Source organism: Helianthus annuus, chromosome 2 (assembly GCF_002127325.2).
Source record: "Helianthus annuus cultivar XRQ/B chromosome 2, HanXRQr2.0-SUNRISE, whole genome shotgun sequence".
Taxonomy (NCBI): Eukaryota; Viridiplantae; Streptophyta; class Magnoliopsida; order Asterales; family Asteraceae; genus Helianthus; species Helianthus annuus.
The window spans coordinates 77,822,235-77,894,323 of record NC_035434.2 but is presented as its reverse complement, the minus strand read 5'-3'; the positions used below and the strand labels follow the sequence as shown (position 1 = coordinate 77,894,323).

Sequence of the window (72,089 nt, the reverse complement as noted above, 5' to 3'; positions counted from 1 at the left end):
GGTCAAGGATGCAGAAGTAGACGCCAATGGAGAAACTGTGAGAGGGAGGAGAGGGGAGAGAGACGTCCGTTAGTGGCTGATGTCGCTCCATCCGTGAGCCTTTTCAATTGCAGATCCCCTTATAAGACACATACTAATGCTTAACGTATATAATCATTAATCTTCTATCACATCATGAAGTCCAAAATTGATCGCGTATCAAACTGCTATTAGTGAGTTCAAATGGCATAGCTAGACTCGATTCGTTTTGACCCGAAAATGACCCACTTTGACCCACAAATAACCCATTTTGACCAAACGTGTAACAAATTTTCTTTGTATCAATGATATTATGGTTGACAAGTATCAAAATTGCATCCATAACCTCTCATGTTCCTCATCAAGCTCTCAATAACCTCATAAATCTTGCAAGCAGACGGATGATCACAACCCGCAGCTACAAACTCATATATTTCACTTCCAACTTCAATCGCGCTACAACCAGGAACTCTCCTCTCACTAACCCGGTCTCTCGCGATCTCCTTTTTATCCCATATTCCTCTTGAAGCATATACATTCCCCATAATAACATCATCACCCGCTAAATTCTCCTCAGACTCAACCAATCGCACACGTGCTTCTTCTGCAAGCTCAACATCCCCACTAACGCTACACGCACCAAGTAGTGTCCTCCACAAAACCGCGTTTGGCTTCACGGGCATTTTCAAAATGAAATCTTTAGCTTCTTGTAAACACCCCGCTCGACATAAAAGATCAACCATGCAACCAAAGTGCGAAAGTTTCGGCTCTAACCCATAATCTTGAACCATGGAATTAAAGTATCGTTTCCCATCATCCACCATCGCTGCATGACTACACGCCATTAAAACACCAATAAACGTAACATCATTCGGGACAATTTTAGTACGGGCTTTGGGATCAGTCATTGCTGCGAAAAGGGCAAGTGCTTCTTTCGCTCGACCATGGATCGCATATCCGGTAATCATGGAAGTCCACGTCGTGACGTCTTTCTCCTTAATGTTATCAAACAATACCTTCGCGGTTTCAACATCTCCACACTTTGTGTACATATTCAGCAGGGAATTATATAACGACAAATCTTTATTCATCTTTTCGTTTCGGCGAACGAAGTTATGAATCCACTTCCCCACGTCCAATGCGCCAAGATCAGCACACGCAGAAAGCGCAACAGTGAGAGTGACATGATCCGGGTCCACATCGCCCATCTGCATCTCCCTAAACAACGTAAGCCCAACATTCGGTTTCTGGTTGCGAACATAAGCCGAAATCAACGCAGTCCAACAAAACACATTTCTTTCAGGCATTTCATCGAACACCTGGTGTGCATAACCAAGGTTACCCACCGCAGAATAATAGCTGACCAGCGATGTCTGGATGAAGATAACGGGTTCAAAACCGAGTTTTACGACAAGGGAATGGAACTGTCGGCCTTCGTGTCTAGCAGAATGTCGTGTGCAGGCGTTGATAATGTACAAAACAGAGTAGCTGTCGATGGATGAAGTGGCATTTCTGATCATATCACGAAACAGAAGTAATGCTTTGGATGTTGCGTTGAATTTTAGGTGTTCTTTGAGTAATTCGTTTGGTCTTGGTTTGGTTTTTCTGGCATGGGTGTGGATTTGTGATGGTTTTGTGAGTTGGAATTTTGTGAACACTTTATGGGTTTGGATTAGGTGTGAAGGTTTCATGAATGTCATTACTATTGAATATTTGAATATTAGGCCATGTGTAGTCATAAAGCCTCTTTGTGGGCGTTATGCGACACGTGGCGCGCCACGTCAGCGTGTGGGCGTTATGGGGCCTTATGCATTTAAGCCCGTAGTCATAACGTCACTACCTCATCATTACCCAATTAACTAATAAACCCTTAAACTATACATATATATGTATATATATATGTCTGTGTGAGTGGAGGGAAAACAAACAACAAGCATGGCGCCGCGAAATATATAACGGGAGAAGAAAATTTTTACCCCATAACGCCCCCCGTAGTGGTGTTCGGGGCGCTATGGGGGCGTTATGAAGGAAAATGGCGCTATATACAGCCCCATTACACATAGTCTTAGGATACTTTAACCTATTTTAATTCTATTTAAGGGTCATATCAACCTTTTTTTTCCTTTTTCACCTTATCTTACTTTAAGGAAATAATTTACTTCTATTAACTTCATTTAATCCTATTTTTTAATGGTTTTTGATTTAAAAAAGAAAAGAATAATTAATTCAATTTATTTAGTATTGGGTTAACATTTTAACACATAACCCATTTAATGCCCTTTAACACAAAAAGAGAGTGGTTTGCAATGTTAGTTAACATGTCATGTCATTGTTAACACTCTAAATGTTAGAGTACATCCCATGACCTTGTGAAAAGACATGATTTCGTACGGCCTTATAATCTTAAAAGAGTACTTGACTCTATTTTGGTCAACGGTACTTAATTGGAGGTGTGTTATAAGTGCAAGAGTAAAAAAGATAAAAGATAATTATGGTGATATTGAATTTATGATTTTTATTAGTGTAAATTACAAAACTATCTATTGATCACACCCTCTTTTAAAACTAGTCACCTATCGCGTTCTTGATCGACACAACATGCATGAGATGTGTCTTTGGAGCGCCGTCACTGAAACCAAACAAGAATGGACACGCAACATTTTCAAAAGTTGCTAGTGTGGTCCCACAGGCATGGAGATTGAAAGACGCATGAACTCAAGGAGATCAAAGATGCATGAGCGGGAGTTTAGATTTGTCTTTTCTTTACCTTCCTATAACACTCCCTTAATTTTGTTTTATTCTCATTCTTTTCATCTTTTTAGCTAGCTAGCATTGTAAAGGTTTTTTTGTCACACCCATTTCATAGGCGGAAGCGCGAGGTGTGAACGTGATTGATTCTCATTGCATACGAACAAGTAAACATATTACATGAAATAAACAGACTCCAAATTGCTATTCATTGTTTCACAATTCAAAACATAAGTTAAGTATAAGAGTTTACATCTCTTCAAAAGACATTAGTTTAAAAGTTTACAACATTGTTCCAAACTAAAAGATCAAGGTTTTGTTTCCTATATCACCGCAAGGAGGCGAGATATAATGAACAAATCCTTCAAAAGTGGCAAAGGAGCGTAGACACATGGCTTCTTGAACATAGACCCGCAAAGCTTCCATTAATTTCCTGAAATACATGTAAGTTTGAAAATCTTCAACAAAGTTGGTGTGAATTCATGCAGTTTGTATAAACTGTATGAGTTGTAATTGTATAAAACATGGTATGTAATTGAAAAATGTATTTGTAAAATGTAAGCTGTAAATGTAAGGAAATCGAGATCGCTAATGTTTCGCGAGGACATTAACATGTGTGACGACATAGGAAGCATCCAAACCTCGGCGATTTTTCCATCGATTGACGAATAGTGTCACACCCCAACCGATGGCGGAATCATCGGGGCGCGGCACTGAGCGAAACAGATTGTCCAGAAGTTTCCATAACAATTATCATTATTATTCAATTTAAAATAACATGTCCCATACCATGTCTCAAACAGTAAACAAATTATTACAGACCAAATCTAGGCAATTAATTCTGTTCCGACAACTCAGATTTAAATATAGCAATTGTTTATCTGCTTCTAGAGACCCTTGATTCAATTACTACAGACAACTATTTGTTGGACTCTAGAGCTTTATTCTAGCCTCGCTTTCCTAGCAGATAAGCATCCTAAACACCTGTCACATACGTTAAAATAAAAGTCAATACACATAGTGTAAAGGCGAGTATACAAGTTTGATAATAGCATATAGAGTTCGAAATAGTTTACGCATAACCAGCACGTACACAGCGGAAAACGAAGCATGTTAATTATCGACACAGATCTATCGATACCAATGACTGCGGGTTGACTGCCCGAGGCAGTTCGTAACACATGATCACCACTGTAATCCATGCAAATAATTGTCCTTAACAACCCCCGCATGAGCGGGTGCTGAGTCCAAACTATAGTACTATCGTCGTTAAGGCAGGTAGACAGCATTCCATGTGTAAACATAACAAACAAGCATTCATTAAGTCACGTATAACATGCGGTAATGGTTAGCGGTAATGGTTAGCGTTTAAAAGTATTGCGTAGTGTGTTCGATGTGTTTTAGTATAAGTAACATATGTAACACCCAAAAGTGCAGAAAGCAAAAAGGGATCGAGTATACTCACAGCGGTTGATGGATTGAATGGAGCGCTTGAGAGCAAGGTTAGCCTGAACAGTTCGATAGTATAACGATAAGCAATGCGTAAAACGGAAACAAGTGTCGATGGATCGGACAGCTGGTCGATCGGACGGTAGTCCGATCGGACGGCTGACCGTGTGGTTGATAGTCCGTTCGGACAGTTGTCCGGTCGGACGGGAGTCCGATCGGATGGCTGTTCGAGTGGATTGTTTCTTCCTTTGAGTAGGATGTGTTTGTGTATGATGTTTGACTTTTGAAGTTTTCGTTGTAGTATTTGAAAACATTGAAGTATCCTTGCCTTTCAGGTCAGTCGATCGGACGGTCGTTTGATCGGTTGGCAACCCGATCGGCTGGTACTTCAGTGAAGAACATGTCCTCAGCAAGAGGTCACTCGATCGGACAGTAGTTCGATCGGGTGGCATTTCCCCTGCATTGAACATGTTGAATAATCGATTAAGTATTTAAAGTCAACTATCTCATGATCCGAAGAGTAATCCGATCGGACGACAGTCCGATCGGACAGCAGTTCGTTCAATACTCACTCCAAATAGGTTGATTAAGTGTGGGACCCATGTGATAGCCAATCGGCTGGCCAGTTGTTCGGCTGTCCGTTCGGACAGCAGTTCGATCGAACAGTGCCTTGTCCTGGTCGGCCTATTCGTCTAACACTTGATTGTTTTGATTGTTTGTTGTTTTATCGAGGTGTTTTGATACGAGTCAAGCAACAGAAACCTCGTCATTACTTGATTCCCCTAATCGGACAGGAATCACCCAAATCTGATGAGCGAACGGTTCGGGATGGTGTTTCATGTTTAACCCGAAATCGGTGAACCTCGTGGATAGAATCCGGATCTTGAGCCACACAATCACAAGAATGAGTAGTGTGTTGACACAAGGTCCGATTCCACCGGTTTTGAGTGCATTGAGTGTAAAAGAGTTGAAAGAAAGTTAGAAAACCATCTTTCAATCCTTTCTTTGGTGAAAATGTTTAGATCTACTAGAGATCTTTGTTTGTTTATGTGGAAATCGGTTAGATCTAAGTTATCCTTGGTGGATTGAGGCCAAAACATGAAGTTCTTCAAAAACACCATGATGACATCATCCTAGAACACTTGTGTCTTGATGATTTCACGGTTAAAAGCTAAGATTTAAAAGATAGAAAGGTGTAGGAGTGCGTGTAGATCAAGAAAGTACAAGATTTAGGACGAGATCTTACTGGGATTGAGAGAAATCGAAGAAAAGGTGAGCTGAGCGTGCTGGTCGGACAGAGGTTTCCAAAAGTGGAAATAATGACAATGACAGGGGTATTTATAGAGTTCCAAAAGAGGAAAGTGCTGACCGATTGGCCATGCAGCTCGATCGGACATCCTGTCCGATCGGACAGCAGTCCGATAGGCCGGCTGGTCGATCGGCTGGTAGCCCGATCGATCAGTTGCCTGATTCGAGTGTTTGGTGCGACGATTTTTGATATTTTGATTTCGATTGCGATTGATGCGAATGCGATAGAGTTTCCTATTCAAATTACTTTTAGTCCCAACTACTCATATCGAGCACTATCCTTTCTCCACTAATTATCATGATTCGATTTCGATTGAGTTCGATTGTGATTGAGTTTCGATTGCGATTCGATCGATCACCACATATAACATAAAGAGTTAATTACACAAATGGGTCCTGTGGTTTATACATAATTTCGCCTTTGGGTACTAACTTTTTATTTTAACAGATTTAGGTTCTATGGTTTCAATTTTGTAACACCTTTGGGTACTAACACCAAAATTAGTTAATTAATGACTAAAATACCCTTTCATTTTTTTAAGTTTATCAATGTAACACATTTGGGTACTAACACCTAATTTTATTTAAGTTTAAATCAATTTTACAAAATCTATTGATTTTTTATTTTCATTATTTTATTATATCTCTTAATTAACATAAACTCTATTTATTTATTTTATTTTCATATTTTTATTAAATTTCTTATTTAACATAAAATCTACTTGTTACACCAGTATTTTTTTAAATAGATTTTTAAATAAAATCTACTAGCTATATAGTTTTATGTAAATTAAATTTTCGTTTTCAATTTTGGATTGAAATGATTGATAATAATAAATATCTTTCATGTAAAAAATTTAAGCCTTTTTTTAACTCGTTTTATTGTTCATTTACATTTTACTATTTTAGAAAGATATTTAATTTACATAAAACTATATAGCTAGGTATTTTAGATAAAACTAAAAAACTTTAAACCTTTTTTTAACTTGTTTTTTTTTGTAAAATAGATTTTTAATTTACATAAAACTATATAGCTAGTAGATTTTACTGGTGCAACTAGTAGATTTTATGTGAATTAAATATCTTTCTAAAATAGTAAAATGTAAATGAACAAAAAACGAGTTAAAAATGGCTTAATTTTTTTTACATGAAAGATATTTATTATTATTATTATTATTATTATTATTATTATTATTATCAATCATATATATCCAAAATTCAAAACGAGTAAGGTTTACATTATTTAAAACTAGTAAGAAATTTAATTTACATAAAACTATATAGCTACTAGATTTTATTTAAAAAAATCTATTTAAAAAAAATACTGGTGTAACAAGTAGATTTTATGTTAAATAAGAAATTTCATAAAAATATGAAAATAAAAGAATAAATAGACTTTATGTTAATTAATAGATATAATAAAAAGATGAAAAAATAAATAAATAGATTTTGTAAAATTGATTTAAACTTAAATAAAATTAGGTGTTAGTACCCAAATGTGTTACATTGATAAACTTTAAAAAATGCAAGGGTATTTTAGTCATTAATTAACTAATTTTGCTGTTAGTACCCAAAGGTGTTACAAAATTGAAACCATAGAACCTAAATCTGTTAAAATAAAAAGTTAGTACCCAAAGTCGAAATTACGTATAAATCACAGGACCCATTTGTGTAATTAACTCTAACATAAATAAACACGCACAAGTAACACATAAGGCACACACACACGTATAACAGTAACCCAAAATGCGTATATTCGAGTTTGCGAGCGCGATGATGATTAGATTAGTTTGTTTTGCGTTTAATTAAATTTATCGCATTTTTACTTCCTATTATTCACAGTCGTAAAGTGGTTCGTATTGAGAAATATACTTCGATTACTTCTATTGTAATTAATTACTCCACATAACACAACTAACATAAAAACATAAAATAGACTAACTACAGTCAAAGAAGTCAAAACAGGGATTGAGCAAGGAGAGACAGATTGCAATTAGCGATCTTTTGCTCCTTTGACTTCAATGTTGACTTTGACTTTGACTTTCGAAACACTGGGGTGTTACAGCCTCCCCTTGTTTAGGGAATTTCGTCCCAAAATTAGGCTGAAGCTGTAAGAAACAACTGCGGGTACTTCGCCTTCATGTCACTTTCAAGTTCCCAAGTGAACTCTGCACCTCGTTTGCCTTCCCATCGGACTTTCACAAAAGGAATGCGCGAGCGTCTGAGCTGCTTGGTTTGGCGGTCCATGATTTCAACAGGCTTCTCCACGAAGTGTAGTGTTTCGTTTATTTGGAGGTCGTCGAGAGGTACAATTAAGTCATGCTCAGCCAGGCACTTTCGGAGGTTTGACACATGGAAAGTCGGGTGGACGTTACTAAGTTCCTCCGGTAGTTCAAGTCTGTAGGCGACTTTTCTGATCCTTTCCAGAATCTTAAAAGGTCTAACATATCGAGGCGCTAGTTTCCCTTTCTTGCCGAATCTGACCACACCCTTCCAAGGTGATACCTTTAGGAGTACGTAGTCGCCAACGTTAAATTCTAGGGGCTTGCATCGTCTATCGGCGTAACTTTTCTGTCTACTTCGAGCTTTCAACAAGTTGTCTCGAATTTGGAGGACTTTGTCAGTCGTTTCTTGCAATAGCTCGGGACCGGTTAATTACGAGTGACCGATCTCGTGCCACACAATAGGCGATCGACATCTTCTTCCATAATGGTGCCATTTGGATGCTGGTATGATAACTGTTGTTTACGAGAATTCGACTAATGGCAGGTATTTGTCCCAATTACCACCGAAGTCTATGACACACGAACGGAGCATGTCTTCAAGAGTACGAATCGTTCTCTCAGTCTGGCTGTCGGTTCGAGGATGGAATGCGGTACTTAGGTTAAGCGCAGTACCAAGAGCAGCTTGAAACGTTTCCCACAATCGTGAGGTAAACCGAGCGTCACGGTCAGAGATGATGTTACGAGGCATCCCATGATTACAAATGATCTCGTCGGTGTAGATTCGGGCTAATCGTTCCACCTTGTAGTCTTCTCGTATTGGCAGAAAGTGGGCTGATTTGGTTAAACGATCAACAACAACCCAAATGATGTCGTCACCTGATGACGTGTGCGGAAGTTTTGTTATGAAGTCCATAGCTGTACTCTCCCATTTCCACATAGGGATTGGGGGTTGCTCGAGTAAGCCAGAGGGCCTTTGATGTTCAACCTTGACCCTTGCACAAGTCAGGCACTTCCCAACGTAGAGAGCGATATCCCTTTTTATGCCCGACCACCAATACTTGTAACGAAGATCCTGGTACATTTTATCGGCACCGGGATGAATAGAATACCGGGATTTGTGGGCTTCGTCCATCAAAATCTTTCGCAGTTTGGTCCGCTTAAGGATCCAAATTCGGTCCAGAAAATAGAAAATCCCATTCGATTTACTCACTAGCTGAGCCCCGTCGTGATAGATTCGTTCCCTCTTCAGAGTGCGTTCATTAAAATAGGTGTGCTGGGCTTCACGGATGAGAGCTTCGAGATCGTATTGGGCTTGAGTATTGCGAATGCTGAGCAAATAACTCCGTCTGCTGAGCACGTCGGCAACGACATTTGCCTTGCCTGGGTGATAACGAATCTCACAGTCATAATCGTTGAGAAGTTCTACCCATCGGCGTTGACGCATATTAAGTTCTTTTTGGTCAAAGATATGTTGCAGGCTCCTATGATCGGATAAATTGTACACTTAGTACCATATAGTGTCACACCCCAACCGATGGCGGAATCATCGGGGCGCGGCACTGAGCGAAACAGATTGTTCAGAAGTTTCCACAACAACTATCATACAATTCAGTTATATAACACGTCCCATACCGTGTCCCAAATAATAACAAGTTATCATAGAAATCAACTAAACAATATGGGAACTGTTCCGACAACTCAGATTCTTAATTATTACAGACCGAATTTAAATATTGTTTTAAGTCTTCTAGACGGCTAACGGTAGATCTTACTGACTACAGGTGCCAGTACAAGATCTACAGAGAACTATGGCCCTGGAGCAGGTATGTGGACACTGTCCTAAGGTCACAGGCTCCTAGAAGCTTATTATTGCCTCGCTTCCCTAGCACGCTAGTAGCTTAAACACCTGTCACATACGTTAAAAAAAAAGTTAATACATATAATGTAAAGGTGAGTACACAAGTTTGATATAGCATATAAAGTTCGAAAAGTTTACGCATAACCAAGCACGTACACAAGGGCAAACGATGCATGTAAATTATCAACATGGGACCATCGATACCAACGACTTCGAGTTGACTGTCCGAGACAGTTCGCAATACATGATTACCACTGTAATCCATGCAAGTAATTGTCCTTAGCAACCCCCGTGTGAACGGGTGCTGAGTCCAAACTATAGTACTACGTTGCTAAAGCAGGCAGATAGCACTCCACGTGTAAACATAATAAACAGCAATCATTTAGTCAAGTAATACATGCAAGTAGGTTAGCGTTCAAATAGTTTGTATTGTTCGTGAATTTGATAGATTACGTATGTAACACCCAAAAGTGCTGAAAGCAAAAAGGGATCGAGTATACTCACAGTGGTTGGTTGTGGATTGAAAGGAGCACTGAGAATAGGTTAGCCTGAATAGTTCGATAACAATACAATGAGTAATGCGGAAAAAGTGAACAGTGGAAACTGGATCGGATAGACCATTCGATCGGACGGCTGTTCGATCGAGTGGGCTGTTCGATTGGGTTAAAGTCCGTTCGAACGTCCCGTTCGATCGGCCGGCTGGCTCGATCGGCTGATTCTTTCAAGTGGATTGTTTCTTCCTTTGATGTGAAGGATGTGTTTGTGTATGATGGTTTGTATTACCTTTCAAGTTGGCCGATCGAACAGTCCGTTCGATCGGTTGGTCCAACCGATCGGTTAGCATTGCACACTTGGCAAATTGTCACTCGATCGGGTGGCATGCTCGATCGGGTGACATCCAAATGTTTCGAAGAGGTTTAGCGTTGAAGTGTAGTATCCCATGATTCGATGAGTAATGTTTACAATCGAGTGGCTCGATCGATCGAACAGAACCCTGTCAATATTACACCTCATGAGTTTGTGGCCAGATGCTAGTCGATCGATTAGCCTAGTCGATCGGCTGGCGTAGTCGTTCGGTTGGGCTGTTCGTTCGAATAGCCTAACCGTTCGGCCAGCCCCTGACCTGGTTAGTCCATCACCTAGCACTTGGTTATTCCCCGTTATTTTATTGATGTTTTAAAGATAGTTTGACCACAAGTTGAACCACCAAAATCCTCAGCCTTTACTTTACTCACTGACTCGGCTGGAATCACCCAAGCTCGGTCAGGGAGCGTTCAAGGACCTAAGTTTAACGTTTAACTCGTAATCGGTAATCTCGTGGTGAAGTCCGAATCTTGAACCATGTGTTTGTTTAGAATGATTTATAGGTCGGTTCAAGCTTCGTTTTCGCCGGTTTGAGTGTAAAAGAGTTGAAAGATTGGTGAAAACCGTCTTTCAATCCTTTTCCACCGTGAAATGTTAAGATCTTTGGAAGATTTTAGGTTGTTTATGTGGAAATCGGTTAGATTCAAGCTATTCAGGTCGGATTGATGTCAATCTTAGTGTTCTTCAAGAACACCATGATGACATCACCCAAGAATGCTTAGATCCTTGTGATTTCACGGTTGGAATTCAGATTTTGAAAGATAGGAAGATGGAGAATCGATCAAGGATCAAAAACGTACAAAGATTGGAGTAAAATACTTACCAGTTTGAGAGAAATCTGAGAAATGGCGAGAATAGAAGGCTGGTCGATCAGAGCTTTTCCAAAAGTGGAAAGCTTGACAAGGACAGCCCTATTTATAGGCTTCCAAAAGTGGAAAGGGGTTAGCTGATCGAACAGCATCCCTGATCGAGCGGCTGCCCGATCGAACAGCCTGTTCGATCGGCTAGCCTGTTCGATCAGATTGCCCTGTCCGATCGGCTTGCCTGGTTTTGAGTGTTTCGCGACGATTTTTGATATTTCGATTTCGATAGATTGAGGAGTAGAGTAGGATAGAGTTTCTATTCAAATTACTTTTAGTCCCAACTACTATATCTAACATACAAGCATCCTTACAACCCATTTTCAAAGTTGGTTTCGACTGTGTTTGATTATCCTTCGAGTCTCGATTGATTTGATTGATTCACCACACTCTTTAACATAAAAGTAACATGCACAAGTAACACGTAAGGCACACACACACACGTATAAAAGCATTAAAATTATCCACACTTGAGTTCGATGATTGATTTGATTAGCTTGATTATTGATTGACTAGCTTTATTGCATTGTTACTTCCTATCATTCACAGTCGGTCTTTGATTCACAGTTCGATTATCGGCCGATTAGTTTGATTATACAACACTTACTCCACATAATATGAAAATCAAAATGAAACTAAAATGAAATTAATCTTTATTGATCTTTAATTCCAATAACAGTCAACTCTTGACTTTGACTTTGACTTTTGGGAAAACACGGGGTGTTACAGTCTCCCCTCCTTTAGGGAATTTCGTCCCGAAATTAGGCCGAGAACCGTACATCGCCGTGTGATTTTACCAATTTGATGCTTCAGATCTATCTGAACAACTGCGGGTACTTGGCCTTCATGTCACTTTCGAGTTCCCAAGTGAACTCCGCGCCTCGTTTGCCTTCCCATCGTACTTTTACAATAGGAATGCGAGAGCGTCTGAGTTGCTTGGTCTGTCGGTCCATGATTTCGACAGGCTTTTCCACGAAGTGTAGCGTCTCATTGACCTGAAGATCGTCGAGTGGTATTATTGCGTCGTGGTCGGCTACGCATTTTCGAAGGTTTGAAATATGGAAAGTCGGGTGGACATTGCTGAGTTCCTCCGGTAATTCGAGTTTGTAGGCAACTTTACCGATCCTTTCCAGAATCTTAAAAGGTCCAACAAATCGAGGCGCAAGTTTCCCTCTTTTGCCGAATCGGACTACTCCCTTCCAAGGTGATACCTTTAGGAGTACGTAGTCGCCAACTGCAAATTCGCGGGCCTTCACCAAATTTTCCCTTATCTGGTGGATCTTGTCAGTCGTTTCTTGCAGAATCTCGGGCCCAGTCAATTGTGAATGACCGACCTCGTGCCATACAATAGGCGAGCGACATCTCCTACCATACAAGGCTTCGAAAGGTGCCATTTCGATGCTGGAGTGATAGCTATTATTGTACGAAAATTCGACCAACGGTAGGTGTTTGCTCCAACTACCACCAAAATCGATAACACACGCACGGAGCATGTCTTCAATAGTACGAATCGTTCTTTCAGTCTGCCCGTCGGTTTGCGGGTGGAATGCGGTACTCAAATTCAGCGTCGTACCAAGAGCTGCTTGAAAAGTTTCCCACAATCTCGATGTAAACCGAGCATCGCGATCAGAAATGATGTCTCGAGGCGTACCATGATTCTTAATGATCTCGTCGGTGTAGATTTGGGCTAACTTGGCCACCTTATAGTCTTCTCGTATTGGCAGAAAGTGGGCTGATTTGGTTAGACGGTCGACTATAACCCAAATACTGTCGTGACCTGATGGCGTGGTCGGAAGCTTAGTTATGAAATCCATAGCTATGCTTTCCCACTTCCATACGGGTATCGGCGGTTGTTCGAGTAAGCCTGAAGGTCTTTGGTGTTCAGCCTTGACTCTTGCACAAGTTAAACAGCTACCAACATATAGAGCAATATCCCTTTTCATCCCAGGCCACCAGTACTTGTAACGAAGGTCCTGGTACATTTTGTCCGCACCGGGATGAATGGAATATCGGGATTTGTGGGCTTCGTTCATGATGATCTTTCGCAAATCTGTCCTCCTCGGAACCCAGATTCGGTCCAGATAATAGAATATCCCGTTGGCTTTGCTCACGAGCTGAGTTCCATCGTGATAGATTCGTTCTTTCTTCAACGTACGCTCGTTAAAGCAAGCGTGTTGTGCTTCGCGGATGAGAGCTTCGAGGTTATACTGAGCCTGGATGTTTCGAACACCTATCACATAATTCTTTCTGCTGAGGGCGTCTGCAACTACATTCGCCTTGCCTGGGTGATAACGGATCTCACAGTCGTAATCGTTGAGAAGTTCTACCCATCGGCGTTGACGCATATTGAGTTCTCTCTGGTTAAAGATATGTTGTAGGCTCTTGTGATCGGTGAAGATCGTACACCTTGTACCATACAGGTAGTGTCGCCAAATCTTTAAGGCAAAGACAACTGCGCCTAGCTCAAGGTCATGGGTTGTATAGTTCTTCTCGTGGATTTTGAGCTGTCGAGATGCGTAAGCTATAACCTTGTCTCGTTGCATGAGAACACAGCCAAGTCCAAGGTTTGAAGCATCACAATAGACAACGAAGTCATCGCTTCCGTCCGGCAGTGTAAGAACTGGTGCATGGCACAGCATGTGTTTGAGGGTTTGGAAAGCAGTCTCCTGCGCGGTTCCCCACACAAAAGGCTTGTCTTTATGAGTAAGGGAGGTAAGCGGTACAGCAATCTTTGAGAACCCTTCGATGAATCGCCGGTAGTAACCGGCTAATCCGAGAAAAGAGCGAACTTCTGACGGATTCTTTGGCGTAACCCATCCCTTGACTGCCTCAATCTTTGCAGGATCAACGTGTATACCCCGACTATTCACAATGTGACCCAGAAATTGAACCTCCTCCAACCAGAACTCACACTTGGAGAATTTGGCGTAGAGTTGGTTTCCCTGAAGCAACTCGAGAACCAATCGCAAATGCTGCGCATGTTCGGCCCTCGATCTGGAATAAATCAGGACATCGTCGATAAATACAATGACGAAACGGTCTAAGAACGGTTTACACACGCGATTCATCAGATCCATGAAGACCGCGGGTGCGTTGGTCAAACCAAAAGGCATGACAACAAATTCGTAGTGGCCGTATCGGGTTCGAAAAGCGGTTTTGGGTATGTCTTCCTCTTGAATCCGCAACTGATGGTAGCCTGAACGTAGATCAATCTTGGAGAAACACTGAGCACCTTGTAATTGGTCAAACAGATCATCGATTCTTGGTAAGGGGTATCGGTTCTTGATGGTCAGCTTGTTTAATTCCCGGTAATCGATGCACATTCGGAACGACCCGTCCTTCTTTTTGACGAAAAGGACTGGTGCGCCCCAAGGAGAAGTGCTCGGGCGAATGAAGCCTTTTTCAAGTAACTCTTGGAGTTGGTTTGAGAGTTCTCGCATCTCAGATGGAGCGAGTCGATACGGAGCTTTGGCCACTGGGTTGGCTCCTGGAATAAGGTCGATTCGAAAGTCGATATCACGACTTGGAGGTAATCCAGGAAGATCATCAGGGAACACCTGAGGAAATTCTCGGACAACGGGAACATCCTTGACTTCAACTTTCCTTTTCTTGTCCGTCTCTGCTACAACAATGTTGGCCAAGAAGGCTCGATATTCCTTGCGGAGATATTTGCGAGCTTGAAGACATGACATGAGCTTGAGATCTTTTGCAGTAGTTTCACCATAAACACATAGAATATCACCACTAGCTAGCACAAAACGAATCATCTTATCGGAGCACACAACTTCAGCATGGTTTTCACGAAGAAAGTCCATGCCTACTATGACATCGAAACTTCCGAGCTGCATTGGAATGAGATTAATCGGAAATATATGATTGTTGAGCTCGAGAGTACAATCACGGAGCACAGAATTGACAGCAATGGCTCTTCCGGTAGCGACTTCTACTTCGAAGGGTGACGAAAGATAAGAGCGCTTACGTCTAAGAAGCTTCTCAAATTCAAATGACACAAAGCAGTTATCGGCTCCAGTATCAAACAAACATGATGCATATATACCATTCACAAGGAACGTACCATTGACCACGTTGTTATCAGCTTGAGCCTGGCGTGCGTTGATGTTGAAAGTTCTGGCGTGAGCGGCTTGTTGTTGAGGCTGCTGTTGTTGTTGTTGGGGTTGTTGGGCTTCTTGTTTCACCACTCTGTTCGGGCACCGGTTTGCGAAGTGGTTAGGGTCACCACATGCAAAGCAGGTCCGAACATTGTTTGCCGGGGCCTGTGCAGCTTGAGGAGCTTGAGGAGCAGGTAGCAGGGCTTGGTTAACAGCGGCTTGAGCTTGCGTTTGACGAGGACCATAGCGGCAATTCGCAGTGAAATGCCCGTAAACGTTGCAGTGGGCACAGTAACGGCAGGCCACACCCACCGGGTGATGATAAGAACATGTAGCACAGAGTGGGTGGGGGCCTGTGTACGCACGCTTAGCCGGCGGTGCATTGATCACTGGCGCAGTGCGCTGTGGTTGTTGCTGTTGTGGTGGTACTGACTGAAGAGGAGCAGCATTGGTTGCGGCGGCGCAACTCTTGTTCTTCTTTCTTCTTCTCGAGGACTTGGAGGCTTGAGCAGCAGGGTTGTCGGTTGATGCGGCAGCAACTTGATGCAACGACTTGGATGGCTTATCCCAGACACCAGCCTTAACTCGCTTGTCGTTAATCTCGGCAGCGAGTAGGTAGGTTTCCTCGATTGATGCGGGTTTGGCGGCGAACACGAAATCCGCAACACAATCCGGAAGAGCACGGATGTATTTCTTGATGGTCATTTCGGGAGTCTTGACCTGGTCTGGACAGATAATGCTCAGTTGTTTGAAACGGGCGGTGAGACCAGCGTTGTCGCCCTCCTTCTGCTTGATGGTCCAGAACTCATCCTCCAACTTTTGGCGTTCGTGGGGAGGACAGAACTCGTCCAGCATGATAGCCTTCAGTTCCTCCCACGTCAGCTCGTAGGCAGCGTCGTTCCCGCGCTTATTCCTTTCGGCTGTCCACCAGTCCAATGCCCGCGACTGGAAGACACCGGTAGCATTGAGAGTTCGAAGATGATCCGGGCATCCGCTTTGACGAAGGGTAACTTCCACAGAGTCAAACCAGTGAAATAAGCCTGTAGGGCCCTCTTCACCGGTGAACTCCTTCGGTCCACATGCCTTAAATTGCTTGAAACTGAACAGAGCTTTGCTGGATTCAGTGAGGGTTCGGGATTCTTCCGACGACTTGCTTGTGTTTTCGTACACCTCGCTGACAGCTTTCGCTACAGACCTTGAGATGAGCTTGGCGAGACGTCGGTCTCTCTTTTCCTGACGGGAAAGGTTTTGGCAAGTTCTTGATGATGACGACATGGTCTGCAATAGACATCGCCATAGGGCTCAACACAACGAATTCGAATCTCGCACGTCTTAGTTTACTAAAGCTTAGAATCACGTCGCATCTCACGTCACGTAACACATATAAACACATAAGCTCCCAATCATAGAGGCACATAAGCACAGAAGCAATTAGAGCACATAAGCAATTAAGCAAATAGAGCACTTACTTTCCTAAACACGTACGCAATTTTATCACAGAGGCTGTCAGAAAACAGAAACCTATAACCACAAGTTGAGTGTCGTTCGTTTTGCATATCGGATAGCATCTCATGGTATCGTCTAACTTAGTCGTATAGCGTAGCATAGCACACTGGTTTCGTTTAGATCACATCAACAGGGATTTGAATCGGGATAGGATAGCAACAAAAGTCACGCAGATTGATAACAAATGGAGCAATCAACGAATCTAAAAACACGTAAACAGGTAAATCATATAAAATCAACGAAGCAACACTCAAAATCGGAAAATGGATTGCCTGCGGCTACTAGACTTTGACTAACCATGGCAATTTAACTACTCACAGTTGACTTGTCGTCACTTTTGACTCTAGGGGACATGTTTCTGCCTCGATTCTTGGGCATTATGCATGCGCATTCTAGGCCATACTCGTGAGTTCAGGTCGTTGGAGTCCGTCAATTGCCTTGGCGAGATAAAATAAAGTCGGAATAACTGCCAAGGTTAGGGTTTCACCCCTAGCTCAGCAATTTCTTCCTTGTTTTAAGAAAATTTAGAGGAAAGTTTTCATCAAATTACGGGTTTCAGCCCTGATTTGGTATAATTCTCCCCCGTTTGTTGATAGACAATTGCACAAAATAATTGGCAAAAATTTGTAATTTAGGCAGGAATTCGCGGGTTTCACTCCTAATCCCGTCCAAATTACGAAATTTAGCTCGGAGTTCGGATGTAATGATAGAATAGAAGGAAACAACATAAAATAAGCACATAAACTTGGTCTCTTGGTTCCTAGCTATAGTCTAGGTCTCTAAGACAGCGATCCGGACTAGATCGTGTCTAACCTAATTCCCTATAGTTATGGCTCTGATACCAATCTGTCACACCCCAACCGATGGCGGAATCATCGGGGCGCGGCACTGAGCGAAACAGATTGTTCAGAAGTTTCCACAACAACTATCATACAATTCAGTTATATAACACGTCCCATACCGTGTCCCAAATAATAACAAGTTATCATAGAAATCAACTAAACAATATGGGAACTGTTCCGACAACTCAGATTCTTAATTATTACAGACCGAATTTAAATATTGTTTTAAGTCTTCTAGACGGCTAACGGTAGATCTTACTGACTACAGGTGCCAGTACAAGATCTACAGAGAACTATGGCCCTGGAGCAGGTATGTGGACACTGTCCTAAGGTCACAGGCTCCTAGAAGCTTATTATTGCCTCGCTTCCCTAGCACGCTAGTAGCTTAAACACCTGTCACATACGTTAAAATAAAAGTTAATACATATAATGTAAAGGTGAGTACACAAGTTTGATATAGCATATAAAGTTCGAAAAGTTTACGCATAACCAAGCACGTACACAAGGGCAAACGATGCATGTAAATTATCAACATGGGACCATCGATACCAACGACTTCGAGTTGACTGTCCGAGACAGTTCGCAATACATGATTACCACTGTAATCCATGCAAGTAATTGTCCTTAGCAACCCCCGTGTGAACGGGTGCTGAGTCCAAACTATAGTACTACGTTGCTAAAGCAGGTAGATAGCACTCCACGTGTAAACATAATAAACAGCAATCATTTAGTCAAGTAATACATGCAAGTAGGTTAGCGTTCAAATAGTTTGTATTGTTCGTGAATTTGATAGATTACGTATGTAACACCCAAAAGTGCTGAAAGCAAAAAGGGATCGAGTATACTCACAGTGGTTGGTTGTGGATTGAAAGGAGCACTGAGAATAGGTTAGCCTGAATAGTTCGATAACAATACAATGAGTAATGCGGAAAAAGTGAACAGTGGAAACTGGATCGGATAGACCATTCGATCGGACGGCTGTTCGATCGAGTGGGCTGTTCGATTGGGTTAAAGTCCGTTCGAACGTCCCGTTCGATCGGCCGGCTGGCTCGATCGGCTGATTCTTTCAAGTGGATTGTTTCTTCCTTTGATGTGAAGGATGTGTTTGTGTATGATGGTTTGTATTACCTTTCAAGTTGGCCGATCGAACAGTCCGTTCGATCGGTTGGTCCAACCGATCGGTTAGCATTGCACACTTGGCAAATTGTCACTCGATCGGGTGGCATGCTCGATCGGGTGACATCCAAATGTTTCGAAGAGGTTTAGCGTTGAAGTGTAGTATCCCATGATTCGATGAGTAATGTTTACAATCGAGTGGCTCGATCGATCGAACAGAACCCTGTCAATATTACACCTCATGAGTTTGTGGCCAGATGCTAGTCGATCGATTAGCCTAGTCGATCGGCTGGCGTAGTCGTTCGGTTGGGCTGTTCGTTCGAATAGCCTAACCGTTCGGCCAGCCCCTGACCTGGTTAGTCCATCACCTAGCACTTGGTTATTCCCCGTTATTTTATTGATGTTTTAAAGATAGTTTGACCACAAGTTGAACCACCAAAATCCTCAGCCTTTACTTTACTCACTGACTCGGCTGGAATCACCCAAGCTCGGTCAGGGAGCGTTCAAGGACCTAAGTTTAACGTTTAACTCGTAATCGGTAATCTCGTGGTGAAGTCCGAATCTTGAACCATGTGTTTGTTTAGAATGATTTATAGGTCGGTTCAAGCTTCGTTTTCGCCGGTTTGAGTGTAAAAGAGTTGAAAGATTGGTGAAAACCGTCTTTCAATCCTTTTCCACCGTGAAATGTTAAGATCTTTGGAAGATTTTAGGTTGTTTATGTGGAAATCGGTTAGATTCAAGCTATTCAGGTCGGATTGATGTCAATCTTAGTGTTCTTCAAGAACACCATGATGACATCACCCAAGAATGCTTAGATCCTTGTGATTTCACGGTTGGAATTCAGATTTTGAAAGATAGGAAGATGGAGAATCGATCAAGGATCAAAAACGTACAAAGATTGGAGTAAAATACTTACCGGTTTGAGAGAAATCTGAGAAATGGCGAGAATAGAAGGCTGGTCGATCAGAGCTTTTCCAAAAGTGGAAAGCTTGACAAGGACAGCCCTATTTATAGGCTTCCAAAAGTGGAAAGGGGTTAGCTGATCGAACAGCATCCCTGATCGAGCGGCTGCCCGATCGAACAGCCTGTTCGATCGGCTAGCCTGTTCGATCAGATTGCCCTGTCCGATCGGCTTGCCTGGTTTTGAGTGTTTCGCGACGATTTTTGATATTTCGATTTCGATAGATTGAGGAGTAGAGTAGGATAGAGTTTCTATTCAAATTACTTTTAGTCCCAACTACTATATCTAACATACAAGCATCCTTACAACCCATTTTCAAAGTTGGTTTCGACTGTGTTTGATTATCCTTCGAGTCTCGATTGATTTGATTGATTCACCACACTCTTTAACATAAAAGTAACATGCACAAGTAACACGTAAGGCACACACACACACGTATAAAAGCATTAAAATTATCCACACTTGAGTTCGATGATTGATTTGATTAGCTTGATTATTGATTGACTAGCTTTATTGCATTGTTACTTCCTATCATTCACAGTCGGTCTTTGATTCACAGTTCGATTATCGGCCGATTAGTTTGATTATACAACACTTACTCCACATAATATGAAAATCAAAATGAAACTAAAATGAAATTAATCTTTATTGATCTTTAATTCCAATAACAGTCAACTCTTGACTTTGACTTTGACTTTTGGGAAAACACGGGGTGTTACATATAGGTAGTGTCGCCAAATCTTTAACGCAAAAACAATTGTGCCTAGCTCGAGATCATGGGTTGTATAGTTTTCTCGTGGATTTTGAGCTGACGAGAAGCGTAAGCTATAACCTTGTCTCGTTGCATAAGAACACAACCAAGACCAAGGTTGGAAGCATCACAATAGACAATGAAATTGTCGTTTCCATCGGGCAATGTGAGAACAGGAGCATTGCAAAGCATATGCTTGAGGGTTTGGAAAGCAGACTCTTGTTCAGTTCCCCAAACAAAAGACCTGTCTTTATGTGTAAGAGCGGTAAGCGGCACATCGATCTTTGAGAATCCTTTGGTAAATCGTCGATAATAGCCCGCTAGTCCGAGAAAAGAACGGACTTCAGACGGGTTCTTTGGCGTAATCCAACTCTTAACTGCTTCAATCTTCGCAGGATCGACATGGATACCCTGACTATTAACTATGTGACCCAGAAACTGAACCTTCTCCAACCAGAATTCACACTTTGAGAACTTGGCATAGAGTTGGTTTCCCTGGAGTAGTTCGAGAACCAAACGTAGATGTTGCGCGTGTTCGGCTTTTGATTTGGAATAGATCAAGACATCGTCGATGAATACGATGACGAAACGGTCAAGATATGGTTTACACACGCGATTCATCAGATCCATGAAGACCGCGGGTGCGTTGGTTAAGCCAAAAGGCATAACGATGAACTCGTAGTGACCGTAGTGGGTGCGAAAAGCGGTTAGGGTATATCTTCCTCTTGAATACGTAGCTGGCGATAGCCTGAACGGAGATCGATCTTCGAGAAACACGTAGCACCTTGCAGCTGATCAAACAAATCGCCGATGCGAGGTAGGGGATAACGGTTCTTGATGGTTAGCTTATTCAATTCCCGGTAGTCGATGCACGTCCTGAACGACCCATCCTTCTTTTTAACGAAGAGGACTGGCACGCCCCAAGGAGAGGTGCTTGGGCGAATAAAGCCTTTCTCAAGTAATTCCTGAAGTTGATTCGAGAGTTCATACATTTCGGACGGCGCGAGTCGGTAAGGAGCTTTGGCCACAGGGTTGGCTCCAGGAATGAGGTCGATACGGAAGTCGATATCACGACTTGGCGGTAGTCCTGGAAGATCATCAGGGAACACCTGAGGAAATTCACGGACCACAGGAACGTCTTTGACTTATGTCTTCCTTTTCTTTTCCTTCTCCGCTACTACAATGTTGGCTAAGAAAGCTCTGTATTCCTTGCGGAGATACTTGCTAGCTTGAACACACAACATGAGTTTGAGACACTTCGAAGGGGTTTCGCCATAAACACACAGTAAATCACCATCCGCGAGCGAGAATCGAATCATCTTGTCAAAGCACACAACTTCAGCATGGTTTTCGCGAAGAAAGTCCATGCCTATTATGATGTCAAAACTTCCGAGCTGCATCGGAATGAGGTCGATTGGGAAGATGTGATTGTTGAGATCAAGAGTACAATCACGGAGAACAGAATTGATGGCGACAGTTCTTCCGGTAGCGACTTCAACATCTAATGACGAGGGCAGATAAGAGCGCTTACGACTAAGGAGCTTTTCAAATTCGAACGACACAAAGCAATTATCGGCTCCAGTATCAAACAAACACGATGCATAAATACCATTCACAAGGAACGTACCATTAACCGCGTTGTTGTCGGTCTGGGCTTGGCACACATTGATGTTGAAGGTTCTGGCGCGTGCGGCTTGTTGTTGCTGCTGAGGCTGCTGCTGCTGGTGTTGCTGGGGCTCCTGCTTCACGACCCTGTTGGGACACATGTTCGCAAAGTGGTTGGGGTCACCACATGCGAAGCAAACTCGGGCGTTGACCGAGGGTGCCTGAGTTGTTTGATGGCCTTGCGGAGCCGGGAGCAGAGCTTGATGAGTAGTGGCTTGAGCTGGGGTGTTGCAGGGACCAGTACGGCAGTTGGCAGTAAAGTGGCCGTACATGTTGCAGTGAGCGCAGAAACGACATGCAAGACCCACCGGATGGTGATAAGAGCATGTTGAGCAAACCGGGTGGGGACCTGTGTATGCACGCTTTGCTGGTGGTGCATAAGTAGTTGGAGCTGGACGATGATGGGGCTGCTGCTGGGCCGGTACGGCCTGGAAAGGAGCAGCAGTGGTTGTGACTGCACAGTTCTTGTTGCTGGAGCTTCTGTTGTTGTTCTTCTTCTTTCGACGTGAGGACTTTGACGGTTGAGCAGCGGCGGTTTCGGCAGTTGGAGCGGCGGTAGCTTGATGCAGGTGCTTCGAGGTTTTATCCCAGACACCAGCCTTGACCCGCTTGTCGTTGATTTCAGCGGCCAGTAGGTAAGTCTCCTCGATCGTCTTAGTCTTAGCCGCTTGCACGAAATCTGCAACACAGTCAGGCAGGGCTTGGATATACTTCTTGATTGACATGTCAGAAGTCTTCACCTGATCAGGGCAGATGATACTGAGCTGCTTGAATCGAGCAGTTAAAGCAGCGTTTTCACCATCCTTCTGCTTTATGTGCCAGAATTCATCTTCCAACTTCTGGCGTTCATGAGGAGGGCAGAATTCTTCCAGCATGACCTCCTTGAGTTCGTCCCACGATAGACCATAGGCTGCATTGTTTCCTCGCTTGTTTCTCTCGGCCGTCCACCAGTCTAGTGCGCGGGACTGGAAGACGCCAGTAGCGTTGAGAGTGCGAAGATCGTCGGGGCAACCGCTCTGTCGTAGAGTATCCTCAATGGAATCAAACCATTGGAACAACGCTGTAGGGCCTTCCTCGCCAGTGAATTCTTTTGGCCCACAGGCCTTAAACTGCTTGAAACTGAAGGCAGTTTTGGGGGCAGCTTTAGGAGCTTCGGTTCTCGACTCCTCAGATGATTTGCTGGCGTTCTCATAGACATTACTGACAACTTTTGCTACTTGTTTGGCGATGATAGCAGCAAGGCGTTTATCTCTCTTTTCTTGGCGAGAAAGTAATGGGCGACAGGATCCTGATGACGGTCTAGTTGACGTTGTCTGCAATAGACATCGTCATATGTCTCAGACACGTCATAGTCGAATCTCACCTCACACGTCTAGTACTTACTAAGGCTTAGAAATGTAGTCGCATAGTCACATAACCACATAAGCATGAAATCACATGTTCACATAAACACGGTAGCACATAGGCATGTAAACACGTAGGGCACAGAAACACAGAAGCACATACACATTTAATCACAGAGGCGGTCAGAATACAGAAACCTATCATTTAAAGCCTGCGATTGTTCAATCGTGATTAGTATGGGTTAAGAATATAATATAGCGAGCATCATAGTGCACGACGTTTCCCTATGGCAGTAACGATTTGTTAGCGTTTTGAGATAGAGAAGCAATGCGGGTTGTGTGTGTCGATCGTAGTGTGAGCAAAAATCGAATAAATCTCAAAATTTTAAACACATAAACAGATAAACACATATTGTAACGTTTCGTATTTCTGAAATTTCTATTTATAGCTTTATCAGTTGTACTTTCCAATTTCAGTCGTTTGTACTCTCAATTTTGTATTTCGAGACTTGGATCATAATGAAAAAGTGCATCGTTTTGATCATATGCTTGTTTTAATACTACGTTATGTTATTTCATGTTAAAACACGTTAAACTATGTCAAACACGTAAAAACAGTGGAAAGATATTCTAACCTTGGCTCTCGAAACAAGTACTAGCAAGAGATTACCCTAAACCAGACAAAATCGGGAATTCGTACGATAATTCGGTAAATTACCAGAAATTTGGGTTAAATCAAATAATTATAAAATTTATTAATTTTAAATAGTAAATTAATATTCTAATTAATTAAATAAATAAATTATTTATTTATCATATTTTGTGAAATAAATAAATAAAAAGAAAATTTTACTAGTTTGGACTAACTAGGTTAGTTAAATCCTTGTAACATTGAAATTAACCAAGTTAAGCCTAACTTGGTTAGCTTTTATAAAGGAACCAAACTAACTGAGTTAAAGAACTCAGTTAGTTCAGTTAGTGTCTAAGAAAAATGCAAGAAAAGGGGATAAACCCCCTGGAACCGCTGTGAACCGGACTCGACCTCGCGACCTCTCACACAACAAACGAACACACAACCATCCGGCCGGGCATGCCACATCCAAACTAATAAGAAAACAAATCATATTTAAGCACTGATTAACAACTTCCATTTTAAATGTTACCGCCAATAGAATGATTAACAACGTTGACATTCCTTGTTTCTTTCCAAATCTCCCGAAACCATATCAGTAATACTCATACTTTGATTTTATTTCAATCATTTCCAAAGTTCTCCAATTTCCTTCCAAATTCGGTTCAATCACCGTTTGATTTCCGAAATTACGTAACTTCGAGCGACTATAAATACCGGAACTTATTTTCATCGAAACCACACCTCACACCTTTTCACCACACACTCACCCTCTGCCTCTTGTTAACCACCGACGGCACCAGCGTTAACCACCGGAATTTCGTTGGAGATACGAAGACGTCGTGACAACCGGAACCTCACCCCCCTCACAAAAACGCAGCCCTCGTTCGACACCATTTACTCCTCACCTCTCTTCTTCCTTCTCTCGCCGGAGAACAACCACCGCTGCCGGAGCCGTCACTGCACTTGCCGGGACTTCGCCGGAGAAGAAGACCTTTCCGATACCGGTGTTCCGTTCTTTCTTTCGTTTTTCTTTTTTATATATATCCTTTTACTGTTATTATTATTATTATTATTATTATTATTATAATTGATATTGTTATTAATATTAAATAAAACAGGTTATATATACATATTAAATCAGTAATTATTGCTATAAAAAAATTCAGCATTTTAATAACATTATTAATAATAATCAGATTATTAACCTATATTATTACTATTATTTCAGAAATAAATAGATTTATTAGTTTTATTTACTTATCATTATATCAGATTAGATATTTCTTTATATATCAGAATTTATAATAATCAGAATTATACATATATATATATATATGGATTGTCAATTTTAATTAATCATTAATAAGAATTATTAATTTATATTATTATTATCATTATTCTATTATTAGTACTGTATTATTATTATAACAAAGTTATTTTTATTATTATTAATAATCTATAACGATCAAAAAAATTTATTATTAAGAGATATAAATCAGATTTTATGATTATACCAAATATATATTACTAGAATTGCCATTTTATTAATATATAATTCTACTAGAATTATTATTTTCCTAAATTAATACTACTATTCTTATTATTAATATTATTGTCACTACTTTTGTTACAACAAGTAAAATTATTTAACATTATAATATTCTAAACGTTGTTACAAATTTCCACTAAATTCCCTTTATCACAATAATCGTTTTATCAACTCGAATTAACGAATTCCTAATGAAATAGGGTAAATCTCTTGCGCCTTTTGCAAATCTCTTGGATTAAATTCCTCTCCTTACCAAGAAACACGCAACGCACTCTAAGGTGAGTATACATGACCCATTTTCTATTTTCCACTTTTGGGTGCAATATGTATTCTATATCAAACATCACAATCACATCAAACATTTTACGCACACTCTATCCTTACCCTATGTGATACATTTTAATCATGTTAGACATGTTATGCTAATGTAAACATTCATGACTATGTGTTCATTAACTTCGTACAAGCCTCCCCTAACAATGGTAGCGCTATAGGTTGAGAAACGCCCCTCCCGTTATATTAACGGGTATTGTTAGGTTAATCTATGTTAAAACCACCCATACTCTTTTGGGTAGGCACGTTAATTGCGTTAAACTTTGGTTTGGACACATAGAGTAACATCGTTTCGAGTATATACTGTCAATATGATATTGTATTTCACATTTGGATATGAGCAACATTTTAAACACGTATTATGCTATGTATGAAAACTTGTATACTCGCCAACATGCTTTTTGTTGACTTTATTTTAATACATATTGCAGGTTGAATGTTCAAGAATCAAGAAACAAGCTAGGATGGCTTTAGAAACCCATTTTAGCATTTTAGTTAATGATTGAATTTATGTTTGTTTATTTGAGACAATGTACCTTACTTTAGAATTTAATAAAATGATTTAATTTATATTGTCACATTTAGTGTTATGTTGTTTTGAGCAATTTGTTCGTCTCATCCTGATGTTTCCGCCATCGGTTGGGGTGTGACAGATTGGTATCAGAGCCATAACTATAGGGAATTAGGTAGGATTGCCTTACTTTTCCCTAGTCTATAGTAGGAGTACTCTGATACCAGATTGGTATCAGAGCCATAACTATAGAGAATTAGGAATGCCTTGCCTAGTCTATAGTTTAGGAGCTTTTTCACTATGTGTTGCTTAAAACAACTTCCCTTCTATCTTCTTTGCTTCCTTCTACTTTCTTTTGGACTCTTAATATACATGCCTTTCCTAAGGCTAACACAATACACACTTGGAAGCTTTAAAGACACTCTTACAATACAATCGAAATGATTCATCAAGATAGGGGTGATTCCCACACTTGGTGATGATTTTCACTCAGCTATACTTTGATTTTTGCACGAAATCTGCCCTCAAGTTAGGAGTGATATCCAAACCTTGATGGGAGTTTTCCATTTCATATTCTAGTGGACCCTTATCTTAGGATAAGTACCAACCACATTAGGGTACGATGTTATCAAGTTAGAGGTGATACTCGCATCTTGTTTAACTAGTCCCACTCCTCGATTTTCGCTCTCGCCAAAGTCTCGATTTCCCAATCGATTAAGGACGTGTAGTAACTGGAAGGGTTAGGTACCGGTAGTCGGGACGTCCTGTCTAGGCTTGGCATTCGTATAAATCCATTAAGGACCCGTTGCCTACCTGGGGACCATCGATGAGAGTACTAATACCTATTAGGCCAACGCACGTTTCCTTAATTCGAGAAAGTCTTCGATTCACTTTGGAAGTGTCATATGTTACGTTCCGTGACAATCCATGTTTTATGATAAATCTCTTTTATGTTATCTCAATTTCTATGTGATTTTACATTGAGCGTTATCTTCATTTCAAGCTAGGAAGTCACAATTTACACTATTGTCGCAATCTAAAACAATTAATGATACTCCTTCGTGAACAAATTAAATTTATCATGTTTTCTATCATACATGTTACCCTATGTGAAAAATCTATGTCACTCTATGTCATTCTATGTGAAACAATGTGAAACAATGTGCTACGTGTTGCATGCATTAAACAATTTTTCTCAAATAATCATTATGATCAAAGTCTCATCCTCATTTCATTTCAAATTCGTAGATGTCTTCATCTCGCCAACTTTCCAACTCGTCCAAAAGGTCAAGGGGCAGCTCTCAAAAGAAGATGATGGCATTTATGGCCAAGCAATTTGTTCGTCTCATCCCGATGTTTCCGCCATCGGTTGGGGTGTGACACATATAAACAAATAAAATCAACGAGTCATCAGAGTCAGCAGTTGCGGGCTCAGAATCGAAACATATAAAAATCGAGAAGTGGATCGTCTGCGGCTATTAGACGTTGACTATCCAAAGTGATTCGACTATTCTCAAGGATCTGTCATACACATCTTGACTTTCAGAATAGGGTCTCTGCCTCGATTCTTGGGCATCCGACGCACATCCCTTTAGCCATATTGTGAGTTCAGGTCGTTGGAGTCCGTCGAGACTTTGGTGAGAGTTTTGGTAATACCATGGAAAAGCCGTCAAGGTTAGGGTTTCACCCCCTGGCTTGACAACTTCCCTTTGATTTTAATAAAATAGAGGAGATTATTCATCAAAATATGGATTTCACTCCTGATTTGGTATAATTCTCCCCGTTGGCAAGTAAAAAATGCAGGTCGATTAAGCAGATTTTAGTCGAGAGTTAGCGGTTTTCACACCTCATCTCGACTAAATCGCTCATTCATTATTGAAAATTCGAGTGCAGTGATAGTGTAGTATAGGCGAGAATGGCGAAGATTAGCAATAGGCTCATACAAAGTCCCTAATGGACATGCACGAGTCGGTCTATTGGGTCCTAACTATAGTCTAGGTCTCTAAGACATCGACCCGGACTAGGTCGAGTCTTGCCTAATTCCCTATAGTTATGGCTCTGATACCAATCTGTCACACCCCAACCGATGGCGGAATCATCGGGGCGCGGCACTGAGCGAAACAGATTGTCCAGAAGTTTCCATAACAATTATCATTACTATTCAATTTAAAATAACATGTCCCATACCATGTCTCAAACAGTAAAGAAATTATTACAGACCAAAATCTAGGCAATTAATTCTGTTCCGACAACTCAGATTTAAATATAGCAATTGTTTATCTGTTTCTAGAGACCTTTGATTCAATTACTACAGACAGCTATTTGTTGGACTCTATAGCTTTATTCTAGCCTCGCTTTCCTAGCAGATAAGCATCCTAAACACCTGTCACATACGTTAAAATAAAAGCCAATACACATAGTGTAAAGGCGAGTATACAAGTTTGATAATAGCATATAGAGTTTGAAATAGTTTACGCATAACCAGCACGTACACAGCGGAAAACGAAGCATGTTAATTATCGACACGGATCTATCGATACCAATGACTGCGGGTTAACTGCCCGAGGCAGTTCGTAATACATGATCACCACTGTAATCCATGCAAATAATTGTCCTTGACAACCCCCGCATGAGCGGGTGCTGAGTCCAAACTATAGTACTATCGTCGTTAAAGCAGGTAGAGAGCATTCCATGTGTAAACATAACGAATAAGAATTCATTAAGTCATGTATAACATGCGGTAACGGTTAGCGTTTAAAAGTATTATGTAGTGTGTTCGATGTGTTTTAGTATAAGTACCGTATGTAACACCCAAAAGTGCATAAAGCAAAAAGGGATCGAGTATACTCACAGCGGTTGATGGATTGAAGGGAGCGCTTGAGAGTAAGATTAGCCAAAACAGTTCGATAGTATAATGATAAGCAATGCGTAAAACGAAAATAAGTGTCGATGGATCAGAAAGCTGGTCGATCAGACGGTAGTCCGATCGGACGGCTGACCGTGTGGTTGACAGTCCGTTCGGACAGTTGTCCAGTCGGACGGGAGTCCGATCGGATGGTTGTTCGAGTGGATTGTTTCTTCCTTTGAGTAGGATGTGTTTGTGTATGATGTTTGACTTTTAAAGTTTTCGTTGTAGTATTTGAAAACATTGAAGTATCCTTGCCTTTCAGGTCGGTCGATCGGACGGTCGTTCGATCGGTTGGCAACCCGATCGGCTGGTACTTCAGTGAAGAACATGTCCTCAGCAAGAGGTCACTCGATCGGACAGTAGTTCGATCGGGTGGCATTTCCCGTGCATTGAACATGTTGAAAAATCGATTAAGTATTTAAAGTCAAGTATCTCGTGATCCGAAGAGTAATCCGATCGGACGGCAGTCCGATCGGATAGCAGTTCGTTCAATACTTACTACAAATAGGTTGATTAAGTGTGGGACCCATGTGCTAGCCGATCAGTTGGCCAGTCGTTCGGCTGTCTGTCCGTTCGGCTGGCTGTCCGTTCGGACAGCAGTCCGATCGGACAGTGCCTTGTCCTGGTCGGCCTGTTCGTCTAACACTTGATTGTTTTGATTGTTTGTTGTTTTATCGAGGCGTTTTGATACGAGTCAAGCAACAGAAACCTCGTCATTAATTGGTTCCCCTAATTAGACAGGAATCACCCAAATCTGATGAGCGAACGGTTCGGGACGGTGTTTCATGTTTAACCCGAAATCGGTGAAACTCGTGGATAGAATCCGGATCTTGAGCCACACAATCACAAGAATGAGTAGTGTGTTGACACAAGGTCCGATTCCACCGGTTTTGAGTGCATTGAGTGTAAAAGAGTTGAAAGAAAGTTGGAAAACCATCTTTCAATCCTTTCTTTGGTGAAAATGTTTAGATCTACTAGAGATCTTTGTTTGTTTATGTGGAAATCGGTTAGATCTAAGTTATCCTTGGTGGATTGAGGCCAAAACATGAAGTTCTTCAAGAACATCATGATGACATCATCCTAGAACACTTGAGTCTTGATGATTTCACGGTTAAAAGTTAAGATTTAAAAGATAGAAAGGTGTAGGAGTGCGTGTAGATCAAGAAAGTACAAGATTTTGGATGAGATCCTACCGGGATTGAGAGAAATCGAAGAAAAGGTGAGCTGAGCGTGCTGGTCGGACAGAGGTTTCCAAAAGTGGAAATGATGACAATGACAGGGGTATTTATAGAGTTCCAAAAGAGGAAAGTGTTGACCGATCGGCCAGGCAGCTCGATCGGACAGCCTGTCCAATCGGACAGCAGTCCGATCGGCCGGCTGGTCGATCGGCTGGTAGCCTGATCGATCAGTTGCCTGATTCGAGTGTTCGGTGCGACAATTTTTGATATTTCTATTTCGATTACGGTTGATGCAAATACGATAGAGTTTCCTATCCAAATTACTTTTAATCCCAACTACTCATATCGAGCACTATCCTTTATCCACTAATTATCATGATTCGATTTCGATTGAGTTCTATTGCGATTGAGTTTCGATTGCGATTCGATCGATCACCATATATAACATAAATAAACACGCACAAGTAACACATAAGGCACACACACACGTATAACAGTAACCCAAAATGCGTATATTCGAGTTTGCGAGCGCGATGATGATTAGATTAGTTAATTTTGCATTTAATTAACTTTATCGCATTGTTACTTCCTATTATTCACAGTCGTAAAGCGGTTCGTATTGAGAAATATACTTCGATTACTTCGATTGTAATTAATTACTCCACATAATACAAGTAACGTAAAAACATAAAATAGACTAACTACAGTCAAAGAAGTCAAAACAGGGATTGAGCAAGGAGAGACAGATTGCAATTAGCGATCTTTTCCTCCTTTGACTTAAATCTTGACTTTGACTTTCGAAACACTGGGGTGTTACAACTAGGACCCAAAAGCACTCTATGGGCAATGTGTGCCAAGAGTGAGGCTGCCAATACCCGCTAGATCTAACCTTTCGTTCCTCGGTCTAGGTGTAAACCCTTATGGTTCAAGACCTTGTGGTTATACTTATAATCTTCCAACAACAAATTAACCAAAGGGTCTTATTCTAGCATCTTTGACCAACTAAGAGGTTGGTCAACATGGTGGTGATGTTGGGCCTTCATGGGGCCGGCCACACTTGGAGGGGGGGTAAAATGTTAATTGTTGGAAATTTAGGCGTTAAGAAGTTAGAAGGTAACTTGAGGGTTAAATGTAGTGTTATGTATGTTTAAGTGTTTTTATGTGTTTTATGGCCATAACTAGTTTTAAAACACTAAAACTATGTTTCTATTCCAGTTTTAGTGTTTTGGTAGTGTCCGGTTAATTGTTCGGTTGTCGGTTCATTAAAGTGCTAAATTGTGTAATTTATAAGGTATGAAGTAGCTTTTGTGTCATGGTTTCAATCCCAACACTTTACAATTTATTCTGGATGTTTTAGGCTATTTCTGCATCAATTTTAACATGTAAATTGCTGAATTTGGCTGAATTCTACAAAATTCGTTGTTTAAAATGCGTTTCGGACAATTTTTAGTGCTTATTTGGGCTTCCGAAAAGTGTTAATGTAAACCCTTGTTCAACCACTTGGGTCTTAATGTATTTTGATGTCCGACCTACATCTAAGTCTTAAATCGATTGTTTAACTGAGTACTGAAGCTATGCTGATATAGCTTGTCTAACCAGTGAGTTTTCAAATTGTTTCAACGCAACACTCAAATTGTTTCATAATGCGATAAATGAATTGTTTCACATGCATGATTTAAATGTATGACCTGCAAGCATATAATGTTGACGTTTAAACACATAAATGTAGACAATAAATAATTACTAAAGTAGTACAGAAGTTACCGGTTTCGTGCCGATTGTCACAGTCTCCCCCAGTTAAAAGAATTTCGTCCCGAAATTCAAGCAGAGTTATCCCTTGCAGGAGTTTCCTCGAACAGGTGGGGGTACTTGGCTTTAAATTGATCCTCACGTTCCAAGTATACTCGGGTCCGTGTTGAGAGTTCCAACAGACTTTAACCAGTTTAATGCGACTTCTCCTTGTTTTCTGGACCTTCCAGTCCATAACCTCTTCAGGTTCTTCTGTGAATCAGAGTTTATCGTCAATGTGTACCCCATCTACAGGGATGATAACTGTTTCCTGTGTTGGACACTTCTTGAGGTTCGACACGTGGAACGTATCATGTACACCATTAAGTTCCTCCGGTAGCTCCAATTAATACGCAACGCAGTGGCGGATCCAGGATTTTCCCTCAGGGGGTGCACATATAAAACAACTTCAATAAAACTCTAAACAATAAATGTCAATAAAATTTTCTTACAGTTGTCCTCTACGTGATTTCATCTTTTGGAAACGATCAATTACAACTTCATTTGTAACACTTTCAAGTGCTTCTTTTTCTATTGCACAAACTACACAAGCATTTAGAAAATCTTCACCTATTCGATTACGCAAATTTGTCTTTACGATCTTTACTGCTGAAAAACATCTCTCAACTGTAAAGGTTGCAACGGGTAAAACCAATGTCAGCTTTAATAACCGATACACTAAAGGAAATGATATATGTTTTCTCGTTTCCACCATAACTCTAGCAAGATCGGCAATCCCACTCAAGTTAGAAAAATGTTCATCTTTTCGCACGCTATCAATGTACAAGTCAAGTTGATGTGCAAGAACAACTTTCTCCCCATTATCAAAATCATCTGGATAAAACTCACACAATCTCATTAACATTGATGCATCAAACTTGGAAAATGAGTCAAACGGGTTGAAAGCCGTCATGTTTTGAAGTAATTCTGTGTTAACCTCAGTAAAGCGATCACCAAACTCTTGAATTTCCATATCCACAACAGTGTTAAAACAATCAAACTTATAATAATGTTGATTAGTCATATCGTACCTTTGTCTTTTGACTCTAGGACCTCCACCACTGATATAGTTTTCTGTCATGTCCATGATTTCAATGTTATGTTTTTCACAAAACAAATGGATTTTCTCTAAAAGGGGATCAAATCCACTTTCTCTAAACTCTTGCAACTTTCCTTTAGTCGTTTCCACCAATAAAACGGCTTACCAAATGTCTTGATCTTTTCTTTGAAGAGCTCGTGATAATATATCTGTAAGGCCTAAAATGTGTAACATCAAATGCAGATAAAAAGCAAATTCAAATGAGCTTAAAAACCATATCATTTTGAATGCTTGATTTTGGGTAGAAGAGTTATTGCATTCCTTTTTAACATATTCAAGCACTCTAATGATAGAGGGAAACATGTCTACCAAACGTATAAGTGTTTTATAATGGGAATTCCATCTTGTATCTCCCGGTCGGATAAAAGAAAGCTCTTGGTTTAACCCACTTCCTGTTTCTAGTATACCACTATCAATTTCCTTTTCCACTCTCTTTTTCTCGTTATAGCGAAGTGTCACGGCCCCCGACCCGGTTTGACCCGTTTCAGGAGCCGCGGGACAGAAATCCCATGGTATTTAATTTAGGCAACAACGGAAGTCTTTTAAAAACAGGATCTTTCAATATTTAAAACTGCCCGTTTACATAATTTAGGGATAAAACCCCGATAATTTACAATCATTTGATTTCACCGGGAAATCTTTATTTCTCAAAACATGTTTCTTTATTTATTTACATTGAGCCACTTTTCTAAGCTTGTAGTGCTTCACGGCACTTTTCTTTGCTCACAACAAATCACCTGAAACATGTTTTAAAAATGTTTTGTCAGCGGGGAAATACTGAGTGAGTTCATTCAGGTTTTATAAAATGACCCTTAGTTATAAATTACAGCATAAGAGCGATTACAATGGTTTATATCTTATATTTATCTGGCGCCGTGTCACAATGGTGACGATGGTCATACCACTATTAAGTCAATGAACCCAAATAGTGATGATTATCCCTAGTAGGTCAATGAACCTAACTGGGAGAAAATTAGTAATGTGCACAATACCCCACTAGCCAGTGATTCAAGATATCCATGACTTAGTCCCTGTAATTATAACTTTTGAAAATAATTTGGAGTATTGTAAAACAGTTGATAAAAAGAGAATGACTCACAAGCGGTGAGAAAAGAGAATGGACTCACATTGCAGATTTAACGAGCAGTGTATAAGCCTACTGATTTAGCCTTGTTTAACCTAATTTAATTCACAATACACGCAAACGGGGTTAGTAACTAATACAGCAGTTACGTCAATTCACGAGATTAAACCCTCACAACGATTAACAAAGTGCAATACTTAACAATTCAGCGGATTCACAACGAATGACTGAGTATAGTCCAAGTTCGAACAGCACTCAAACATTCAAGTCGAAATCATGATGAATAACAAAGTATAAACTCAATTTGAGCAGCACTTAAACAATCGTTGGATAGTTACAATCGATCGGACGTTGAATCGTAATAGCGATCGAGTTATTACCCTGATTGCGGCAGCGATTCGTGAATTGTGTGTGTTGTGAACGATTTCTGCTATAACTCAGCGTATATAGTGAGTTTTTTCGTCGTTTAAGCGCCCAATTTCAAGTCCCAGACTCCTCTATTTATAGTAAAATTTTGACCCCCCTCGCGTGACGCGAGGGGTCCTGCCCTAGGCTTCGCGTGACGCGAGGCCTCATCTATTTTCTATAGGTAGCCATGTGTATTTGTAGGCTTGCTGTGTTGACAGTTTCTTAAAATTCGTTTTTTGACAACGAGTTATTTAGATAATCGTAACTAGGGTTTTACCCCCCTGAGTTTTAGGGGCCCTGTTTCTGATTCTGATGATTCTGAAAATTTTAGGGTTTGTGTAGAATCACTTGGGTGTCTCAATTAGGGTTTCCTTAGTAGATAATTAACATCATAAGTAATGTTTTTAGTGAGAGTTGTTACATCCTCCCCACCTTAATAAAAATCTCGTCCTCGAGATTTACTGGAATAGATGAGGGTATTTCCACTTTATTTCTAATTCTAGCTCCCAAGTGTATTCTGGTCCTCTTTTTGAATTCCATTTGACTTTGACTAATACTAGTCGTTTGTGTTTGAGAAATTTGACTTTCTTATCTTCTATTTGCAGTGGTTTCTCTATAATTTCAGCTTTTTATTTACCTCTACATCTTGAAGAGGTACTACCAGGGATTCGTCTGATAAACATTTCTTAAGACTGGATACACGAAATACCTTATGTACTCCAGCTAACTCTTCTGGTAGTTGTAAACGATAAGCAACTGGTCCTATATGTTGGATCACTGGAAATGGTCCTATGTACCTTGGATTTAGCTTTTCTTTCTTACCGAATCTAACAACTCCTTTCCAAGGAGATACTTTTAATAGCATTTTGTCTCCTTCTTGAAACTCCAACGGCTTTTGTCTATTATCTGTTATAACTCTTCTGGCGATCTCTAGCCGTCTTTAGCCTTTCTTTCGTGATACTGAATATCACAGTCGTAGTCACTTAGGATTTTCATCCATCTCCTTTGACTCATGTTTAATTCTTTTTGCCCAAATATATATCTTAAATTCTTATGATCCGTATAGACAGTAAACTTACTTCCATACGGATAATGTTTCCAAATTTTAAGGGCAAAATTATGGCTCCTAATTCTAAGTCCTGAGTGGTATAGCTTTCTTCGTGCTTTTTCAATTACCTTGATGCATACACAATTACCTTTTTGCGTTGCATTTAATATACATCCAAATCCTAGCTTTGGAAGCATCACTATATACTTTAAAATCTTCTGTTCCTTCTGGTAAGGCTAAGATTGGGACATTTGTTAATTTATATTTTAAGATCCTAAAGGCTTCTTCTTGTTTAGGTCCTTATTCAAACTTAATTGTTTTTACAGGTTTGCTTAGTTAATAATATAGCTATCTTGGAAAATCCTTAATAAACCGTCTATAGTATCCGACTAAACCTACAAAATTCCTAGTTTCCATTGTGGATTGCGGAACTTGCCATTTGATAATTGCTGCTATCTTATCAGGATCTACGGGAATACCTTCATGATTCACCATATGACCTAGAAATTACACTTTTGGCAGTCAAAATTCACACTTCGAGACTTTGGCGTAAAGCTTTTCTTTTCTTAACAAAGTTAAGAGTGCATGCAAGTGCTGATGACTTTTGGCATAATTAAGTATACCGTCGATGAAGATAATTACAAATTTATCAAATATGGTTTATAGATCCTATTCATCATGTCCATGAATGCTGCAGGTGCATTCGTTAATCTGAAGGGCATGATTGTAAACTCGTAATGACCATACCTAGTCCTGAAAGCAGTTTTAGGTATGTCTTTCTCTTGTACTTTCAATTGATGATATCCAGAACGTAAGTCGATCTTAGAAAAATATCTAGCTCCATGAAGTTGATCGAAAAGATCATCAATCCTAGGTAATGGGTATCGATTCTTAATTGTAATTTTATTCCATTCTCTATAATTAATAGATATTCTCATCGATTCATCCTTTTTCTTAACAAACAACACTGGTACTCCCCAAGGGGATGAACTATGTTGTATGAAACCTTTACTTAATAATTCATCTAATTGATTTTTCAGTTTTAATATTTCTGTGAGTGCTAACTGATAAGGTGCCTTGGCTATTGGTATAGTTTCTGGAATTAGATTAATCCTAAATTCTATCTCCCTATCTAGTGTAATCCTGGTAACTCTTCTGAGAATACATCTGGGTATTCTGAAACTACAGGAATTTCCTTAAGTTCTTTACTCTTGGTACTAATGATTACTGAACTAATATATACTATTCCTTGCTTTCGTTCATAACTAGCAACTTTCATTACTGATATGAACTTCGTGACCTTACGTGGTTTATTTCCTGTAATCATAATTACTTCTCCGGCGGGTGCCTGAATTTCTATAAAGTTCTTATCACAGAGAATTTGAGCATGGTTGGCTACTAACCAATCCATTCTTAACACAACATTAAATTCAGCTAATTTCATAGGTAATAGGTTTGCAAAGAACTTATGACCTGAGAGTCTTATATTTTCCTTTTGCAAAATTTTGTCTATGCTAACAGATTTTCCGTTTGCCGTTTCGACTGTAAAGATTTGCCTAATGTTGGTTAAACGTAAGTTAAGAGCTTGACAGAATGAAGTATTTATAAAACTTTGGTTTGCACCAGAGTCAAATAATACTTTTGTGTAAACGTTGTAAACTAAGAACGTACCAGCTATCACGTCTGGAATGAGCTCTGCTTCCTGAGCAGTCAGTTGGAAGGCTCTTACATTCCTTTTTGCTTCTTCTGCAGGTTTAGCTTTATTGTTAGATAGTTTGTTCAGTTTTGGACAATCTGGCCTAAGATGTCCAGCTTCTCCACAGTTGTAGCAGACTGAAAATCTCTTCCTCCTGCAGTCTTCTTCTTGATGCCCCGGAATTTTGCAAAAATTGCAATATCCTTTGCATCTTCCAAAATGCTTTCTTCTGCAAGAATTACAAAATGGGCTAATGGAAGATTGCCCATTCCCTCCTTTCTTGAAATTGTTATGGTTACCCGGACGGAATTCTTGAGTAATCTTTTGGGCTACTTCCTTCCTTCTATTTTCTTCTCTTGTCCGTACTAGTTCGTCAGTCAGAGTATTGGCTAAATCTACCGCATCATCAATCGTGCGAGGTTTCGCAGCCTTGACATATTACGGATTTCAGCAATCAATCCCCAAATATAACGAGAAATAAGTACCGGCTCTGGCGAAGCCAGGTTGGTACTACTCGAGCATACTCGAAGAATGTCGAAGTATACTTTCGACAATCTACATCCACCATCCGGTGGTTTAACAACTTATTTGTCATTTGTTCCTTTTCATATTCGGGACAGAATTTTCTTTCTACAAAGCTCTTAAATTCTTCCCAGTTCATAGCATACGCCATCCTTCTTCCTTTTGCTTGTAACACCGTATTCCATGTCACACCCCAACCGATGGCGGAATCATCGGGGCGCGGCACTGAGCGAAACAGATTGTCCAGAAGTTTCCACAACAACTATTATTACAAATTCAGTTAAGTGATACGTCCCATACCGTATCCCAAATAAATAAACAAGTTATCATAGAATACAACTAAACAAATAGTACTGTTTCGACAACTCAGATTTAATTTATTACAAACCAAATGTTTAAAAGTACTGCCCAGAGTCATTAAGACTCGTCCGGACAAGATCTACAGACAACTAATGCCATAGATGCTTGATCGAACAGCTCCAATGGCTCCATGGCTATAGTTTATTCGCTCCTAGAGACCCCTAGGTAGACTACGACCTACCACTGCTAGATGGGCTCTAAAGCTTTATTATTGCCTCGCTTTCCTAGCAAGTAAGCATCCTAATTACCTGTCACATACGTTAAAATAAAGTCAATACATAAAATGTAAAGGTGAGCACACAAGTTTGATAATAGCATATAGAGTTTGAATAGTTTACGCATAACCAGGCACGTACACAGAGGAAAACGATGCATGTTAATTATCGACATGGGACCATCAGTACCAACGACTGCGGGTTGACCGTCCGAGACGGTTCGCAATACATGATTACCACCGTAATCCATGCAAGTATTTGTCCTTAACAACCCCCGTGTGAACGGGTGCTGAGTCCAAACTATAGTACTATGTTGCTAAGGCAGGTAGATAGCACTCCACGTGTAAACATAATAAACAGCATTCATTTAGTCAAATAGCACATGCAATTCGGTCAGCATTCAAATAGTTTGTGTTTGATTGTGATTTAATAGGTAACGTATGTAACACCCAAAGTGCTAAAGCAAAAAGGGATCGAATATACTCACAGTGATTGATTGTGGATTGAAGGGAGCGCTGAGAGTAAGATCAGCCTGAATAGTTCAATAGCATAACGATAAGTAACGCGGAAAAGTAAACAAGTATGGATGGATCGAATGGGCTGGTCGATCGAACGGCAGGTTCGATCGAACGGCCTGTTCGATCGGCTAGTATATCCGGTTGGACAGTCCTGTTCGATCGGCCGGTTGGCTCGATCGGCTGGACCATTCGAGTGGATTGTTTCTTCCTCTGGTGTGTTTGTGTTAGAGGATTTGAACTTTGGAAGTTTTTGTTGCAGTATTTGAGAACACTGAAGGGTTCCTACCTTTCAAGTCGGTCGATCGAGTGGTTCGCTCGATCGGCTAGCTCACTCGATCGGCTAGCTCACTCGATCGGCTAGGAGTTTCAGGATTAGTCCTCAACTGAATGTCACTCGATCGAATACTCTGTTCGATCGGCTGGCATTCCCTACTACGAACAAGTCGTGAAAACGATTAAGTGCTGAAGCATAGTATCTCATGATCCGAACAGTAATGTTTACCCATCGACTGACCCCTTCGATTGAACATTACTTCGTCAATACTATACTTCAAAAGTTTGGAAGTGTGGGACGATGTGCTAACCGATCGGCTGGCCCGGTCGATCGGCTGGCATGTCCGATCGGCTGGGCTGTTCGAACAGCCTAGCCGTTCGGCCAGCATTTCTGACCTGGTCGGCCTTTCGTCTAACACTTGGTTGTTTGTTTATTTGTCATTCTTTCAAGGCATCTTGACAACATGTTGAACTATGAAAACCTTCGTTCCTACCTGTTCCCTTGGCTCGAACAGGAATCACCCAAGTCCGGCCGGTTGAACGGTTCGGAATGTCGGTTTAGAGTTTAACCGATATCGGGTTAACCTTGTACATAGAATCCGAATCTTGAACCCCTTAACTGTTAGAAGGATTGGTTAGCCGGTTCAAGCTCCGTTTTTATTGATTTGAAAGCATTGAGTGTAAAAGAGTTGAAAGAAAGTTGGAAATCCTTCTTTCAATCCTTCACATCATGAAAATGTTTAGATCTATGATGGATCTTAACTTGTTTATGTGGAAATCGGTTAGATCTAAGCTAATCATAGTGGAATGAGGCCAAAACATGATGTTCTTCAAGAACACCATGATGACATCACCCAAGAACACTTAGATCTTGGTGATTTCACGGTTAGAATCCAAGTTTTGAAAGATAGAAAGGTGTAGAATCAAGTAATGATCAAGATCGTACAAGAATTAGAGTGAAAACTTACCGGGATTAAGAGAAATCTGAGAAAAGGTGAAGAAGATAGCTGGTTCGGTTAGAGCTTTCCAAAAATGGAAAGTATGACAATGACAGCCCTATTTATAGGCTTCCAAAAGAGGAAAGTGGCAGCCGATCGGCTGGGAACTCCGATCGAGTGGGCAGCTCGATCAGGATGCCTTCCTGTTCGGTCCGCCACGCACTTCAAGTATTTTGCGATGTTTTTCGACGTTTCGATTTCGAAGAACGATGATACGGATACGATAGAGTTCCTAGTCAAATTACTTTTAATGCCAACCACTATATCTAACATACAATCTTCTATAAGTCACGTTTCGATGTCGGTTTCGATTGAGTTTGATTGCTTTTCGAGTTTCGATTCGATTTTCAGTTGATTTGCTTGAATACCACCCCAAACATAAAGTAAGCACGCACAAGTAACACATAAGGCACACACGCATGTATAACAATACCACAATTTAATAATTCAATGATTCGAGTCTCGAGCTTGATTGATTGTTAGATCGGTTTGATTACTGATTAGGTTAACTTTATCGCATTGTTACTTCCTATCATTCACCGTCGTAGATCGGTTCGCATTAAAACACGTTCGATTACTTCGATTCTTGCTGAATACAACACTTATTCCACATAATACAACTAAAACACAAAATCGACTATCTACAGTCAAAGAAAAGTCAAAGTTGACTTGGACTTTGACTTTGACATTCGAAAACACGGGGTGTTACAGCCTCCCCTTGTTTAGGGAATTTCGTTCCGAAATTAGGCTCGAAGGCTACACGACACCGTGATTTACCAATTTGGTGCTTCAGATCTATTTATTTAAACAACTGCGGGTACTTGGCCTTCATGTCGCTTTCGAGTTCCCAAGTGAACTCCGCACCTCGTTTGCCTTCCCATCGGACTTTCACGATCGGGATGCGAGAGCGCCTGAGTTGCTTGGTTTGGCGATCCATGATTTCGACAGGCTTTTCCACGAAGTGTAACGTTTCGTTGACCTGAAGATCGTCGAGTGGTACGATTAGATCATGATCAGCAAGGCATTTTCGGAGGTTAGAGACATGGAAAGTCGGGTGGACGTTACTGAGTTCCTCCGGTAATTCGAGTCTGTAGGCGACTTTTCCGATTCTTTCCAGAATCCTAAAAGGTCCAACATATCGAGGCGCGAGTTTCCCTTTCTTGCCGAATCGGACTACACCCTTCCAAGGTGATACCTTTAGGAGTACGTAGTCACCAACTTCCAATTCAAGGGGCTTGCGTCTTTTATCGGCGTAACTTTTCTGTCTGTTCCGAGCTTTTACCAAGTTGTCTCTTATCTGGTGGATTTTGTCAGTCGTTTCTTGTAGAATCTCGGGACCGGTTAGTTGCAAGTGACCGATCTCGTGCCACACAATAGGCGATTGACATCTTCTACCATACAAAGCCTTGAAAGGTGCCATTTGGATGCTGGCATGATAGCTGTTATCGTACGAGAATTCCACCAATGGCTGGTGTTTGTTCCAACTACCACCAAAATCTATAACACACGCTCGGAGCATGTCTTCAAGAGTACGGATCGTTCTTTCAGTCTGTCCGTCGGTTTGAGGGTGGAATGCGGTACTTAGATTAAGCGACGTACCAAGAGCCGCTTGAAACGTTTCCCACAATCGCGAAGTGAACCAAGCGTCGCGATCTGAAATGATATCACAAGGCGTACCATGATTACGAATGATCTCGTCGGTGTAGATTTGGGCTAGTCGTTCCACCTTGTAGTATTCTCGTATCGACAAAAAGTGGGCTGACTTCGTCAGACGATCCACTATGACCCAAATACTGTCGTGACCTGATGGCGTGGGCGGGAGCTTCGTTATGAAATCCATAGCTATACTCTCCCACTTCCATATAGGTATCGACGGTTGTTCGAGTAAACCAGAAGGTCTTTGATGTTCAGCCTTGACTCTTGCACAAGTTAAACAGCTTCCAACGTACAGAGCGATATCCCGTTTCATACCCGGCCACCAGTACTTATAACGAAGGTCCTGGTACATCTTGTCTGCACCGGGATGAATAGAATATCGGGACTTGTGGGCTTCGTTCAAGATAATCTTTCGCAATTCGGTCCGCTTAGGGATCCAGATTCGGTCCAGATAATAGAATATCCCATCTGATTTGCTTACTAACTGAGCTCCATCGTGATAGATCCTTTCTTTCTTCAATGTACGCTCGTTAAAGCAAGCATGCTGGGCTTCTCGGATGAGGGTTTCGAGGTTGTGCTGTGCTTGGATGTTTCGAGTACTGAGCACGTAACTCTTTCTGCTGAGAGCGTCAGCAACCACATTCGCCTTGCCTGGGTGATAACGAATCTCACAGTCGTAATCATTGAGAAGTTCTACCCATCGGCATTGACGCATATTAAGCTCTCTCTGATTAAAGATGTGTTGTAAACTCCTGTGATCAGTGTAGATGGTACACTTAGTGCCATACAGGTAGTGTCGCCAAATCTTCAATGCAAAGACAACCGCGCCTAGCTCGAGGTCATGGGTTGTATAGTTCTTCTCGTGGATCTTGAGCTGACGAGATGCGTAGGCTATAACCTTGTCTCGCTGCATGAGAACACAGCCGAGACCAAGGTTAGAAGCATCACAGTAGACAATGAAGTTGTCGCTTCCGTCGGGCAGAGTAAGAATCGGTGCGTTGAACAGCATATGCTTAAGGGTTTGGAAGGCAGTCTCTTGTGCGTTTCCCCACACAAAAGGCTTGTCCTTATGGGTAAGAGCGGTAAGCGGCACAGCGATCTTGGAGAATCCTTCAATGAATCGTCGATAATAGCCCGCTAGTCCGAGAAAAGAACGAACTTCTGACGGGTTCTTAGGCGTAATCCAGCTTTTGACAGCTTCAATTTTCGCAGGGTCGACATGGATACCTCGACTATTCACTATGTGACCCAGAAATTGAACCTCCTCCAACCAGAATTCGCACTTGGAGAATTTGGCATAGAGTTGGTTTCCCTAAAGTAACTCGAGAACCAAACATAGATGTTGTACGTGTTCGGCTTTCGAATTGGAATAAATCAAGACATCGTCGATGAATACGATGGCGAAACGGTCAAGGTATGGCTTACACACGCGATTCATCAGATCCATGAAAACCGCGGGTGCGTTGGTTAAACCAAAGGGCATAACAACAAATTCGTAATGGCCATAACGGGTTCGAAAAGCGGTTTTAGGAATGTCTTCCTCCTGAACCCGTAGCTGATGGTATCCTGAACGCAGATCGATCTTAGAAAAACATGTTGCACCTTGTAGCTGATCAAACAAATCGTCAATTCGTGGCAAAGGGTATCGGTTCTTGATGGCCAGCTTATTCAATTCCCGATAGTCGATGCACATCCGGAACGACCCGTCCTTCTTTTTGACGAAAAGGACTGGCGCGCCCCAAGGAGAGGTGCTTGGGCGAATAAAGCCTTTTTCGAGTAATTCCTGGAGTTGGTTCGAGAGTTCCCGCATTTCGGATGGTGCGAGTCGATAAGGGGTTTTGGCAACGAGGTTAGCTCCAGGAATGAGGTCGATGCGAAAGTCGATATCACGACTTGATGGTAGTCCGGGAAGATCGTCAGGGAACACCTAAGGAAATTCACGAACCACTGGAACATCTTTAACTTCAACTTTCTTTTTCTTTCCCTTCTCCGCCACTACGATGTTGGCCAAGAAGGCTCGGTATTCCTTATGGAGGTACTTGCTGGCTTGAATACCCGACATAAGCTTGAGACCTTTCGACGTTGTTTCACCGTATACACATAGGAGATCACCATTCGCGAGTGAGAATCGAATCATCTTTTCAAAGCACACAACTTCAGCATGGTTTTCACGAAGAAAGTCCATGCCGATTATGACATCAAAACTTCCAAGTTGCATCGGAATAAGGTCGATCGGAAAGATGTGATCGTTGAGTTCGAGAGTACAATCACGGAGTACTGAGTTAACGGCAATGGTTCTCCCTGTAGCTACTTCGACTTCGAATGACGAGGATAGATAAGAACGCTTACGACTAAGGAGCTTCTCGAATTCAAACGACACAAAGCAGTTATCGGCTCCAGTATCAAACAAACATGATGCATAAATACTATTCACAAGGAACGTACCATTAACCACGTTGTTATCCGCCTGAGCCTGGCGGGCGTTGAGGTTGAAAGTTCGGGCATGGGCTGCTTGCTGCTGCTGCTGAGGCTGCTGTTGTTGCTGTTGCTACTGGGGCTCTTGCTTGACTACCCTGTTCGGGCACCTGTTTGCAAAGTGGTTAGGGTCACCACATGCAAAGCAGACTCGAGCATTGACTGCTGGTGCTGGAGCTGCTGGTTGGCCTTGAGGAGCAGGGAGTAGGGCTTGGTTGGCAGTAGCTTGAGCTGGGGTTTGACGGGGACCATAACGGCAGTTCATAGTGAAATGACCGTAAAGGTTACAATGGGTGCAAAAACGACAAGCTAGACCCACTGGATGATGATACGAACATGTCGGGCAGAGTGGGTGAGGTCCTGTGTATGCACGCTTCGCTGGCGGTGCATTGATCACTGGAGTTGAACGTTGGTGCTGCTGTTGAGCTGGTACTGCTTGTAGAGGAGTAGCAGTGGTTGCGGCAGCACAGCTCTTGTTGCTGGAGCTGTTGTTGTTCTTCTTCTTCTTCCTTCTTGAGGACTTGGAGGATTGAGCAGATGAGTCGGTGGGTGTTGCAGTGGCTTGATGCAGAGACTTGGTTTGCTTATCCCAAAAACCTGACTTGACTCGCTTATCGTTGATCTCAGCGACGAGTAGGTAGGTTTCCTCGATTGTTGCTGGCTTGGCGGCGTGAACGAAGTCGGCTACACAGTCGGGTAGAGCTCGGATGTACTTCTTGATGGCTTGATCTGAGGTCTTGACTTGATCAGGACAGATAATGCTAAGCTGCTTGAAGCGAGCAGTGAGAGCAGCGTTGTCTCCATCCTTCTGCTGGATTCCCCAGAACTCGTCCTCCAGCTTTTGGCGTTCATGAGGAGGGCAAAATTCTTCGATCATGATAGCTTTCAACTCCTTCCATGATAGCCCGTAAGCTACATCATTTCCGCGCTTGTTTCGTTCGGCCGTCCACCAGTCTAGAGCACGGGACTGGAAGACGCCTGTAGCATTGAGAGTGCGGAGATGCTTAGGACATCCGCTCTGGCGCAGAGTGACTTCGACCGAGTCAAACCAGTGAAACATGGCTGTCAGACCATCTTCGCCAGTAAACTCTTTTGGTCCGCATGCTTTGAACTGCTTGAAGCTGAAAGCAGCCTTTCTTGAATCCTTGGAGATCTAAGTTCGGGATTCTTCTGACGACTTGCTAGCGTTTTCATACACCTCACTCACATCTTTCGCCACGGTTTTGGAGATGATAGCAGCGAGACGTCGGTCTCTCTTTTCTTGGCGGGTCAGACGTTGACGGGATCCGGACGACGACATGGTCTGCAACAGACATCGTCATAGGACTCAACACAACGTAATCGAATCTCACCTCACACGTCTACCACTATCTAAAGCTTAGAATCACGTCGAGACACATAAGCACGTAAACACATATGCACAAAACTGTGACAACTCAAAATTCCGAACCTATTTTGTGTAACGTTTATGACACGACTTTATGAACTTGAATGATTATGTGAAATATATATTGATACGTGATTATGTGAACGTTATTAATTTAGTGGTGATGTGATTATGTTATACATCAATGTGTATTGTGTAAATATGTGTATGTGTAGATAACCCGAACCGCTCAACACTCACACTAGTACAAGCCCTTTGGGCCGTGTCCTTTGTAATCGGACTCTAGAGTGGCCCAAGTGAGGGTCCGGCCTATCTTACACGTTTAACATAGGGGATGTGATAATTCCTTGACACTTTTACAAAAACACAATATACACACAACCCTAGCTAGCCTCTCTCTCTCAAAACCCGACGGCAACAAGCTGTGGTGATCGAAGATTTGGCTTTTCATTTGGATCGCTCTTGGTTTGATTATAATCGGTTAGTGTGCTATTGATTTTTGATATTATGATTCTTATGTGTAATTTCTTTTATTCACACAAATCAGATTGATCTTGTTATACGAAAACCGAATGATTATATGTAATGAATACGTGTTTATATGAATCGGTAGAGGTTAGTGGTAATCGGCTGTTATGTTTCATGTTTCGGATTGTAACTTGTTCATATGCTAGGTGAGTCGGGCTAGGTTAACAGTCTCGGTCGCATGTTCATGAAATTGATAGATATTGTTCATAAGTGTAATAACTAGGGTTTATATGAATTGTGATGAAATTGCCTTGTTTGATCGAGTTTTAGCATGTGTTGTAACTGATTGGTTGTTGATTGATTAATCATTTGGAAACTTTGAATGGAATGTAACTGATAGCATAATTCATGGAATTTTGTTAAGTAATCGCACAAGACTACTTGGTGTACAAGAAGTCCAATCACACAAGGTGATCCACTCGCACAAAGCTGCCTGTCGCACAAGATCCCTCGGATCACACAATGGCAGCTGGATCGTACAAGCTTCCTGGATCGCACAAGGTCCAATTGTTTGGGCCTGATTACGCTGTGATGTGTTGGGCTGGACTGCCCAAGGTTTCACACGTACAAACAAACCAATCGCACAAATTGGTCCAGTCGTACAAGTGCAGCCCAGTCGCACAAAAGCAGCTGGATCGCACAACGTTATTATGTGTACATTGGGCCGTAGGTTATATTTGGGCCGGGCAGCCCAACTGATCGGATCGCACAAGTCCACTACGTACCATATGTTTGGGCTGCTTATGCTAGCTGAATCACACAACACAATGGGCCGTTTATAGTTGGGCCTAGGCCAATCGCACAAGACATTGCATGTTGATTAATTGAGCCGAAACCTTCATGTCTAAATTGTTATCTTTGGGCCGCTTACTGAATGGGTTTATTGTTTGGGCCGGGTATTGTTTGGGAAACATATAATGAATCGCACAAGTGTTTGCTTTGATTGTTTACGTGCACTACTTGAACACCGAACCTGACTTGCATAATAACCATGATAGGACGTGGTTGACCATTTACTTGCTACCTGTATTCTTTGTGTATCTGCCGAGCAAACCAAGGTGAGTTCACACAGCCAAGGCATGGGATTCCCGGGTTGGGAATTGGGTTGAATATGATGAATGTGGAATGATTACTCGTACTTACGCATATACCAGACTATAGACCATCGTCCTCAGGTTAGTCAGGACACGTTACGTAAAGCCTACGTAACCCAGTATATTTGCCATATGTCTCCCGGGTCGGGAAGGACACGTTACGTAAAGCCTACGTAACCCATACCATTCACTGGCTTCCAGGTCGGAAGGCCACGCTGCGTAAAGCCTACGTAGCCCCCACGCGTACCACTGTCCTCGGGGAAGGGCACGTCACGTAAAGCCTACGTGACCCTGTACGTATTCCTGTTCTCGGTAAAGAAGAACACATGGTCGGATGTTAGTCTAGTAAGTACCGTTAATGAGAAGCCCTCATTAGCCAGGATAAACATGGGAAGCCCCCACTAGTTAACTCACGCTCTATGATTATGAACTTACTTACTGTGAACTCGCTCAACTAGTTTGTTGATTATTTGCTGCATGCCTTGCAGGACCTTAGGTATACTTGGAGCTTGCACCAGAGGAGAAGCGGGTCGTTGTGGACAAGAACTCGTGAATGCTTATTAAACACTTTTACATTCACACATTGATACTTATGTCTTGGGTTTTACATTTAATGCTTCCGCTACTTAAATAGTGTTTGGTTTTGAACACCAATTATGTCTTTGATTGTTATTAAATGCTATGTTTGATATAATTGGTGGCTTGATCCTGGTCAGTCACGCCTCCAAGCGGTGGTACTCCGCATGTGGGATTTTGGGGGTGTGACAGATTGGTATCAGAGCCATTGGTTATAGAGAACTTGGTTTTAATATGGGAAAACGTTTTTATTAAAACCGGACTATAACCAGAACAGTGCTCTCAACGATCCACAACGACGCTTCGCTCCACGTGCAAGACTCGACATCCTAGGTAATAAGGTTTATGTTTATTGCCTGTATGCTAGAACTGTTTAGAACTTTGCTCGCATTACGCTTAGATACACATGCTTTGATTTCATGAGAACACCTATATGCCTATGCTTTTCTGTCATCGCCCTATTCGCGAACCATTCTTACGTATGCTACTTGTTACTATGAAGATCATGTCTGGAAGAATCAACATGACACAAGCCCAGCTAGAGGCTCTCGTTCAAGCCCAAGTCACAGCAGCACTTGCGGCTGCTCAAGCAGGTCAACACGCGCAGCAGCCTGTCTGCACGTTCAAGAACTTCATGGACTGTCGTCCAAACACCTTCAGCGGCACGGAAGGAGCAGTTGGACTCCTCCACTGGTTCGAGAAGCTAGAATCAGTATTCGAAATGTGCGAGTGCCCTGAGGCCCGCAAGGTCAAGTTTGCTACCGGTACTTTGGAGGGAATAGCACTGACTTGGTGGAACGCCCAAGTCCAGATCTTAGGGTTGGCAGCTGCTAACGCCACCCCATGGAATGACTTTAAGGAACTCATCAAGCGTGAGTATTGCACACGTGAGGATATTCACAAGCTGGAAGATGAACTGTACAATCTGAAAATGGTTGGATCGGAAATCGAAGCGTATACCAAACGGTCCAATGAGCTGGCCGTTCTGTGTCCAACTATGGTGGACCCTCCATACAAGCGCATTGAGTTGTATCTCAAGGGATTGGCGCCAGAAATTCAGAGCCACGTGACGTCGGCTAACCTCGAAAACATTCAGGAAATTCAGCGTCTCGCTCACCGTATCACTGATCAGGCAGTGGATCAGAATAAACTGCCCAAGCGTGTTAATGCTACTGCTAATGCCACCACCTCAGTTACTCCTGCTACATCTGGTGACAGTAAGAGAAAATGGGATGGGGATTCCAGCAAAGGTTCAGCATCTGTTCAGCCACAAGCTCAGCAGCAGAAGATCGATCACTATCAGAGTCCCAGTCAGCAATCCTCTAGTAGTCACAGACAGAGGAGATATCAGGGTAGTCAACCCAGGTGCCACAACTGCAACAGGCATCACCACGGCCCATGTAACAAGGGTCGTTGCCAAAGGTGTCTAAAGATGGGTCATGAGGCCAAAGACTGTAGGAGCCCACGGCCTGCGAATCAGAATCAGCAGCCTCAGCAACCAGCTCCACAGAACCAGAATCAGCAGCAGCAGCCACAGCGTGGAAACCGGGGATGTTTCCAGTGTGGGGCTGAAGGTCACTTCAAACGCGATTGCCCTCAGTTGAACCAGAATCGCAACAACAATAACAACCAGGGCAACGGCAACAATAACGGCGGGAACAATAACAACAACGGCAATGAAGCTCATGGTCGTGCTTTTGTGCTAGGTAGAGGCGACGCGGTGAACGATCCCAACGTTGTTATGGGTAAGTTTCTCCTCGACAATATTTACGTTACTGTTTTGTTTGATTCGGGTGCGGATACAAGCTATATGTCTGTGAAAATGTGTCAACTACTAAAACGTGCACCAACACTTTTACCCACCAAACATGTAGTCGAGTTAGCTAACGGTAAAAGTCTAGAAGCCACGCACGTAGTTCAGGGTTGTACTCTTATCTTAGCTGGTCAAGCCTTCTCTATTGATCTCATTCCCATAGTTTTGGGTAGCTTCGACGTCGTGATTGGGATGGATTGGTTATCTCAACACCAGGCAGAAATTTTATGCAGCGAAAAGGTTATTCGCATTCCTCGTTTGGGTCAGGAACCTCTAGAAGTTCAAGGCGACAAGAGTGGTGCAGTGGTTGGCATCATCTCTTTCTTGAAGGCTCAGAAGTGCTTACGTAAAGGTCACACAGCCATTTTGGCTCTTGTTTCAGATGCATCAGCAAAGGAAAAGAAATTGGAGGATATTCCAATTGTACGTGATTACCCTCAGGTGTTTCCTGAAGACTTGCCTGGCTTACCGCCTCATCGTCAGGTTGAATTTCAAATCGAGCTCGCTCCAGGAGCAGCACCCATAGCTCGCGCACCATATCGTCTAGCTCCATCGGAATTGGAGGAATTGTCAAAGCAACTGCAAGAACTCTTGGAAAAGGGTTTCATTCGTCCAAGCTCTTCGCCTTGGGGAGCTCCAGTGCTTTTCGTGAAGAAGAAAGACGGTACGTTCAGGATGTGCATCGACTACCGTGAACTCAACAAGGTGACGGTGAAGAACCGTTATCCTCTTCCGCGCATCGACGACTTATTCGACCAGTTGCAAGGGTCGTGTTACTATTCGAAGATAGATTTGAGGTCAGGGTACCATCAGCTGAGAGTCCGGGATGAGGACGTCTCCAAGACAGCCTTCAGAACTCGTTATGGTCACTACGAGTTTCTGGTCATGCCATTCGGGTTAACGAACGCGCCTGCAGTATTTATGGATCTGATGAACAGGGTGTGCAAACCCTATCTCGACAAGTTCGTCATTGTTTTCATCGACGACATTCTGATTTACTCCAAGAGTCAGGAGGAACACGAGCAGCATCTTCGCCTCATTTTGGAACTCCTTCGGAAGGAACAGCTGTACGCCAAGCTTTCTAAATGCGACTTCTGGCTTCGAGAAGTCCACTTCTTAGGCCACGTGGTGAACAAGGATGGGATTCACGTCGATCCATCCAAGGTGGATTCGATCAGAAGCTGGCCTGCACCGCGTACACCGACAGAAATACGACAATTCTTGGGTCTGGCAGGTTACTACAGACGATTTATCAAGGATTTCTCGAAGATTGCACAACCACTTACACTACTGACACAGAAGGGTGTCACCTACCGTTGGGGCAACACGCAGGAAACTGCTTTTCAGTATCTGAAGGATAGGCTTTGCAGCGCACCTATTCTTTCATTGCCAGAGGGCACAGATGACTTCGTAGTATATTGTGACGCATCAATACAGGGTCTGGGTTGCGTATTGATGCAGAGAGATAAAGTTATTGCCTACGCCTCTCGTCAGCTAAAGGTTCATGAACGGAACTACACGACGCACGACTTAGAGCTGGGAGCTGTTGTTTTCGCGCTTAAGATATGGCGACACTACCTGTACGGTACCAGGTGCACGATTTACACCGATCACAGGAGTCTCGAGCATATTCTTAAGCAGAAGGATTTGAACATGCGTCAACGAAGATGGGTCGAGCTACTTAACGACTACGAATGTGCTATTAAGTACCATCCAGGCAAAGCCAATGTTGTGGCTGACGCCCTCAGTCGGAAAGACACATTACCTCGGCGCGTGCGAGCGCTACAGCTTACGATTCAGTCTAGCCTTCCTACTCAGATACGAGCTGCTCAGACAGAAGCATTGAAGCCCGAAAACGTCAAGGCTGAAGCCTTACGCGGCTCACGACAGCAAATGGAACAGAAGGAAGATGGCGCTTATTATGTAACGGGCCGGATTTGGGTCCCTCTTTATGGCGGACTACGCGAACTTGTAATGGATGAAGCTCACAAGTCTCGCTACTCGGTACATCCAGGGTCGGATAAAATGTACCATGATATCAGCACTACTTATTGGTGGCCTAGTATGAAGGCCCACATTGCTACGTATGTTGGAAAATGCTTGACCTGTGCGAGAGTCAAGGTCGAATATCAGAAACCAGCTGGCCTACTTCAGCAGCCAAAGATACCTCAATGGAAATGGGAAGAAATTTCCATGGATTTCGTTACAGGCTTACCCAGATCCCAGCGTGGAAACGATACAATATGGGTCATAGTTGATCGACTCACCAAGTCTGCACACTTCCTACCGATTAAGGAAACGGACAAGTTCTCCACTCTCGCAGACGTCTATCTTAAAGAAGTTGTCTCGAGGCACGGGGTGCCCACATCCATCATTTCGGATCGCGATGCACGATTCACGTCAGAGCTTTGGCAAGCGATGCACAAATCTTTTGGCTCAAGGTTAGACATGAGCACAGCATACCACCCTCAGACGGATGGGCAGTCTGAGCGTACGATCCAAACATTAGAAGACATGCTTCGGGCATGCGTTATCGATTTCGGCAACGGCTGGGAAAAGCATCTCCCTTTGGTGGAATTCTCGTATAATAACAGTTATCACACCAGCATTCAAGCCGCTCCCTTCGAGGCATTGTACGGGCGTAAATGCCGGTCACCACTCTGCTGGGCAGAGGTGGGAGATAGTCAATTCACGGGTCCAGAGATCGTAGTGGACGCCACAGAAAAGATTGCACAAATAAGACAACGCATGGCGGCAGCACGCGACCGTCAGAAAGCCTACGCGGACAAGCGTAGAAAGCCATTGGAATTCGAGGTCGGGGACCGGGTTTTATTGAAAGTTTCACCCTGGAAGGGTGTGGTACGTTTTGGCAAACGGGGCAAACTGAATCCGCGATACGTCGGACCATTCGAAATTATAGAAAAGATTGGCAAAGTAGCCTACAAGTTGAAACTACCAGCTGAACTCGGGGCAGTTCACAATGTCTTTCATGTATCAAACTTAAAGAAGTGCCTATCAGATGAAAACCTCATCATTCCTTTTAAGGAACTCACTATCGACGAGCGGTTGCAGTTCGTTGAGGAACCAGTAGAAATCACGGACCGGGATGTGAAGGTCCTCAAACACAAGAGAATCCCTCTTGTACGAGTTCGTTGGAACTCCAAACGTGGCCCAGAGTACACCTGGGAACGCGAAGACAGGATGACAGAAAAGTACCCCCAGTTATTCGGGAACAAGGCAACCACCGCTGAGGCTGAAGCTACTACTTCGGAATTTCGGGACGAAATTCCAGATCAACGGGGGGAGGATGTGACACCCCAGGAAAATCAGTGAACAATGCAGTTTACCTAGCTTCCTCAGTGAGTGCATACCAAATTTCGGGACGAAATTTCCAATTAGTTGGGGATAATGTGACAACTCGAAATTCCGAACCTATTTTGTGTAACGTTTATGACACGACTTTATGAACTTGAATGATTATGTGAAATATATATTGATACGTGATTATGTGAACGTTATTAATTTAGTGGTGATGTGATTATGTTATACATCAATGTGTATTGTGTAAATATGTGTATGTGTAGATAACCCGAACCGCTCAACACTCACACTAGTACAAGCCCTTTGGGCCGTGTCCTTTGTAATCGGACTCTAGAGTGGCCCAAGTGAGGGTCCGGCCTATCTTACACGTTTAACATAGGGGATGTGATAATTCCTTGACACTTTTACAAAAACACAATATACACACAACCCTAGCTAGCCTCTCTCTCTCAAAACCCGACGGCAACAAGCTGTGGTGATCGAAGATTTGGCTTTTCATTTGGATCGCTCTTGGTTTGATTATAATCGGTTAGTGTGCTATTGATTTTTGATATTATGATTCTTATGTGTAATTTCTTTTATTCACACAAATCAGATTGATCTTGTTATACGAAAACCGAATGATTATATGTAATGAATACGTGTTTATATGAATCGGTAGAGGTTAGTGGTAATCGGCTGTTATGTTTCATGTTTCGGATTGTAACTTGTTCATATGCTAGGTGAGTCGGGCTAGGTTAACAGTCTCGGTCGCATGTTCATGAAATTGATAGATATTGTTCATAAGTGTAATAACTAGGGTTTATATGAATTGTGATGAAATTGCCTTGTTTGATCGAGTTTTAGCATGTGTTGTAACTGATTGGTTGTTGATTGATTAATCATTTGGAAACTTTGAATGGAATGTAACTGATAGCATAATTCATGGAATTTTGTTAAGTAATCGCACAAGACTACTTGGTGTACAAGAAGTCCAATCACACAAGGTGATCCACTCGCACAAAGCTGCCTGTCGCACAAGATCCCTCGGATCACACAATGGCAGCTGGATCGTACAAGCTTCCTGGATCGCACAAGGTCCAATTGTTTGGGCCTGATTACGCTGTGATGTGTTGGGCTGGACTGCCCAAGGTTTCACACGTACAAACAAACCAATCGCACAAATTGGTCCAGTCGTACAAGTGCAGCCCAGTCGCACAAAAGCAGCTGGATCGCACAACGTTATTATGTGTACATTGGGCCGTAGGTTATATTTGGGCCGGGCAGCCCAACTGATCGGATCGCACAAGTCCACTACGTACCATATGTTTGGGCTGCTTATGCTAGCTGAATCACACAACACAATGGGCCGTTTATAGTTGGGCCTAGGCCAATCGCACAAGACATTGCATGTTGATTAATTGAGCCGAAACCTTCATGTCTAAATTGTTATCTTTGGGCCGCTTACTGAATGGGTTTATTGTTTGGGCCGGGTATTGTTTGGGAAACATATAATGAATCGCACAAGTGTTTGCTTTGATTGTTTACGTGCACTACTTGAACACCGAACCTGACTTGCATAATAACCATGATAGGACGTGGTTGACCATTTACTTGCTACCTGTATTCTTTGTGTATCTGCCGAGCAAACCAAGGTGAGTTCACACAGCCAAGGCATGGGATTCCCGGGTTGGGAATTGGGTTGAATATGATGAATGTGGAATGATTACTCGTACTTACGCATATACCAGACTATAGACCATCGTCCTCAGGTTAGTCAGGACACGTTACGTAAAGCCTACGTAACCCAGTATATTTGCCATATGTCTCCCGGGTCGGGAAGGACACGTTACGTAAAGCCTACGTAACCCATACCATTCACTGGCTTCCAGGTCGGAAGGCCACGCTGCGTAAAGCCTACGTAGCCCCCACGCGTACCACTGTCCTCGGGGAAGGGCACGTCACGTAAAGCCTACGTGACCCTGTACGTATTCCTGTTCTCGGTAAAGAAGAACACATGGTCGGATGTTAGTCTAGTAAGTACCGTTAATGAGAAGCCCTCATTAGCCAGGATAAACATGGGAAGCCCCCACTAGTTAACTCACGCTCTATGATTATGAACTTACTTACTGTGAACTCGCTCAACTAGTTTGTTGATTATTTGCTGCATGCCTTGCAGGACCTTAGGTATACTTGGAGCTTGCACCAGAGGAGAAGCGGGTCGTTGTGGACAAGAACTCGTGAATGCTTATTAAACACTTTTACATTCACACATTGATACTTATGTCTTGGGTTTTACATTTAATGCTTCCGCTACTTAAATAGTGTTTGGTTTTGAACACCAATTATGTCTTTGATTGTTATTAAATGCTATGTTTGATATAATTGGTGGCTTGATCCTGGTCAGTCACGCCTCCAAGCGGTGGTACTCCGCATGTGGGATTTTGGGGGTGTGACAAAAACCACAGATGCACGTAAGCACAGAGGTACATAAGCACAGAGTCACATAAACACGAAAACACGTAATCATTTAACCACAGAAGCGGTCAGAAAACAGAAACCTATCCTTCAAAGTTCGAGTACCGTTTGAATATTGTATCGAATAGCCTAGCTTAGTCGTATAGCACAGTATAGTATGGTATCGTCTAGATTCGCGATAGCTGGGTGTCGTTTAGGGATAGAATAATAGTGCGAGTCGCGTGTGTCGATTGAAATTTTGATAGCAGAGTCGAATAACATCCCGAAATAAAACAGAGAAGCAAATATAAACACAAAGCAGAGAAGGCACACATAAACACATAAAATCAACAAGTGTACCAGACGACTTTGAAACATATAAAATCGAGAGATAGATTGTCTGCGGCTACTAGACATCGACTACCCAAGGCAATTCGACTATTCGCAGTAGACTCGTCGTCACTTTCGACTCTAGAGGTCGTGTTTCTGCCTTGATTCTCGGGCATTCCACACGCGTTCCCTAGGTCATACTTGTGAGTTCAGGTCGTTGGAGTCCGTCGAAGCCTTGGTGAGATAGATAAAATTTAGAACAAACTGCTAAGGTTAGGGTTTCACCCCTTGGCTTAGCAATTTCTTCCTTGTTTTTAATAAAATAAAGGAGATTATGCATCAAAATATGGATTTCACTCCTGGTTTGGTATAATCTCCCTTGTTTGCTGGTAAAAATAACGAAATAAGCATGAATAAACAAATGAAATCAGTCTTAAGTCAGGCAGTTTGGTCAGGATTTTGCGGCTTTCACACCTATTCCTAACTAAATCTACCGACTTTTATTTGAAACTAGAGTGTAATGATAGTGAAGGATTACAGAATAAGCACATAAACTTGGTCTGATGGTTCCTAACTATAGTCTAGGTCTCTAAGACAGCGACCCGGACTAGGTCGTGTCTAACCTAATTCCCTATAGTTATGGCTCTGATACCAATCTGTCACACTCCAACCAATGGCGGAATCATCGGGGCGCGGCACTGAGCGAAACAGATTGTCCAGAAGTTTCCACAACAACTATTATTACAAATTCAGTTAAGTGATACGTCCCATACCGTATCCCAAATAAATAAACAAGTTATCATAGAATACAACTAAACAAATAGTACTGTTTCGACAACTCAGATTTAATTTATTACAAACCAAATGTTTAAAAGTACTGCCCAGAGTCATTAAGACTCGTCCGGACAAGATCTACAGACAACTAATGCCATAGATGCTTGATCGAACAGCTCCAACGGCTCCATGGCTATAGTTTATTCACTCCTAGAGACCCCTAGGTAGACTACGACCTACAACTGCTAGATGGGCTCTAAAGCTTTATTATTGCCTCGCTTTCCTAGCAAGTAAGCATCCTAATTACCTGTCACATACGTTAAAATAAAGTCAATACATAAAATGTAAAGGTGAGCACACAAGTTTGATAATAGCATATAGAGTTCGAATAGTTTACGCATAACCAGGCACGTACACAGAGGAAAACGATGCATGTTAATTATCGACATGGGACCATCGGTACCAACGACTGCGGGTTGACCGTCCGAGACGGTTCGCAATACATGATTACCACCGTAATCCATGCAAGTATTTGTCCTTAACAACCCCCGTGTGAACGGGTGCTGAGTCCAAACTATAGTACTATGTTGCTAAGGCAGGTAGATAGCACTCCACGTGTAAACATAATAAACAGCATTCATTTAGTCAAATAGCACATGCAATTCGGTCAGCGTTCAAATAGTTTGTGTTTTATTGTGATCTAATAGGTAACGTATGTAACACCCAAAAGTGCTAAAGCAAAAAGGGATCGAGTATACTCACAGTGATTGATTGTGGATTGAAGGGAGCGCTGAGAGTAAGATCAGCCTGAATAGTTCGATGGCATAACGCTAAGTAACGCGGAAAAGTAAACAAGTATGGATGGATCGAATGGGCTGGTCGATCGAACGGCAGGTTCAATCGGACGGCCTGTTCGATCGGCTAGTATATCCGGTTGGACAGTCCTGTTCGATCGGCCGGTTGGCTCGATCGGCTGGACCATTCGAGTGGATTGTTTCTTCCTCTGGTGTGTTTGTGTTAGAGGATTTGAACTTTGGAAGTTTTTGTTGCAGTATTTGAGAACATTGAAGTGTTCCTACCTTTCAAGTCGGTCGATCGAGCGGTTCGCTCGATCGGCTAGCTCACTCGATCGGCTAGCTCACTCGATCGGCTAGGAGTTTCAGGATTAGTCCTCAACTGAATGTCACTCGATCGAATAGTCTGTTCGATCGGCTGGCATTCCCTACTACGAACAAGTCGTGAAAACGATTAAGTGCTGAAGCATAGTATCTCATGATCCGAACAGTAATGTTTACCCATCGACTGACCCCTTCGATTGAACACTACTTCGTCAATACTATACTTCAAAAGTTTGGAAGTGTGGGACCATGTGCTAACCGATCGGCTGGCCCGGTCGATCGGCTGGCATGTCCGATCGGCTGGGCTGTTCGAACAGCCTAGCCGTTCGGCCAGCATTTCTGACCTGGTCGGCCTTTCGTCTAACACTTGGTTGTTTGTTTATTTGTCATTCTTTCAAGGCATCTTGACAACGTGTTGAACTATGAAAACCTTCGTTCCTACCTGTTCCCTTGGCTCGAACAGGAATCACCCAAGTCCGGCCGGTTGAACGGTTCGGAATGTCGGTTTAGAATTTAACTGATATCGGGTTAACCTTGTATATAGAATCCGAATCTTGAACCCCTTAACTGTTAGAAGGATTGGTTAGCCGGTTCAAGCTCCGTTTCTATTGATTTGAAAGCATTGAGTGTAAAAGAGTTGAAAGAAAGTTGGAAATCCTTCTTTCAATCCTTCACATCATGAAAATGTTTAGATCTATGATGGATCTTAACTTGTTTATGTGGAAATCGGTTAGATCTAAGCTAATCATAGTGGAATGAGGCCAAAACATGATGTTCTTCAAGAACACCATGATGACATCACCCAAGAACACTTAGATCTTGGTGATTTCACGGTTAAAATCCAAGTTTTGAAAGATAAAAAGGTGTAGAATCAAGTAATGATCAAGATCGTACAAGAATTAGAGTGAAAACTTATCGGGATTAAGAGAAATCTGAGAAAAGGTGAAGAAGATAGCTGGTTCGGTCAGAGCTTTCCAAAAATGGAAAGTATGACAATGACAGCCCTATTTATAGGCTTCCAAAAGAGGAAAGTGGCAGCCGATCGGCTGGGAACTCCGATCGAGTGGGCAGCTCGATCGGCTGGCAAGGTGCTAGCCGATCGGCTGGCCTGCTCGATGAGGATGCCTTCCTGTTCGATCTGCCACGCACTTCAAGTATTTTGTGACGTTTTTCGACGTTTCGATTTCGATGAACGATGATACGGATACGATAGAGTTCCTAGTCAAATTACTTTTAATCCCAACCACTATATCTAACATACAATCTTCTATAAGTCACGTTTCGATGTCGGTTTCGATTGAGTTTGATTGCTTTTCGAGTTTCGATTCGATTTTCGGTTGATTTGCTTGAATACCACCCCAAACATAAAGTAAGCACGCACAAGTAACACATAAGGCACACACGCACGTATAACAATACCACAATTTAATAATTCAATGATTCGAGTCTCGAGCTTGATTGATTGTTAGATCGGTTTGATTACTGATTAGGTTAACTTTATCGCATTGTTACTTCCTATCATTCACCGTCGTAGATCGGTTCGCATTAAAACACGTTCGATTACTTCGATTCTTGCTGAATACAACACTTACTCCACATAATACAACTAAAACACAAAATCGACTATCTACAGTCAAAGAAAGTCAAAGTTGACTTGGACTTTGACTTTGACATTCGAAAACACGGGGTGTTACATTCCACCATTCTAGCGCCCCTTCTTTGAAAAGGTTTGATGCGTACATGACTTGGTCATCCTGAGCACATTTACTTATGGCAATTACTGCCTCGGTTTTCTCTAACCAACGTAGTGCCGCAGTTGCTCCTTCATTGCCTGCAAACTCAGATGGTTTACAAGCAAGAAATTCTTTGTAAGTGCAACCAGGCGTTGCAGCTTTCATTTTCTTAGGGAGCGGAGCTTGTCGTGGTTCATTATCATGATTAACATGATTATTGCCTCCGTTTACGCTATTACTGAAGTTATCTTCAGAAATACGTTTGCTAGGAATGATTTTTTGTGGTTCTATTGGATTTTTAACAGCAGCAACGATTGCTGGAATAGCGTTGGCTATCCCTTGAGCAACTATTTCTAGAATAGCGTTAGCTATCCCTTGAGCAACGATATTTTCTATATCCTGCCTAGTCATATATTGATCCCCCGGTTGTTGCTCAGATTGATCAACCTCGTTAACTGGTTCATTATTAGCGTTTTCCATCTGATAACTAATTTATAGATAAATAATTAGTATACAAGAAATAATCCAATGTCACACTTAATTGCACATAATCACGTAAACGAACAAAATTTGTAAATTTTCTTAAAATTTCATTTGTTTTATTGATTATATCATGCTTCTATATACAACTGTTTTATTATTTATTTTACACATACTGATTTTACTATTACTATTTACACAACCACAGTTCCATAAATTCCCTATCCTTTGTCAGATGATATTCTAGTAACGACGTTCCCTCTCATCGTATTTCCAGGAGATCTGTCCCCCAATCTCTTGGATTCTATTCCCAGTATCCATTAATTCTTCACCAAAGCGAAGTTCAGCCGTATTCTCGTTACTTATTGGTGGATTTGGTAAAGGTTCTAAATTGAACTGAGGAAAAAGCTTATAGGGATGGTTTTGTAACTGTATTTCATTAGTCAACCATTCGTCTATGTGCTAGTGGATTGAAGGGTTTGGAATAGCTGGTTCTAAGTTCATTGGAAGTTGTGTTTCAAGAGAGTGAATAAAAACATTTTCATTATCAGGATTAATAGTATTATAGCTTGCCATTATAAAATCTAGCTTTTCCTGAGATGGTAACTCCTCAATTTTCCTAGAGCTTCCCCCAATTTCCATTTTCTTGGGTTTCTCGAGAGGTAAAGTGTTGAATTCTATAGGTTCTTCTATGTCTGGTATATAGCTATTGAAATCTCTGGAAACCTCTATGCTTACCGGATAGAGATTTAAATTCTGAAGGGCGTCAGACAAGTTACTCATGCTATTTAGCAAAATACACACAATTACTAAGTTAAAATTTATAACAAAATTTTATAGAAAAACTTTTAAATATTATTTCATACTGGGTAACTACCAAAACAACTGAAAATTAAAACACATTAGGTTTTATTTATAAATTTATTTATTTATTTACTGAATCAAGTTTCTGGCTTATATTTAATAAGGGTGCTAAAACTTGAATTAAAATATTTAAAGATTTGTATTTACTGCTACAGTGGCTAGCATATAAAGATCTGCCCATACTGTACACAATTAGTCAGATAATAAAACACATAATCACAAAATAGCAATTAATAAAAATTAAGTATTTTCTAAATACTTAATTGGCTGAAATCAGTAGCTTGATAAGTGGCTCTGATACCACCTTTTCTGTCACGGCCCCCGACCCGGTTTGACCCGTTTCAGGAGCCGCGGGACAGAAATCCCGTGGTATTTAATTTAGGCGACAGTGGAAGTCTTTTAAAAACAGGATCTTTCAATATTTAAAACTGCCCGTTTACATAATTTAGGGATAAAACCCCGATAATTTACAATCATTTGATTTCACTGGGAAATCTTTATTTCTCAAAACATGTTTCTTTATTTATTTACATTGAGCCACTTTTCTAAGCTTGTAGTGCTTCACGACACTTTTCTTTGCTCACAACAGATCACCTGAAACATGTTTTAAAAATGTTTTGTCAGCGGGGAAATACTGAGTGAGTTCATTCAGGTTTTATAAAATGACCCTTAGTTATAAATTACAGCATAAGAGCGATTACAATGGTTTATATCTTATATTTATCTGGCGCCGTGTCACAATGGTGACAAGTCACAATGGTGACGATGGTCATACCACTATTAAGTCAATGAACCCAAATAGTGATGATTATCCCTAGTAGGTCAATGAACCTAACTGGGAGAAAATTAGTAATGTGCACAATACCCCACTAGCCAGTGATTCAAGATATCCATGACTTAGTCCCTGTAATTATAACTTTTGAAAATAATTTGGAGTATTGTAAAACAGTTGATAAAAAGAGAATGACTCACAAACGGTGAGAAAAGAGAATGGACTCACATTGCATATTTAACGAGCAGTGTATAAGCCTACTGATTTAGCCTTGTTTAACCTAATTTAATTCACAATACACGCAAACGGGGTTAGTAACTAATACAGCAGTTATGTCAATTCACGAGATTAAACCCTCACAACGATTAACAAAGTGCAATACTTAACAATTCAGCGGATTCACAACGAATGACAGAGTATAGTCCGAGTTCGAACAGCACTCAAACATTCAAGTCGAAATCACGATGAATAACAAAGTATAAACTCAATTTGAGCAGCACTTAAACAATCATTGGATAGTTACAATCGATCGGACGTTGAATCGTAATAGCGATCGAGTTATTACCCTGATTGCGGCAGCGATTCGTGAATTGTGTGTGTTGTGAACGATTTCTGCTATAACTCAGCGTATACAGTGAGTTTTTTCGTCGTTCAAGCGCCCAATTTCAAGTCCCAGACTCCTCTATTTATAGTAAAATTTTGACCCCCCTCGCGTGACGCGAGGGGTCCTGCCCTAGGCTTCGCGTGACGCGAGGGGTCCTGCCCTAGGCTTCGCGTGACGCGAGGCCTCATCTATTTTCTATAGGTAGTCACGTGTATTTGTAGGCTTGCTGTGTCGACAGTTTCTTAAAATTCGTTTTTTGACAACGAGTTATTTAGATAATCGTATCTAGGGTTTTACCCCCCCCCCCCCCTGAGTTTTAGGGGCCTTGTTTCTGATTCTGATGATTCTGAAAATTTTAGGGTTTATGTAGAATCACTTGGGTGTCTCAATTAGGGTTTCCTTAGTAGATAATTAACATCATAAGTAATGTTTTTAGTGAGAGTTGTTACATGAAGAATGTCTGTTCGTTTACAAGAAGAGCATACAATATTCATCAAAATGCTTAAGTTGTCAAAGCAATTCACTACGCCCAAATGTTTTCTTGCAACAGTCACAACCACCAATTGAAGTTGGTGAGCAAAACAATGTACGTAATATGCCGAGCTATTTTCTTCTAAGATCTTTGCTTTTAAACCATTGAACTCACCACGCATATTGTTTGCTCCATCATATCCTTGACCTCTTAGCCTTTTCAAACTCAATCCATATTTAGCAAAAAAAAGTGTCAATTGCAGACTTAAGGGCTAAAGAGGATGTCTCCATAACATGAACAAGACCAACAAATCTCCCTTTAATAAGTCCGTGAGCATCTACATATCGCAAAACAATTACCATTTGTTCCTTTTTGCTCTCATCATGCCCACGAAATGATAATGCATTTTTCAAAAGAAGTCTACAATCATTAATTGTAGCATTCAATCTAATTCGGTTTGCTTTCTTAGTAATATCATCTTGCTTATGAAAATTAGTGGCAATAGACTGATTCTGATTTATTAAATCCTTACATTTTTTAAGTGCTTTATTATGAGCACTATTGACGTCACCAACATGTGTCTCAAATGTATCTATCGCCTTATTCCAAGCATGACACCCTTGTTGTGAAAATACATCACGCCCACCTTGGTTCCCAACATAATCTGCGAATAAGTAACAACACAAACAATATGCTCTATCGGCTTTTACAGTGTACTCTAACCATTTACCATAATCATCAAACCAAGTCTTGACAAAACGTCGCTTTTTTCCCTATCAATTTTGTTGGGAAGTTATGACCACGCGGTTGACAAGGTCCATTAAGCCAATACTTTCTGTGTATCTCATCTCTTTGATCAGGGTGATAATCCAAAATTCTTATCCTATCGGCAGGATCCCAAGGAAGCTTATCTAAATCAACCATGTTAGGCCCTGAAGATGATTCTTTGCGTTTAAGAAACCCTTCCATAGACCTAGTAGAGAACAATTAGACAATGTAAATTAAATGCAACAGTCAATAATAAATCCCAGTTTAGTGGTTTATAGTCTTATAAATATGTATGCAGTAACCAATAAACTTCAAAGAATAAAAGTTCAAACAATCAAACCTTTGCATTGTTCCTTATTCTTGGAAGTTTCAATCTGCAAATATGATATTTTTTAATAACTATCCAATAATCATTCAATTAACTATATAAAAAAAATCAAACCTTTGATTTTGAGATGTGAATTGTGATGAACTTGAAAAAAACCTACCATCGTGCCAATCGCAGTTAGGTTGCGTCTTTGTGTTTTCAACTTTTCCACAATTCTTGTTGAAGTAGTTTAATTGATTGGGCTTCATATCTATCCATTTACTAATTTGGGGCTTCAATATTAAAATGTTAATTGGATTTTGGGGTTTGGGCTTTCTGTGTTTTAAAATTTCAAAGTCAAAGGGTCCCTTTTAAAACAAATGATGGGGTCCCAGATATGTTTTAAATTAAATTCTATAATAATTTTTTAAAATTAACACTTATCATATACCTTTTGAGGATTTGCCTTACCACCTCCTGGAACAAACATCCATCCGCCCCTGACGCAACGGTAGCATCATTTGCATAAACAGCTCAGGTAAATACTTTTAACTTATTTTCCCTTATACGGGCTTGGGATACGGTAAATTATTACCGCTTGGTCGGGTATGAGATCATTTAATCGGATTGTGATTTAATAAATCTGCATAACCCGTTTTAATCTGTTTTGTTTGATAACATAAACATTGGGAGTTAACGACCGTGTCCTGGATATCCTCGGCTCATTTAAGTTCTTAATGGCCACGACCTATGCACGGGGTGTAGACATACACCTGACAGATGCAAAATGCTAAATATTAAATAACCCATATGTTGGGGATAACTCCTTTGTAGGTTTTACAAGTGGTGAGTCGGTTAATCACGAACGGCTTCCAAACCGGCCCCAATTGTATGACAAACATGTAAATCTGTATACAAGATTTTAATAAAGATTGTCCCAAGTTATAAATGATTTTGTGCCTTGTGCGCCTAAACCAATTTTCATAAACTCTTTTCAAATGAGTCAGTTAATTGTATTTACCAGTGAAAACTGACGTATTTTTCAAAGACTAAGTGACAGGTACATCTCGAAACTAGGATGGAGCTACTTGGTGTCAATTAAGAGGATCTTGCAAATCCTTAGATGCCTGAAGTCTGTTAAACTCAGTTTTATGTATTTGATTTTATGATCCGCCTGTGGATCTCTATTACAATCAGTCTGTATATTCTTTTGTTTTGAACTTTTGGACACTATGGATTGTAATAGTAATTAAACTTCCAAGCCTTGCGTTGTGCTATAATTGTGTTAATTGTCTATGATGATATCAACTACGCCATGATACTCCCTATCGGGCCCACCGGAAATATGTGGAAATATCGGGGTGTGACATGGTTTCTTTATGTTGCTGAAAGTACTCAAAGATTTTTCCCATAACTGAGATTATTCTGATCTATTCCTTGAATGGCATCAAGGCTATGATTAAGCCAGCCGGAGACAACTAGCTTGTCTTCTTCCGGGATGAAATTCACACCCCTTGTTGATTTCTTAACGCTGATGGATTAGTGCGTAAGGGTGGAGAGTCGTCAAGGCTTACAATAGAGTTTCCATGAAGAAGGTTGGTGTGATACCTTGGTCTTGTGAATCCATACTCAAAGCTACAATAGGATACAAAGATCATTTATTTAACCGTCCTCTTTTTAACGTTATTGAAACAAAAAAAGAGCACATTTACTTGCAAATCAATACTAGTACCTACAGAGAGAAAAGAACAAAAAAAAATATTGAAACAAAAATTTGTTTAACATCTACAGAGATACATAATAGTGTTTGAAAGTTGTGTTATTTGAGAACAAAGCCCCGAACACAAACTGAAAGCTTAATCAAAGAGCATCTCATCACAAACTGAAAGCTCAAGCATAGTAAACCAAACACACAGATCTGCACTAAAAACAACATAATACTCCTACTACACTCTACAAACTAAAATCTCCTACATAATGCTCAATTAATTTGTCAACAGCAACTAATTCGTAATCACGATCATTTACATAACTAACCTAATTCACTCTTCATATTCACCAGAAATAGGAGATTCAAACCTAATTCACTCTACATTCAGCAACTAATTCAGATAACTACAAGTACAGATTTACAAATCAAACTTAGTTATTACACAAAATCAAACATAAACAGTATACACAATTACACACACAAAAACACCAATAACTGTAATAACTCTCACCAAAACTGTTAATTATTATTTTATTCTGTCCAATAGGAAACCCTAATTGAGGCTCTCAAGTATTATTGCATAACCCTAAAAATTTTCAGAACAATTGAAATCAGGATTAGGCCCCCTAAAACTCAAGGGGGGGGGGTATCCCCTAATTATGTTTATCTGCTCAAAACGATTCTAAAGCAAAAGTTAACAAATGCCCCAATTCTTGCTTTACCAGAAGGAACAGAAGATTTTGAAATTTACTATGATGCTTCTAAGTTAGGATTTGGATGTGTGCTAATGCAACGCAAGAAGGTAATTGCGTATGCCTCAAGGCAATTGAAGAAGCACGAGGAAAACTACACGACTCATGACTAAGAATTAGGATCAATAATTTTTGCCCTTAAAATCTGGAGACACTATCTGTATGATAGTAAGTTTACAGTTTATACAAATCATAAGAGTTTAAAGTACATCTTTGGGCAAAAAGAGTTAAACATGAGGCAAAGAAGATGGATGGAAATTCTAAGTGACTACGACTGTGATATCTAATATCACGAAGGAAAAGCAAATGTAGTCGCTGATGCTCTAAGTCGTAAGTATCATGAAAAGCAAAGGCGAGTTCGTGCTCTTAGATTAAATCTTCAAGTAGATTTAATGGAACAATTGAAGAAAGTTCAAGAAACAGCAATCAAGGATGATGCTGAAGAAATGAAAGGAATGATAAAGGAATTAGAACAAGGAGCTGATGGAATTTGGAGATTCCATAAGAAAAGGATTTGGGTACCTAAGCAAGGAGAGTTAAGAAATAAGATTTTAGAGGAAGCTCATAAATCTAGGTATACCATGCACCCAGGAAATAATAAGATGTACCAAGATCTAAGAAATAATTTCTGGTGGATAGGAATGAAAAAGGACATAGCTAGATATGTATCCAAGTGTCTGACCTGTTTGCAAGTTAAGGCAGAACACCAGAAACCTTCAGGGTTACTCCAACAATTAGAAATGCCTGTTTGGAAATGGAAACTAATAACCTTGGATTTTGTTACTAAGTTGCCCAAAACCCGAAAGGGCAATGATGCGATTTGGGTAATTGTGGATCGATTAACCAAATCAGCTCATTTTCTACCCATCAAGGAAACCTTTAGCATGGAAAGGTTAGCCAAGTTGTACGTAGACGAAGTAGTTTCCTTACATGGAGTTCCACTCTCCATTGTATCGGATAGGGATAGTCGTTTCACTTCACATTTCTGGAAGAGTTTTCAAGAAGCAATGGGAACCCAATTAAATTTAAGTACAACCTACCATCCCCAAACTGATGGACAAAGTGAAAGGACGATCCAAACCCTGGAAGATATGCTTAGGGCATGTGTGATCGATTTTGGTGGGAACTGGGATAACCACCTACCCTTAATTGAATTCTCCTATAACAATAGTTACCACTCAAGCATCGAAGCTGCCCCGTTCGAAGCACTGTATGGACGCAAGTGTAGAACTCCAATTTGCTGGGCAGAAATAGGAGAAAGTCAATTATCAGGTCCTGAGATTGTGCAAGAAACCACTGACAATATAACTCAAATCAAGGAAAGACTAAAGACGGTTCGAGATCGCCAAAAAAGTTATGCAGACAACCGACGTAAGCCGCTAGAATTCCAAGTCAGAGATAAGGTACTCTTAAAAGTTTCTCCTTGGAAAGGAGTAGTTCGGTTCGGTAAGAAAGGAAAGCTGAGTCCAAGGTACATAGGACCATTCCCAGTAATTCAGCACATAGGACCAGTTGCCTATCGTTTACAACTACCAGAAGAGCTAGCTGGAGTGCATGATGTGTTCCATGTATCCAACCTCAAGAAATGTTTATCTGATGAATCCCTGGTAGTACCTCTTCAAGATGTAGAGGTAAATGAAAAGTTAAAATTTGTGGAGAAACCACTGCAGATAGAAGACATAAAGGTTAAGTTTCTCAAACACAAACGACTTGTGCTAGTTAAAGTCAAGTGGGATTCAAAGAGAGGATCGGTATACACGTGGGAGCTAGAATCAGAAATGAAGCGAAAATATCCTCATTTATTCCAGTAAATCTCGAGGACGAGATTTTTATTAAGGTGGGGAGGATGTAACAACTCTCACCGAAACTATTAATTATTATTTTATTCTGTCCAATAGGAAACCCTAATTGAGACCCTCAAGTATTATTGCATAACCCTTAAAATTTTCAAAACAATTGAAATCAGGATCAGGGCCCCCTAAAACTCAAGGGGGGTATCCCCTAATTATGTTTATCTGCTCAAAACGATTCTAAAACACGTAATCTCGAAATTCGTCGACTCAGCAAGCCTAAACAAGTGACAAAGCAACCCTAGGCTAGGGGGGTATGCCCCGCGACTCGCGATAGGGGAGGAGGATCCCTTCGCGACTCGCGGGAGGGTCCAAATCGGGCTATAAATTCAGGGGCTTGGGACTTGAACTGTTTGCCTGTTTCGACGTCAAAATTCGAATTGTACGCTGAGTTATACGTTGTTTACTATAAAAACACACACGGACACGAAACGCTGCCGCGATAACTGGGTAATAGCTCGATCACTGCTACGATTTAATGTCCGATCGATAAAAACCAATCCAATGGATGTTTAAGTGTTGCTCAAACTTGGGTTTATACTTTGTCATTTGTCGTAAATGCGATGGATGTTTAAGTATCGCACTTTGTCATTCGTTGTGAAGGTTTTGATCTCGTGAGTTGTCGTAAAAAGTTGGATTAAAGTTACTAACCTAGTTTTCGTGTGCATTGTTATTTGAATTAGGTTACAAGGCTAATCAGTAGGCTAGACTCTGCCCGTTTAAAATTGCAATGTGAGTCATTCTCTTTTTATCAATCATGTTTTACAATACTCCAAATTATTTTCAAAAGTTATAATTACAGGGATTAAGTCGTGGTTATCTTAAATCACTGGCTAGTGGGGTATTGTGCACATTATTAATTTCTCACAGTTAGGCTAATCAATCCTAATAGTGATAATCATCACTACTTGGGTGAAAGGACCCAATAGTGGTATGACCATCGTCACAAGGCTGTGACACGGCGCCAGATAAAAATAAGATAAAGGCCATTGTAATCGCTCTTATGCTGTAATTGATAGCTATGTGTCGTTTTATCAAAATTGAATGACCCAGCAGTATTTCCCCGCTGACAAAATATTTTAAGAACATGTTTCAGGTGACCTACTGTGAATCAAGGAAAAAGTGCTACGGAGCACTAATCAAGCTTGAAGTAGTGGCTCAGTTAAATAAATAAACATGTTTTGTAAATCAGGGAATTTCCTCGGGAAATTCCTCTATTGTAAATTACGGGGTTCGTCCCTAGTGATGAAATAAAATAATCGGGCAGTTTCAAGTTTAAAAGATCCTATTAAAACTTCCGCTGTCAAATCAAATAATAAATACCACGAGTTTTTATGTCCCGCGGCTCCTGGACCGGGTAAAACCGGGACGGGGGCCGTGACAATAACTGTATCAACAAGTAACAGATTGCCTTAATAGAAAAAAATGGAAACGAAATGACGAGATTGAAGCAATGAGTGCAGTTAGAACAGTGAGCTTTGGAGTTTTAACGGCGGCGTTATCACCGGTGACGGAGATAAGACGGCGTACGGTGGTTGATATGGTTTGGATTGAGGGTTTTGGAACGATTGTTTTAAATAGGAGTTAGGGCACGTAATATGAGATGAAATTGACGATACCTGGTGGAAAGGAAAAGAACGAGGGCGGGAGAAGATGATATGGGCGGGAGTAGATGAGATGGGCTGATATGGTTGAAGATGAGGGTGTATAGTAGCTTTTCATACATGAAAAGTTACTGTATAGTCTTTTTAGAATTTAGGGTTAGAAAGATGAAATAGGGGATAGGATGGAGTGAATATTTAGAAGATTTTTTTAAATTTTGGAGGTAGAGGTTGAGATGGTAAATTGGATGTGAATGCTCTTATGCCTATTTTGCAAGGTGATCTCTATTTTCCTTATCTTCCCTTCTTAGCTCTATCAATCAAGTATTAATTTTTTTAGATCATCACAGAGTCTAGTTACCTAATTATTTGAATAACCAAACTTGGTATGATTCAGCATCGAAAGAACTCAATCAATTAAAATACATACCATCGGATTAATACAAGAACTATAATACCATGAATATTTCACGAATTGCTTCAGTTGAATTGTTAATAATATATACGATTCCTATAGCTATATCTAGCTAAATAATCTGTATATTGATGCAGGCCCAAGTGTGGAGGAGCGAGCCATCTTGTATTTGGAGGCCCAAGATTGTGTGACAAAAGGGGCTTCACTAAAATGACTCTAAGTTGGGTTACGGCCACGGGGGTCCGTTTTAGGCGTGCGACCAAGCGAAACGATTGTGAGAACGAGCCCCATCTTTCTACAAACGGCCGTAGGCGGTTTGGGTCATCCTTCGAACCCGAAAACACTTATTTCTATGAGTTATTTATCTTTTTATGTTTTTTTTTCAGCTTTTGGTGGACTTTTATTTTGCTCTTAGCTTTTGGCCCAATTGTTTTCTGAGGCCTGTTTTTAATTTACAGTGTTATTTATATGATTGTAATGGGAGAAAACAAATCAGTTATGAATTATATGAAAAATCATTTTTCTCTCCCAATTCACTAGTGTGTGTTTTGTGTGTGAAAATCCCAATTTTCGGTATTCTTTGTGAATCAACGAATTTTGGAAGAATCGTTCCTGGTATTCTGTGTGAATCAACAGGTCCGATTTCCTATCCTGTTTTCTAGTCTACATCATATATACATCAACAACAATGATACAAATTCCAATAGAAACAATAATAAGAAAAGTATACTTGATCATTAGAGGTATCTTCATCAGCAACAAGTTGCTAAACATCAACTTGACTTCATTATTATTATACATATGAAAATAAAGTGCTGATGAACAGTAATCTTACTTGATTTTTAATAATATTTTATTTGTTATTTTATATATATATATATATATATTATATGTATAAAATTGAGTGATGATGATAGTAATCTAACAACTTTTAAGTATTTGATTTTTAATAGTATTTTATATATTATTCAACATTATATGTTAGTAATTAAAAAATATATATTTTCTTAACATTTCAAGTTATTTGCTCGCACGTTATGACATGATATTACCACGGGCATTGGATTTATATAAAAACGAACACCGGTACCGGTAGCGATGTTGTTCAATCAGTATCAACGGTATCGAACAGTTTAGATTGTCACAATATTAGTACCGATATTTATTTATCCTTGTAGACAGAGATATATAAATGAAAAATTTTCGAAAGCGGAAACTAAACAATGAATACAGGTACCGATGTTGTTTGATATATGTTACGATAGTGATAGAGTGTCAGTTTATCGAAATAGAAAACAATATAATAAATACAGATACTGAGACCGTTGTAGTTCGCTCGGTTCACTATGGTAGCGACACGATATCCGTTATCAAACCGAAAAGCATAAAAATGCATACATACCGGTACCGATATTGCCCGGTTTGGTTTGGTACGGTATAGTAGCAATAAGATGTAAGTTAATCAAAAGCAAAAAACAATAAAAATGAATATCGGTATTGATACCCG

At 41.1% G+C, this 72,089-nt stretch overlaps 1 protein-coding gene and 1 pseudogene across 1 annotated transcript; both read right to left on the bottom strand.

The window, feature by feature from the left end:
- Positions 1–180: 180 nt before the first annotated feature.
- LOC110917714 (putative pentatricopeptide repeat-containing protein At1g74400) lies at positions 181–1,899 on the bottom strand. Its single transcript, XM_022162175.2, has one exon. It carries the CDS (start codon positions 1,755–1,757, stop codon positions 330–332), a length of 1,428 nt encoding a protein of 475 aa, XP_022017867.1. The 5' UTR covers positions 1,758–1,899; the 3' UTR covers positions 181–329.
- Positions 1,900–32,972: 31,073 nt separating this feature from the next.
- Positions 32,973–64,147, bottom strand: LOC110892852 (annotated as a pseudogene).
- Positions 64,148–72,089: the final 7,942 nt, after the last annotated feature.

What these genes read in the sequence shown, in the direction of transcription:
- LOC110917714 (XM_022162175.2), bottom strand. Translation starts at nt 1,757, where the DNA reads ATGACTACACATGGCCTAATATTCAAATATTCAATAGTAATGACATTC.